Consider the following 72,089-nt stretch of genomic DNA (forward strand, 5'->3'; position numbering starts at 1 on the left):
CTCATTAATCATACATTTCAAGGCATCTGTCACCTTTGGTATCTAAGCATCATATCTGGAAAGACCATTATCCAACTATTCTGTGAATGATCCAGCAAGAAACCTCCATAACTTTTAGATCTGCAGAAAGGATCAGTGTCATTACTTAAAGGGTGCACACACCTAGGAGGCAGAAAAATTATTTACCATTAGGGTGGTACATGGGGGCTAAATAATGTAGGGAACATATAGGATTCTGGCTACAGCTAGCTCTGGCCCCACACACTATGCATCTTTACTGTTTTACAAAAGCTAGATATAAACAGAAGTGAGTAGTAGGTTCCTATCTGACAGGGAGACACAATGGGCGAAAAGGTTGGAATAATGCATTACACTATGCCCAGACAATGTGTGATATTATAGCAGATATTGTACACATGAAGCACTTGCACTTTTGAGTTCACTGACCCTATTGCTAATTCCAGTAATAGCTAGCAAAATCTGGAAGGACAGTATGCTTTATGGCCAGCCTAAACATAACTCCCTGAAATCCATCTTGTCCTGCTAGTGGGATTTGACACTGCCTGACAAATGATAATCAAAAGAGCTGATGGGAAAACCTTGCATTTCTGAACCAGTCTGGCAGAGATTACAGTGAGAAAAAATCCTATGCTGTGTCTTCTAGAGTCAGACATAACACAAAGCTTGAAGCTACTTAACACACTTTGATTAATAAGAAAAAAAAAAAAAAGATTTCCCTGCAGTTACCTTCCAACATCCAAATGAGGAGGCTGCTTTCTTAACCCTAAAAAATATTTTGGCTCCTTCCTTCTGAGTCATACTTTCCTATGGTTTCAGGGAATCACATATAACACTCTGGCTTGGGAACATATAACTTACAACAAGATCTCCTGTACAGATATACAACTTTCGCTGTTCGGGCTCAACACAGTATTGTTTTGGGGGCTTTTTTCAGTTGATCCCCCCAGTGAATAGTACCATGAAAATAACATTGGAGAAAATCTAGCAAAGCAACTAGAGTTAAAACCTAATGACATTGTGATTTTGAAAAACTCCTCTGATAAAAGATGACATACTTAAATTGTCCAAAGATCTTCACCACACTCCTAAAATACATACCGCTGAGGAACTTATTAACAGAGCAATTTTGATCCAGCAACCAAATAACACTCTTTCCCATACTTCCTTTTAACATTTCTCAAGAGTTTTGGTATATGTGATGCACCTGCAACTCAGATTTAGCTCTACCTATAGAATGTCTCCATTCCAAGGACAATACCTAGGGGGCCGAGGGCACAGTAAATGAGGCAGAGGCAGTCTGGGGAAAAATCTCATACTGCTACCGCGTTTAAGGCCCAAGACCAACATTCTATAAACAGGGTGGACTGGAACTCTTCTTAGGGATTGCTGGGAAATGTAGTCCTAAGGGCAAATGGGATTGTAGTTTAGGGTCCTGGCAAGGCCTGAGGGGAAACAAGGGTGGGATATATAAAATGTATCCTTTTCACAGTCCAGAGACAGATCGGTATTTGGTACATAGCTATAACTGTAGAGTGTACTTCATTTTATTCCCAAAATCACAATCACACAAATTTGGTGTTCCCTCAGTTTTATTGTTGAAAAATTATTTACATCAGAATCAAAGAATGAATGCACTGCAGCCATTTAGACTAATATAATTAAACCCATAGCATATTAAGTTTCCATCAGGAATAATATTTTTGTGTTTTATCTTGGGCCTTTGTCACACATTGTGTTTACATTTGCACCTTGGTAAGTTCAGAAGTATTTATTCAGCTGCTACAGTGATGGGCACACTATAAAAATAGATTATATAAAATACATATGAGCACCATAATCCTTCAGCTCCTATTTTAACACCTGGCTTTCTAATAGAATCAGTCTAAATTTTTCCAACAAAAAGTTTCAGTTTTGTTTTTTTCCATTGCTGAGAGCCAGTTCCATTGCATGGTCCATCTCTCCTGCTGCCATTCTGGCATCGCACCCGACCCTCACCCTTCGCCTCGCGGGTGGTGACCCCACGAAATGGGCCCACATTGTCTTTTTGGGCTGGGTCCGGCTGGGTTACATGGGTAGCTTGACCACCAAATGCTCACCTGACACCACGCCGCAGGGATAGGTTCTGGTATTTCTAGTCCAGGCGAGTTCACATGGTCATTTTTGGGCTTTCAAGAGAGTCTTGATGCGGATCGTTTTTAGTTTAGAACCTCCCCCCAGACCTATTTGCCTAGGGTGACCCTACCAGGAGCACTAGGCTCCAGATGACATAGCCCTGGGGTTTGTTGGAACATGCAAGCCCCTCCATCACAACAAGGTAAAAATCCTCAGAGGGAATTGGTGTGGTGGCAGCAGTGATGCAGGCACTGTACCAATCTGTGGTGATGAAGCGGAGCTGAGTTCTCGGATGAAGCTCTCTGTTTACAGGGCATTCTACTTCCCCATCCTCACCCATGGTCATGAACTTTGGGTAATGACCGAAAAGACAAGATCGCAGGTATAAGCAGTGGAAATGAGGTCTCTGTGCAAGGTGGCTGGGCTTACTCTTTGAGATAGGGTGAGGAGCTCGGCTATATGGGAGGGCCTCGGAGTAGAGCCGCTACTCCTCCGGATCGAGAGGCATCAGCTCAGGTGGTTTGGGTACCTGATAAGGATGTCCCCTCGGAGGCTTCCCACTGGGCATAGGCCCTGAGACCGACCCAGGACATACTGGAGAGATTATATCTCATGGCTGGCCTGGGAACGCTGGGGAATCCCCCAGGAGAAGCTGGAACCTGTTGCGGAGGAAAAGGAGGTCTGGTCCTTCCTACTCTCCATGCTGATGTTGCGACCCTCACCAGGAAAAGCGGCATAAAGGAAAAAGAAGAAGACGTTTCAGTTTTATTAAAAACCCAATTTTTTAAAGCAAAAAATCGAAATGGTAAAATTTGGAAAAAAGTGAACACTTCTGTTTCAAAATTGTGGGTCTACCCTCCCTTCCCCCTGCTTTTCAAACACTTAGTAACTGTTTTACAATTGGCAAAAGTTGGGAAACATCAGGAAACTGTAGAGAAAACTCTACTTTTCATGCATTTTTACTGTTTCAATGAAGATTTCCCCACTTTCTCACACTTTGACCTTTACCTCCCTTTTAGCAGAAAAAAGTGTGTGTGCAGGGGTTGGGAAAGAGAAGTGTAACAAAAAGAAAAAAGGGAGTGGAGAAAACCCAGAAAAGTTTTTAAAAGCCCACAATTTTTGGTCTAAAAATCAGACATTTGAAGTAAAAACAAATAAAGTGGAAACTGAAATTTTTCAACTGAAAACTTGATATAAGGCTGTTTTTACCCTTCAAAAATTCTGCAGGAAAATTCTACATATATGTATGTTAAACTAAACAAAACCAGTTATCTTTATGGATAGCAATCTGGAGTTTCTTGTGGAAAGAGAAATATGAATTAAGAAAAAAAATGGCATAAATAATGTTTTCGGTTTGAGATGAACAGCACCATAAACCAGGCAGAAGAGATGGACATTGAGACTCAGATGTCACAGAGACATGTATGGATCATGTGGAACCTCTAGTGGTGAAAATGGTCTCCATTTTACAAAATAATGAAAACCTGCTTCTATGTACTGTGAAATCTCTGTTCACAATCACATTCAGAAATTGACACTGCATTAATGGGATACAATCTTTCTTGTTGTTTTTTAAAGAGAAGAACTGCAGGAAATCTGATCTATGTTTTGATTGTGTTATACTAATAACATAATACTATGCTTATGCTTGAGATGGCAGTTCCATTTTAAGCTCCTATTTCAATTATTGTAATGGCCACTGCCTACTTAAAAATGAGACTTCTGCCTGAATATTGTATTGAGAGAAGTTGAATGAAAAAAAAATTCTCTTTTTCCCTCCATAAGTTTCTTTCTTTATGCATTTGACAGCACTTGGTGTATGTAGCCAGTTTCATTGTTTCTCCTTTATTCATTTAGGGCCTGATTCAAAGCTGTTGAAGCTAACAAGGTTTTTTCCCTTCCGCTCCTGAAACACTTATGTGAGTAACTTTATGCTAATGAATAATCAGTTTGATCTCAATAGGCCTATTCATGTGAAAAAAAGTTACTCATATTGTGATACAGCATGGCCAGAAGGCAGCAGGAGAGTGATCCTATTGGGATCCAGGAAGTGGGCGGGCACTGCCCGCCACTGCTAAAGGACCTCCCCCCAGCCTAAGGGGAGGATCCACAGGATCTGGAAGCCAAGCGATTCCGGGGGACAACTAATGAAATAACAGGGAGAATGATAGAGGGGAAGATATGTAAGCCCCAGGATGATGAGAACCTTATTCCCTGGAGAGGGAAGAGAGGTTGCTATAGATTAATTAGAGCACCTGAAGTCAGTCACCTGTTAAAAAAAAAAACCCTGCTTCAATCAGCCAGGGGAAGGAGTTGAAGCAGAGTGGTTTGGTGTTGGAGCAGAGAGCAGTTTGGAGGAATTGAAGCAGAGTGGTTTGCTGTTGGAGCAGAGAGCAGTTTGGAGGAATTGAAGCAGAGTGGTTTGCTGTTGGAGCAGAGAGCTGTTTGAAGGAGAACAGTTTGGAGAAGTGCTGTGGCGGGCCAGAAGACCAAGACCCTAGGTAAAGGGAAACCTGGCTTGTGCAGAGCAGAGGGACTTCACAGACACAAGGGATTGGGAGAAACTTGGCCCAAGCGGAGAGAGGGCAGAAAGCCCCACAAGCTGAAGGGCTGGAGAGGGAAGTAGCCCAGGGGAAGGAATTGCTAGTTCAAGTGATTTGCCACTATCCCTAGGGCCCCTGGACTGGGACCCGGAGTAGAGGGCGGGTCTGGGTCCCTCCCTCTCCAACCCCTTTCTCTGGGACACTAGTTGGGACAGTTGATACCCCAGATCAGGGGCAAGAAAAGGAGGCCTGAAACCCACACCCCCAAAAAGAGGAGAAAACGCTAGACCCATCATAATATTGCCGGCAATTTGCCACAATGTACATAAATATTTGGAGTATTAGAGCATGAGTCATTTCCCCTTATTGTTTTGTGCAGGCTTTCACCCACCAACCAGGGAGGAAAAGATATTAAAAGGAAAATACTATTGTAAATCCACAAAAATTGGCACAGTTATGAAGAGCTGCATGTAGAGAGCTTCACATAAGCCATTTGCAATGAACAACAAGAAGCTGTACTGGTCCTACAAAACTCACGAACTATGCTGCATATTCTGGATCACCACCTACTGGCATCTTATTTATCTATCTAGCTATACACATAGACACCTCTCTTTTATAGAGCACTCCTGTAACAATGGAGATTCAAGGGCAGGTGTCATTTTTTAATCTGCTTTCAACTCCTTTAAAAAAAAACTGGCTAGATTTCAAGCTCCCCCTTTCAAACTCTTACTACTACCCAAAAATGTTCTTTTGGGCTGATATTTTTTGTTTATTCTCAGCCCTGAAGTAATTGGTTTTGGAAAATATAAGAAAAGCTTGTCAGTCTGTTATCCAACTGTGATGTTTTTCAGCCATTATAATTGGTTTTCAACCTTTAAAAAAGAGTGCAGGATCTTGGCTCCTTTTCACTCAAATAGTTTGGATTTAAAACTTCAACTTGGGTATAAACCTAATTCTCAATAAAGGTCACTAATACTTTGCTAAGATTAAAAAAAAAACACTTGGAAAAATGGTTAAGAAGTTATTAATGTGTGCAGTGTTAAGTTTGTATTGTTCTAATTTTTGAATCAAAATATTGAGCAGTACCAAGTCAAATGCCTCACAGAAGTCTATTACATCAACACATGCATCCAATGAAGTGGGCATTCACCCACGAAAGCTTATGCTCCAATACATCTGTTAGTCTTAAAGGTGCCACAGGACTCTCTTTTGCTTTTTACATCAACACTATTACCTTTCTTAATCAAACTTGTATCTCATCAAAAAAAGATATCAAGTAAGCTTGACAGGATCTATTTTCCATAAACCATGTTGATGGCATTAATTATATTACCTTCCCTTAGTTCTTTATTAATTGAATATCAACTGCTTTATTATCTTATCATTTTGGAGGAAGAAGGATTAGGACCTGGACACAACCTGGCTGTAAGAAGCAGAGGAGAAGGAGTAAAATATTCTCAAGTCATATGTCTGAGTGACAGGGAAGATAGTGATAGTCAACAGTGACAGAGAATGTGGCACAGGAGGGAAGGATTACTGAGGAAAGATCGGCTATGTTTAAATTACCAGCAATTCTTTCAGGAGATATCACCGAGAGACAACCTGAGATGTGGATGTGGACAGATAAAAACAAATCAGGAATGGAAAGCTAGATTTGTGAGTCATTCGCATAAAGATGGTATTTAAAGCTTTGTGAATGGATGAGACAACTGAGATTTTATAGGCATAAAGGTTGGGAAGTTAAAAGTTATGATTCCCAGAGTAACTCTGACTCACTTCATTAGGGATGAGCTCAAGCTGCAAAGTTTGCATCTGAATCCAAGATCTGAACTCCCCCAAAATTAAGAGGATTATGTTCCAGCCTTTACTGTAAAGGTAAGGTATACAGATGCAAAGGTCAGATCTGAATCTGAAGTTTCCCAAAGCCCAAGGCTTGGTTTTGGGCCCATCTTTTTCTACACTAGACATACATATTGTAAAGAAAAAAAATCATGTATGGTTACAAAATATCCCATATGCGCCAGGGGACCAAATCTGAAGTTACTCTGGGGACAATCACTTGAATTTTCAAACTTTTAAAATAGGATCCAGAAAGTTATATCAGCACCAGATTTCTTGACTCTTATAAAGTAGGTTTGCAGTGTGTTGTTTTGTTCCACTTTCATTTGAGAGAACTTGATAAAAATCCCACTTTTTGGTTTACTTAATTTTTGAAATTTGATTTGTTATTGGGGCTAGTGGGTTTTGTGCTTGTAGAGCAGGAATATGCTGCATCATTACCAAAAGTTAAAAAGAAACAGAAGTCACTGGAGAATGCAAAAACCTGGACATAGCAAATCAACAATTGAATTAGGCCAACCCTCTTACAAGGAAAAGAATTGATTGATAATTTTGCACTATTAATCTCCCTTGACAGAGATCATGAACATTCACATAGTCACACTAGGTACTTTCCCCCTAGACAGGTATAATAAGGGCTATCTAAAAATCATTCTAAAGGAAGGTAGTCAACCAAACAGAGAGAGAAATTATTCACTCTCCCTTTTGGATCTTCCAACTTTTCCTTGGGGCGACTGGATTCATGTTAAAGCATCTCTTTGGCACGTGTACATTCCAGATATTCACAATCTTGCTTGTTCTTTGGCAGTTCACCCTTTCAGATTGTGTCAATGAATGTGATTCAGCCAGTGACCTTCCTGATTTGTTCAACATTTTGAAAAGGAAACTCTGGGCCATGCTGATTGACACCAGCTAAAGACCTGGTTTGCAGTCTCTAAACTACCCACAGATCTATTATGCGCTCAAAATAACGAAGGGACTGACTTTCCCATCACGTAAAATGATGGAAATCAGAAGAAACCCCATACACGTCAAGAGTTACACTGGTGTAAAACTAGTGTAAGATTGGAAGAGAATCAGGCCTTGGGAAAGCAGCTCTGATTCACTGCAAGTCTGATTTAATAAAAAGAATGAGGAGTGCCAGTCTCTAAGGTGCCACAAGTACTCGTTTTTTTTTGCTGATACAGACTAACACGGCTAACACGGCTACCACTCTGAAATCAGATTTAAGTGTTTGCCTCTTGCAAACAGGGGAGCACAACAAATCCATTCTGAGTGAGAAATCCCAGAGATCTGGGGCATGGCCTCCTCTGCCACAAAGACACCTGGGAGGGGAAAAACTAGAACTAACATCATTGTGCAACCTCACCTGCAGGTAGAGAAGGCGGGAATGAGTGACGAGCTGGCAGCTCCCCAGATCAGCCAGGAGAGCAGAGCAGAGGTCTCTCCCCCATCCTGGAGCAGGTTACAGCCCCGGAGAGGGATGCCAGCGTGCGATCTTGACTGGATTGTTTGGGTCTTGTCTGCTGACTGTTAATGATTTGCTGCGGAAGCCACCAGCACAGGAGACAGAGTTTGCCGAGCAGCTGAGCCAGCGAAGAAGCCGCGCGCTAGCACCGCCCTCCCACCTCCTTCCTCTCCTCTGTCTGCGCTCGCCTCCCACCCAGCTCTCTAGACAGCAGCTGCTCGGCGGCGTCTGGCTCCAAATGGAAGTGGCTGGTCCTGAGGATGCCCCCTGCCCGCGGGCACCGTCGGAAACAGCAGCAGCTGCCGCGACTGCAGCAGCAGCGCCTCTGAGATCGTCCTCCAGCTTCTTGCTCGGGATCAAAGATAAACTTTGCACCTGGTGAGTACAAAGGGCCGAGGCGGGCGGCGGACTTGCCGCGTGTCTCTGCCCTGCTGCTACCCGGAGGAGCCCAGCGGAGGCTGAGCCACATGTGATCAGCACATGGGTAAGCGGGAAGCTCCCTTCCCGGAAGGGATGCCCTAATCCCCCCTCCCTCCCCTGAGGGCTACCCCACTGAGAGCAGACCCCTGCCTGTGCCCAGCTACCAGCGCGTGTGGGCTGCGTGGGGCGTTCACACGTGTTTCTCCGGGAAAGCCCTTAGCACCGGGGTAATAGCGGCTCAGCTCCGGGACTGCTTGGGAGGTGGAAAAGGAGCCTGAGAGTGAATTGCAGGATCAGGGGTCAGGAGGCCAGTTCCCAGCTCTGCCGCTGACCTGGTGTGTGGTTTGTAAGCAGCTCATTTAATCTTACCGGGGATAACACTACTCCCCCTCATCTCCCAGGGATGTTGTAAAACGCATGGAGATCCTCGGGTGGAAGGTGCTACAGAAGAGCACGGTATTAGGTAGCTTTTGCAATTAAATCGGTGTCCCCAGCTTCATAGCAAACGTGCCCCCTTTCCCTGATCTATCAGCCACTTTATTGTGCACCCAACTGGTGTTGCCACATGCGAACAGGATGGACAATAGGATCCTGTTTTGGCACCTTGCCGCCCCTTTGCAACAAAACAGCCCCAGGGTGCAACCGAACCTGGGTCTGGCATGTGGGATGATATTCTGCAGGCTCTAAAGCTGAATTGGGGGCCCGCTAATGGCTCATGAACAGAGTTTGCCGTTTGTGGGATTACGATGAAGAAGTCAGTACCAGGGGGATGAATGCTTGAGTGGCAACCCTTTATGTGTCCCCTTTGACTCCTTCACTCATCCCTATTTGGTATCTCTGTAAGGTAGTATCAATCTTTTGGGAACGAGGGGCAGGGCAGAGCTAGTGACCTGAATAGGGAAGAGATTCACTCTGTTCACCTTGGCTGCAATCCTGACCTCATTTACATTATTGGTAAAGCTCCCATTGATTTTAATGGGCTCGGGATTTCATGCTTTGTGTCCTGTGGATAAACTGGGGGAAGGGAAGCATGAGGTAATCTCCCATCCATCTTTCTGCCTTTTAAAAACCTGCAGCAGTGAAGTCTAGGTAGGGGGTAGTCACACATACCCTTAAATCAGTGGTCACCAACCTTTTTACACCCATGATCACTTTTTGAATTTAAGGGCAACCCAGGGTCTCCCCGCCCCTTCCCCAAAGAAAGCCCTGTCCTGCTCACTCCACCCCCTCGGCCCCTGTTGCTCGCTCTCTCCCACCCTCACTCGTTTTCACTGAGCTGGGGTAGGGTGCAGGCTCTTAGCTGAGCCTGGGGCAGGGGGTTGGGGTGTGGAGGGGGTGAGGGGTGCAAGCTCTGGGAGGAAGTTTGGGTGCAGGAGGAAGCTCCAGGCTGGGACAGAGTGTTGGGGTGCAGGAGGGGGTGCAGTGTGTGGGCTCAGAGGGAGTTTGGGTGCAGAAGGGGACTCCGGGCTGGGGCAGAGAGTAGGGGTGTAGAAGGGGCATGGGATGCTGGCTCTGGAAGGGGGGTTAGGGCTGGGGCAGGGGGATTGGGGTATAGGAGGGGGCATGGGGTGCTGGCTTTGGGAGTGGGGTCAGGGCTGGGGCTTGGGGTGCAGGAGGAGGTATGGGGTGCTAGCTCGGGGGGGGGCTCAGAGCTGGGGTGCAGGAGGGGGTTCAGGGTGCAGGAGGGGGTTCAGGATGCTGTCTCTGGGAGGGGGCTCAGGGCTGGGGTTTGGGGTGCGGCCTCCCACCAGGGCAGCACTTATGGAGCTCCCGGTGTCCCATGGCTACCTCTAAGGCAGGCTCCCCACTTACCCTGTCCCCACGCTGCTCCTGGAAGGGGCCAATGCGCCCCTGCGGCCCCTGGGGCGGGCACGTGGTGCCGCATGCTGCTCCTCTCTGCAAGCATCACAACTCCCCGTTCCGGGCCAATGGGAGCTCCGGGGGCGGTGCTTGCAGGCAGGAGCAGCATTTGTGGGGAGACCCCTGCCCCGGGGCCTTGCTGGCCAGGGCAGGCAGGGAGCCTTAGCGGCAGCCCCGCTTCTCCACCAGAGATCGCGATTGACTGGGAGATCCTCTAGCATTGACCAGTCAATCGTGATTGACCGGCTGGTGACCACTGCTTTAAATGAAACATCCCTATGAAAGGCTGCTTTTTAACTCTCCCTGTGTGACTTTGGTCCTGTAAAGATGTGGAATGTGCTGGCCCTGATCCGGCAAAGCCTGTAAGTATATGTTTAACTTTAAACTGAAAAACTACTCCTATGCTTTCATTTAAGTAGGTGTTTAAGGCTCTTAAATCAGTGAGGCATTGCAACGCTGAGTACAGCAAAGCCTAAATACCTTTTAAAAATTTGAACCTAAATGCTTTGCTGGATTGGGGCCAGACTGCTTTGTACCTTGCAGAATCGGGCCTATATCCCCCAGCTATCTGTCTGTATCCCAGAACCACAGCATAGTAGGAACATTTTTTACAGCTTTGTAGCATCATGGGCCAGGATGCCAAGAGAGGTTTCTAAGAGTCAAGTCTCTCAATGAGGATCCTTTTAGCTGTTGTCTAGCATTGGACAAAACTCAAGACTACAATCTCTTCTGCATCTCAACGTCCGGAGACTGACTTCAGCTGAGGCAAACTTAGTATTGGAGAGTATTAGTATCTGGTTGAAAACACAAATGGGGAAAAAAAATCTTCACTAAAATTTTGGAAGTTGTTTTTGTTCCATGGGTATAGAAAAGGAACTCATATTCTTTCAAAATATTCACAAACATGTTGAATAACAAAAGTTCCTTTTCAGAACCTATGGACTGAAAATTACTTCAGATTTTTCATTCAAATTTTTATAAGAAATTTTTGGTTTACAATTTTTTGAATGTTTTGGGGCTCTTTTTTCCTCTCCCTTCCCACTTTTCTCACATTTTAATTGCCCCTCATCTTCACCCCTTTTTCCATTTTCCACAGAAAAAGGGGGAAAGAGAAAAGAGGAAGGAAAAGGAAGGGGAAAATAAATAAATCATAAATAACATTACTGAGACTAAATTTTTCATTTTCCAATTTTGTGAAAATGAAAAAGCCCCCAGAAAGTTTGTAAAATTTTTGTTTTTTATTTCTAAAAATTTCCGATGTAAAGAAGAATTAATTTTTAACAATAAAAAAAGTCTTCATGTGGAAAAAAAAATTAACCAGCCCTAGAATTAGTTAGAGGTGGACAAGGTCTGTTAGGTTTCACGAAAGCTTATGCTCAAATAAATTCTTAGTCTCTTAGGTGCCACAAGTACTCCTGTTCTTTTTAAGATCTGTTAGGTCAGCTAGGCCAGTGATGCGCAAACTTTTCCAGTCGCATGGGGCCCCCCCTTATCATTAATGGAAGCTGTCCGTGACCCCCCATTACTGCACAGTCAAGGCTTCCTCCGCAGCGTGCTGCTTCTATATTGTTGCCAGGCTGCATCTCAAGGGCAGGGTCAATACCTCTTTCCTCTTGGGTTTTCAGGATGGGGGAGGGCACGTATGATAGTCTGTGGGGGCAGAGCCAGTGCTGGGTGTGGAGGCTGGTGGGAGCAGAAATCGGCATGGGTGGCCTGCTGAGGTGAGTTGGGGAAGGAGGTGGCGCTCCATTCCCGACCCCCTGTGGGGGCTGGCATGAGCCGTCTGACATCGCTGTTCAACGCCCCAAACATTCCTCCGTGCCCAGAGAGGCACACCTCATAGTGAGCCTAGATCAGTGGTGCGCAATCTCACTGCCAATGCAGGATTGTTCTCTGAGAGCCAGCTAAGTAGCGGGATCTCAAAAAGAGGGGGAGGGGGGAATGTTTTCTTTGTTCCTATGGCTGAATTTTGGCCAAAGTTGTGAAAGGCAGTATATATACCCTGAAATGTATGCATGCAGAGCCTTCTACTCTCAGAGAGCCATTTTGGGAACTGTAATAATAATTCATATACTATTTTGGACTTTTATCTCAAGGCTCTTAATACACTTTAGTAACATTAAATGCACTTCTATTCTGAAAAGTATTTCTGTAAAAAGGCATTGTTGGGCTCCATATTTACTGGTGTCTAATAACTTCTGTGTTAAATATGCTCAGCTTCCTTTTTTTATATCTGCCAGTTCTGCACTCGCAGCCTGCAATCTGTTTCTTTTTCATACATTACCAGCAGTAACAAAGACCCTCAGTGACACCTCTGCAATGCCATTAACTTTCAGTAGGTTTGCATAGGTGACACCAAACAACTCTGTTGAAGTGTCACTAGAAGGAATAGAACCTAGCTCACGCTAGCTGTGCAGGGCTAACAAAAATAAAAAGTAGTAAGATTTATTATTAGCGCTCACGCCAGCAGATCTGACTGAAATATGCTCAGGTACAGAGCTCTTGAATAAGAAAATGTAATTTTTATATAATTTATCTTGAGTGTAGACCTTTTAAATTAAGTTAGCCTCACAACAACTAAAAACTGCTTTAAGTTACAGCTGCCTGGCTGTTACAAGGGTTCACACAAGCTTAGTTGCTAGTCAGCGGGTACGTCTACACAGCAGCTAGGAGGTGTAATTCCCATGTTGGGTAGATGTGCATGTCCTAGCTCTGATTGAACTAGAGTGCTAAAAACAGCAGTGTTGACATGGCAGCATGAGCAGTGGCTTGGGCTAGCGTCCAGAGTACAGTCCTGTCCGAGATCCTAGGTATGTACTTGAGCAGCTAAACTGAGCCACCACCTGAGCCATAGCGGCCACACTTAGGCCTAGTCTGCATTACCAAGTTAGGTCGATGTATGCCTTGCATCAACCCAGTTGTGCACGTGTCTACACTTAAGGCCCTGTCTACACTACAATGTTTGGCTGATGCAAGTTACGTTAGCATACAATCGCTGCAGTTAGCATATTGCTTGTGTGCGTGCAGACTTGGCTCCTTGCATTGGCACTGTGTGTACTCATCAGGACTGCTTGTGTTGATGCACAGTGCGGTGCTGCATCGTGGGTATTCCAGTGAGCAGCCCACCACTGTTCAGCATGTTGTCTTGGGCATAAGTGAGTTGGGCAGGGGTGACTGGGAGCAAGGGTTCAACTTCCCATAAAGCCATGTTCTCCATCCCATAATATTGCTATCCCATAATTTTCGCACCTGTTTTCAATTTCCCACAAACCCATGCGGGGCTTGTTAATGTCTGCCATCTCTGACAGAAGCATGGAGCCTGCACAGCTCTGCACTATTGTCGTGAGCGTTGCAAGCACAGGAGGCACGATCCTCTGGTATTTGTAGAGCCGCAAGAACTGCAGGGAACATGACAATTTCTTTGAGGACAAATTGCTAAGGGACATAGCGAGAACCAATTCATGGGTGTTGGTGGCATTCACAGAGCATCTGCAGACAGTAGAGTTCTGCTTCTGGGTTCAAGAAATGAGCACCGACTGGTGGGATGGCATTATAATGCAGGTTTGGAATGATGGGCAGTGGCTGCAGAACCTTTGTCTGTGCAGCTACGGGCTTTTCTTTTCTCTGCAGACATGCCCTAAAAATCACGGACTCAATAGAGACACTGGATTTATGGCTTATTACAACAATCTATAACCTACATACAACACCCATCCAGCTGCTTTCCCTCCCGCCCCCTTCCTTTTCTTCCTATGACTGGAGTGGTCTTAACAGGCCATTTCACTTTGAGTGGTTCCTTGAAATACACCTCCACCCTGATATAATGCTGTCCTCGGGAGCCAAAAAATCTTGCAGCGTTATAGATGAAACTGCGTTATATTGAACTTGTTTTGATCCACCGGAGTGCGCAGCCCCGCCCTCCCGGAGCTCTGCTTTACTGCGTTATATCCGAATTCGTGTTATATTGGGTCGCGTTATATCGGGGTAGAGGTGTATGTGGTAACTACTTATACTAAACAATCTGTTGAACCTTGAATTTAGCAATGACACTCAGTTTCCCAAACCTGAAGAAGAGAGCTATGTAAGCTCGAAAGCTTGTCTCTCTCACCAACAGAAGTTGATCCAAAAAAAGATATTTCTTCACGCATCCTGTCTCTGGCTGTTCAAACTCTAATATCCTGGGATCATCACGGCTACAACAACACTGCACAGACACAAGGGCTATCAGACAAGCTCAACGAGGAGCTATACGGCTTAGGGAGGCTTTGAAAGAGCACTTTAACAGCAAACCAAAGTAATGCGCTCTGGTGTACTGCACTCAACCTGGCGCTGCAGTTTGGGGGCCTGTTAGGAATTGTGTGATGCTTGCTGCACATGTGTGCATATGTCACTGACATTGCAGCTAATAATGTTGGGATGCTTGCTGTACATTTATGATGACTGCTCCGTTTTGCATTGGCCCTATGGGTTGTGCGTGTACAATATTACAACTTTCACTGCCACCAGGCATCGTGCCACTGCAGCATTTCAAATGTAGACAGGCCCTTATATTTTTACTGCACTAACATGCTCTTAGCTAGAACATGTACATCTACCCAGACTAGAATTACACCTCCCAACTGCAGTTTAGACACACCCTGAAACTATGTCTTCACTGCAGTTAACTCAGGTTAACTCCTCTTGAATTAGCTTAGCTTGAGTGCAAAATAATTGCAAAATGACACTAGAACAGCACAAAATAATAGTATTAATGATTGTATTAGCAACAGCTGAGTTTTGGTAACTTGAGCTGTCGCCTATACCCCATGATGGGCCAGCCAACTTGAGTTAAAAGCACCAATACAGTCCAGTTTTGGATTCTTGAGTATGTCCGCACTACAGTGTATAGAGTAGACATACCCAAGATGGTTTTGATCCAGCGAGCTCGAATAAGAATAGCAGTGAAGCCACAGCAGGTTGAGTGGCCACATGGGCTGCACAACCCCATCCAGGACCCTGGGTATGTATGTAGTTGAGTGGTTAGCCCAGGGGTCGCAACCTCTGGCACGTGGCTTGCCAGGGTAAGCGCCCTGGTGGGCTGGGCCAGTTTGTTTACCTGCCGTGTCGGCAGGTTTGGCCGATCGCGGCTCCCACTGGCCGCGGTTCACCGCTCCAGGCCAATGGGGGCAGCGGGAACCCGTGGCTAGCACATCCCTCGACCTGTGCCGCTTCTCGCCGCTCCCATTGGCCTGGAGCGGTGAACCATGGCCAGTGGGAGCCGCGATCAGCCAAACCTGCTGACGCGGAAGTAAACAAACTGGCCCGGCCTGACAGGGTGCTTACCCTGGCGAGCCGTGTGCCAGAGGTTGCCGACCCCTGGGCTAGCCTATGCTGCTGCGGATTCATTGCTATTGTTATTCGAGCTAGCTGGTTCAATGCTAGCTGGCGTACGTCTACATGTGCTGCAGTCACACCGCTGACTGCAGTATAGAAATACCCTTTGGGTAGTGTACAGTGCAGCCATGAGTGTGATTTACAGCTCGCGCAGCCATACGTCTGGAACTTTAATCCAACTAACTTGCTAAAAATAGCAGTGAGGATGTGGCAGCGTGGGCTGCACAAGGCTGTCTGACCCCCCGAGTATGTACTTGCATTGCTAGCCCAAGCTGAAGCCCACGCTCTCACTGCTGTTTTTAGTGAGCTAGCTAGCTTACAGCTAATGCGGGGACATCTACATGTACTGCAGCTGCAGCTCAGAGGTACCCGTATGCCTACACAGCAAATGATGATGTGATTGAAGCACAGGTAAGCATACCCATGCAAGCTTTAATATAGCTAGCACAGCTACCAGTAGTAGTGTAGATGTGGTGCCCAGGGCTTCGGCATAGGCCTTCTCATGCTACAATCACACTTTCACTTGCAGCATAGACCTACCCTAGTGTGGGGATGAGACTTGAGTTAGGGTACGTCTACAATGCAATCAGAGATGTGACTGCAGCACACGTAGGCATATCTGAGCTAACTTTGAGCCATAGCTATCTTGAATAACAAGAACAGTGAGACTGGCAGCATAGGCTAGCCGCATGGTTACGTTCCAGGGTCCTGGGTGGGTTTGTACAATCTGTGCTGCCAACCAACCTGCTTTGGCTTCACTGTTATTTGTGATTCAAACTAGCTAGATGAAAGTTAGCTTAGCTATGTCTACCCATGCTGCAGTCACACCTCTGACTATAGAAATACCCTTACTGGGGAAACACTTGAGTTAGCTCAGCCATGAAGACAAGCCCATAGTCAGACAGTTTTCAACATCCACAGTTTTTTGTGATGTACATGAAAATCTGGTTGTATCTTTGCAATATTGCCAACACCAAGCATTCAACAATCATAGAATTTCAAATCAAGTTCATGGTCTTGGTCCTTGAGCTCAAAGCACTCTATGGCCAGTATATCTAAAAGATTGACTAAAGCTCCAGGATAAAGATGGTGGTTGATAACTCCACTCCTCTGGTACATGGGAGTTCTTAGCACTAAAACTCATCCGTGCAGGAGACCATGTGATCTGAGATTGTGGAATGAACACCCCCAGAAACTAAGGAGCATCACAAATCTCACCATCTTCCACTCCAAGTGCAAGGCACCTTTCTTTGAGCTTGCCTTTTCAAACATAAACAGGTAGCAACAGGTGTATTTATTAGCTCCTCACGGCCCTCCCCAAAACCAAAATAACAACAAAACCCTTATCACAACAAGGCACGCCACTGCGCATGCTTCTGTCTCCGGGGAGAGGAAGAGAGAACAAACCATACATGACAGATGTGTAGTCGTGTTGCTTAATGCACTTCTGGAAGGCGCTTAGATACTGCAGTGATGAGTGAGATCTGATATCCTACAGAGTGGTCACCAACATAACCAGCTTGTGAACTAGGCTAGGAATATAATTTGATATATTAACTTTGAATGTCTAGGAATACAACAAAGCTCAAAACTACTTTGAATTAAATAGAGAACATGCTTGAAAACCAAAGTGAGCTAGAACCCTTTCCCCATTTGTAGCTGGGCATAGAAAGAGGTGCATGAGTTAAAGCAGTGCTTGCATAGGAAGTGTTCATTCTAATCACCATCAACAACTGCAGCGGTGTGTGATGGAAAATAGCAAAAATATCCACAGCTAATAATAACACTTTGCATTTCTGTAGCACCTTCCCTCCAAAGGTCTCAGCTCACTTCAAGTCACTCAGGAATTGAGCTTCACAGGAGGCTTGAGTTAGATAAGTATTATCCCTCTTTTACGGATTGGGTAACTGAGGCACAGAAAGTTTAGGTCGCACAGGAACTCTGTGCAGAGCAAGGAATAGACCACAGGCCCTGGGTATCAGACTACCTAGCTGCACTGGAGATATTCTCTGACTGGTTTTAAAACCACTTCAGCTAAACGGAGTTTAAAATTATTTAAAGAGATAGTATGGACTCAGTTTTAGATGCTTTAAGTTGGCTTGATCTATTTTTACTGAATGGGTTCCAAGACTGTATGAGGTTAGAAAATGCTTCCAGCGTAGACAAGGCCCCAAGTGCAAGTGTAAGTAGGAGGTGCGCTAAAAAATGGTATCAACAACATGTTTGAGTTGAGGAACTAATGAAAGGGAGTGGAAGAAAGAACTAGATGCCAAGCTAAGAAATGGCTTCTTGTTTTTCTCTGTAAATATTAAGATAATTAATTTTTGTGTTTAATTCTAAATTAATTACATTTTTCTTTTACATTTACAGTCATATTTTGAAAACACTTGTGCTGGGTCAGGTGCTTTCCTTGTTTATCTGTGGGACTGCTGTTGCAAGCCAGTATTTAGCAGAACAGTACAAAGTGAACACTCCAATGCTACAAAGTTTTATCAACTATTGTTTGCTTCTTCTAGTTTATACAACAACGTTGGCATTTAGGAGAGGTATGTGAAATACCGTGGGAGGGATTTTGGTTCATAAAACTGTTTTCCTTGCATACTTTTCATATTAATGCACTAAAACAGTGAGACATGCACTCTGTGAAGTATGGGCCAACTGAACTGAACTGAACACATGAGAGATATCATAAAAATAGGGGTCCACTCCTGCACCCACTGACATCAGTGGTAAAACGCCCAGTGACTCCAGTAGGAACAGGATTGGGCTGTAGAAGAGTGAATGCACCTGAATATTGTGGGGAGAGTAAAGGAGGTTTTATTTGTTTCATAATTTGTTTAAAAAAACATTTTGTATATATTTTAAAGTATCAGTCATAGCATAGTGAGAAGCTGGCAATTTTATGGCCCTGATCCTGCCTTCAGACAGGCACGAGTGGACCCCTTTTCTTGTACAGAACCCCACTGAAGTCTGTGAACCTAATTCTCAGTTACTGAATTCCTATACTTCTGGCAGGAATGAAGAGAGGGAGGATGTGATGGCAAAGGCAGCTTTAAGATACCTTTGCACTTCCCATATTCTGGGCTATATAGGGCTATGCTCAGCCTTTTGAATAAATTAGAGCAGTCCTGAGGCTACTGCTTTTTTTATTCATCTTCTCTTTAAACAGCCCTAGTCTTGTCAGTTTCTTTTCAATTGGAAATCTTTCTATGCCTTTACTCATTTCTATTGCCTGTTTGTGGGCTGCGTTCTGTTTCTACTTTATCTTTCTTCAGATGGGCCAACTAGAAACAAACACAGTAAACACATTAGATATACTTTAAAAAGCAAGAGCTCTGAAATAAATATCCAGCATTCCTTTTGAAACAAACGTATATTGATTGAAGTTTTCTCTAACCAGGCAGTGACAGCCTTTTGCAAATTCTGAAAAGGAAGTGGTGGAAGTATATTCTGTTGGCAGTAGTGGATGTCGAAGCTAATTACACAATTGTAAAGGCTTACCAGTACACAACCCTAACAAGCGTTCAGGTATGGATCCTTTTCCCTTTCTGATTTGCTGCTTTTAAATCTGTTTGAATCCGTTACTAACATAAGATTTTATAGTACAAATATGGAACCGTTTTAAAATGGAAAAGGTTGTCAATATATGGAGTCCTTGCTGCAGTCTGGGGAATGGAGCATGCTGTGCCATGAGTAATATTTCTGGGAAGCAGTGAACATTTGCTCATGGTATCCAGTGCCAAGTCTCTTGAGTACAGCTATTATTTTGATAGAACGCGTTTTTAGGAATTTGCTGACAACAGCTTCATTTCCTGGGTGGTGCAAAACAAGGATTTGGGCCAGATTGTGTCTTGTCTGGCAAAGGCCCTTGTCCCCGCCCCAAGGAGCTCTGGGAAGCATTGTAATACAGTGGGGCACACCTGTTGCACGACACTCAGGTGGGTGCATTCTCATCCATGGCCAACCAGTATTTCTGACCAGTGTGGAGTGGGAGCTGGGCCGTGGCCCCACCTGCCTCCTGTTCCTTTTCACCTAGTTTTGATGTGGCTTGTATCCCAAGGAGCACTGCAGGGAGCAAGGACTGCAGCTGTGGCTGCCCCTTAGTGTGAAGAGAAGGGGAAGGTTCCTTTCATACCCTTCTGCTCGAGCACGGGAGTCAGCCACAGCCTGGCCCTAAAGGGCTCCAGCAGAGATAGAGATTTGTGAGTGTGACTGAAAGCACCCCTGTATTCACACCCTATGCACCACTGTAATAATCTTAGTACTAAATAGCCCTGTGAGGTATCATGAGGCTGGTCAATAATATCATGGTGGTGAAATGTTTGTAGCAATATTATATGTAATGTTATGAAATCCCCCTGTATGGTGTTATTAGGATACGTTCCAACCCACACAGCCCTGCCCAGGCAGAAGTTGTTAAACAGGCCTGTCCTAAACAAAGGAATGTGTGACATGAGTAGTAGACAGGGTCCTCCAGACAGCAGGGGGAGGAAATGACAGGAGACAAAGCAAAATTTGCATTTCAGCAAACACAGGTGAGAAGGAAGATGATGGCGCCTTCTTCATCACCAGATTCCCTGTCACCTTCTTTACTGTTTGATTAAACTTTGGTTTGAGGATAACCTTCAGAAGAAACCACTTCAGAGATTCACTGGACTATACAAGAGTGGGGCAGAGAACCTCATATTCTCTCTCTCTCCTTCACCTAAGGAGACAAAGTAATCAGGGCCTTTGAGTCTCCGGGAGAGATCTTGACCAAGGAAAGGGTCAGTCACCATCTTGCTGGAAGACTGTGGTTGAGAAAGGCCATCTTAAACAAAGCCTTGACCAAAAACTTGCTAGATTAGGTTTTAGATTTTTAGATTTATGTTTTCACTTTCATCTCCTGTACCCGAATTCACTTAAAAATCCTATCTTCTTTATTATGAACTTGTTTTATTTTTTAAAATAAACCAATCCAGTGCTGTATGTAAATTGAACTGTTTGGTAACTACAGTTAAAGTAGTAAACTGTTGAATATTTACCCTTTATAGGGACAGTAAACCTTTACTATCTGAACTGTCCAGGAGATACTCCTGGGGAAATGCTGTGCAACTGCAGTGCAGCAGAATAATGCTCCCTCCCCCCCCATTCTCTTTGCTTCCTTGCAGAAAATGGTTTCTGTAGGGAAGCAAAGAGAAGCTGCACCAGTACTCACTCACCCCTCCCTGGCAGCTCAGATGATCTTTTTGGGCTGTGTGTGTGTGTTGGGGAGGTAAATCTCTGGGGGAGGAGGGTCTGGGGATGCCCCAGCCACCCAGAGACTGCTAGTCCCAGCTTGGGGTGGGGGAGAGGATCAAGACGGAGTTCTCCTTCCCCCTTCCCCTCCCCTGCACAGAGCAGCTGGGGCTGGGTCAGATAGTACCCTGGCTGCAGGAAGCTCTGCACGGGGGGGTGGGGGAACAGAATCTGACTGCTGGGGCAGGGTTAGGGTTAGGTCCGAGGGAGGGTGCGGGGGGGGGGGGGGGTCCTGGATGCACGGGGTTTGGATGGACGGGGGAGCAGCTCCCTGTACAGTGACTCCTCCCCCCACCCATGCACCCAGAATCCCCCCTCCTCCCGAGCCCCTTCTGCATCAGGAGCCCCTCGCACCCAGAACCCCCCACACACACATCAATTCTCCCAAGCCCCAACCCTGCCACGCCTCATCCCCTGCATCAGGAGTCCCCCGTCCCCCCACTGAACCCTAACCACCATCACCTGGACTCCCCTGCAGAGTCCCATTCCCCCGGCACCCAGAACCCCACACTGGGCTGCCCACACCCACATTGTGCCACACAGAACCCTGGAACTCTTGAGGGAATTCAGCAACAAAAAATATAAAAAATTAAAATTCTGCAAAGTTCTGCATATTTTAATTGTCAAAATAACACAGAAACACAATAATCACTCCATTTTCAATTATTTTGGTAATTTATTTCAAAATACTTGTCAGCAAATAATTGAAAATGGTGTGATTATATTGTGTTATTTTGACAAATACAATATGCAGAATTTTAAAATATTGTGCACAGAATATTTACTTTTTTTGTCGCAGAATTCCCTCAAGAGTAAGGAGAGGGTTGGACAGTGCAGAACACACATTTCTGGGAAATTTTGGGATTGGGAGTGTGTTGGGGTCCACCCTGCAAATAGTAACCAAGGGTGAAGGAAGCCAAAGTGTGACCGGTGTGTTGCTGACAGGCTGCTGGGGTCAGAGTTACTGGACCAGGGCTGTGGCTATACACAGACACTCAGGGTGTGACATGTATGCTGTTTGTGTGCAGCCCAGGTTGGGAGCTACAACAGCAAAGCACTTTGAGGCACCCAAGCTTGCAGGTGAGGTGGTGACACAGCCCCTCACTGGTCTGTCCTGCATCTGGGAATGTGACAGTGAATGAACCAGACGGAGAAAGCAGTGTTTAAAATACAGAGAGAGGCCCAAGCCATAATGTTTAGCCCTATCTCTGGCTCTGGATTTCCCCAAGGCTGATCACTGCTGGAGACAGGCTACTTGACAAAATGGCCCAGTAGGCTGCCCCCTTAAAACAAGTTCAGGATCCTCTGCATCAGTGAATCGATGGAGCTTGCGATCAGCCTCATGATTCTTCTCAGTGGGAAACTTCCACTCAGTGGGAAACTTCCATATACTTTCAACAAAGGAAAAACAAAATTTTTCTTTAGTTTAGCAGATGTTTGCACTGCAAGGAAGGGTCTTATAGATTTTTACAATGATAACATTGAGATGGCAACTGCTATTTCCCGGTAAGTAAAGAAAAAAGCATTTTGGTGCACACGTGCAATGGTTTATCCTGCCACAGTGAAAACAATACCAGTGGAAATTAGAATTCTAACAAGGACATGTTTTAATTTCATGCCATCGTCTAGCTGAGCTGATAATTGAAATAAGTTGTTTGACCATATACTTCACAGCACAAAATATGCAATATTGAAAGAAAGATCGCTTTATATTAAGGGCCCATTTATAAATGGTTTCTGAATAATTATAGATGTTATCAACATGTTATAGACAAGAGTATTATCTATTATAGACGTTTATAAGCTGTGACGGGTTGGATCACAGAAACCCCCCCGGGGGGCTGCCACCTGGTTTGCCAAGACTACCTCTGCTCCTGTTTTCCCTGCCAGCTCAGGACTCCAGCACCCTGTCTTGCTGAGCCAGACACTCCCATCTGCTCCAACAAAGACCCAGGGTCTGAATTACTTGCTCCAAAGCTGCAGGTTTACCTGAAAACAGCTTACAGAAGTGTGCTTGTCTTTAGCACTCAGATGCCCAACTCCCAATGGGGTCTAAACCCAAATAAATCCGTTTTACCCTGTATAAAGCTTATGCAGGGTAAACTCATAAATTGTTCTCCCTTTATAACACTGATAGAGAGAGCTGCAGTTGCTTGCTTCCCCAGGTATTAATATATACTCTGAGTTAATTAATAAGGAAAAAGTGATTTTATTAAATACAGAAAGTAGGATTTAAGTGGTTCCAAGCAGTAAAAGACAGAACAAAGTAAGTCACCAAGCAAAATAAAGTAAAATGCGCAAATCTATGTCTAATCAAACTAAATACAGATAAGATCCTCACCAGTTTCAGAATACTCCCTTCTACAGACTAATCTCCTTTTAGCGTGGGTCCAGCAATCACTCACACCCGCTGTAGTTACTGTCCTTTGTTCCAGTTTCCTTCAAGATTCCTGGCGGGTGGAGAGGCTCCTTCTTTAGCAAGCTGATGACAAAATGGAGGGGTCTCCCAAGGGTTTAAATAAACTTTCTCTTGTGGGTGGAGACCCCCTCCTCATCCTGTGTAGAATCCAGTCACAAAATGGAGATTCGGAATCACATGGGCAAGTTACATGCCCATGCATGACTCAGGACTTGCAGGTAGTAGCCATTACCCACATACTACCTTGAACATCCTCAGGTAGACTTCTTATGTGGATTGGAGTCTTCCAAGCTCTTTTGTTTGTTAAGTGTTTCCTGACTGAGCACTTAATTTGCACATTCCTTTCCCAAGAAGTGACCAAATGTTCTAAAAGGCTACTTAGAAATCAAGCAATTATACAGCCAATGTTCATAACTTTGAACACACAAATGGTGCCTGCATACAGCTAGGATGAACATAACCAGTAGATCATAACCTTTACATACATATGTTACATGGCATATATAGCAAAACCCTATTCCAGTTATATCATACATACATTTATGAGCACCCCCCCATAAAGCCTTATGGGGTACACTGTCACATAAGCACATCAGTGGAAGGTGTTATAATGGTTATAAGCAACCTATTGATCTGTTGGGATCTCTAAATCTGTAATAATTGACTAACCATTTATTAAAATATCTATTAGCTGTTTATAAATGAAACCTTAGTATAAAGTGTGGCCAAAAACTGAGCTGAGACAGAACATCTGGTAAATCAAATTGGAGGGTCATTTTTTTTCCTCCCTGTAAAAAAGGAGGGCAAAACTGAACAGCAACAGAGAGTTTGCTGAGGTGCTAGTAGCAATAACTCCAAATGTCAATTGCCTACTGCCCCATAGGTGTCTTAGAGCGCTAGTGTATGAACCATTATTCTTATAAGTAATCCCAGTGACATCAATGGGCCAGATTCACTGCTGTGCTTCAGCTGCTTTGCCCTTCTCTGATCCTAGTGCTAGAAGATGATATCTTATACTAGAGGGCTTTGTAATCTAGCAGATAAAGACATAACAAGATCCAGTTGAAGTTGAAAAATTCAAACTGGAAATAAGATTTTTTTTTTTTTTTTTTAAACTGAGGGTGATTAACCATTGAAACAGATTACCAAGAAAAATTACCCATCCTTTGGATGTTTCAGTCAAGATTGGAACTCTTTCTAAAAGATGTGCTCTAGCTCAACCACAAGTTATTGGCGTTATTGGGCTAGATGTAGGAATCACTGGCTGAAATTCTGTGGAGGTCAGAATAGATCATCTCATGGTCCCTTCTGGGCTTAAAAATCTATTAAAGTTTTTTATTTTTAAAATGATTTTTTCAGTCTGGGCTGGAGGACTGTTTGATGATTAGAAAACTAGTGAAATGGTGACCGCATTTATCTATAAATAGTGAAAGGGACATTTCTAGACAGACTGTCTAAAACTCTTTGCTTTTGCTTCTTTTTGATAAAACCTATTTGACGTCAATGCTATCATTTCACGCAGAGGAGGCTTTGTTAAAGATTCAGCAATTTCAGATAGATTCCCTAATAGCTCTGGCTGGTCTTTCAGCAAAATCAGGGAAGACAAGATTTTACATTCCTGACATTTCTAAAGGTTAAAAAAAAAAAAAAAGGCAGAAAACAAACAAACATCCTTAAACACTCTCCCCACAACCCCTTTGACTTGATCCATCATTGAGAACCAAAAAGGGGACAAACACAGTTTTAAAAAATCCTTTGCGGGTCACTTTTAAGTGCTTCATTCTAGGAGACAACCACCTTGGAGCTTAGTTGTGATTTATCCCTAAGCAGATGCATGGGGAGTAACTGGACATAAGGCTGTGTAGCCTGTATGAGTGGGCAGGGCTTGTGAGTCTGTCCATGGTGGAGGGAAGAGACGGAGCTTTGTCTGATGCTCATTTCTCTGAGCAAGTGGGTTGGAGGGGGGCAGAGAGAGACTAGACAGAGCAATGGTAAAGCTCTCTTACATGTCACTAGCTGGATGAGACGGGGGAATATACAGAAGGTAGAAGTGGGCTGTTGCAGCAAATTCCCTTCATCCACCCAAAAATATTCGTTCAAGGGAAACTGTGATGCAGAGGGACATCTCAGGCTATGTCTATACTGCAGGTGCTACAGTGGCACAGCTATGGTGCTGTGGCAGTGTTGTAGTGTAGACATTTGCTACAATGACAAAAGGATTTTTTCCCTCGAGAGGGGGTAGCCAGGTCGACAGCAGAATTCTTCCATCAACCTAGCAGTGTCTATACCTGGGCCTAGGTCAGCTTAGCTACGTCTCTCAGGGTTGTGTATTTTTACATCACTGAGTGACACAGCTAGGTTGACCTGTTTTAGATGTAGATCAGGCCTCAGAGTCACCATTCCTTTCTGGAACTCCTCCTGGGATGGGGTAGTTAAACACCTCCCTACATAGGGCTGAAAGTAAACTCTTAACATAGCCTTTAATTACAGGCAATGGAGTAACAGAGCTGTGAAATCTAGAACAATGTGCATTGCTGTTCCAGCAGATAAATGACACCTTTAGTTTAACACTAGACAAAACCACAGAATTCAGTGGTGCCAGAGGAAGTGTAAATGTTTTCTTTCTTACCATAAAGCAAATGCTACATTGGAATGTTTGGTAATACATGTCAGAACATGTTCTCATAATACAGCCTTGGTAGGTCCTTGTACATCTGTGGGCTTCTCAAATAGGGCAAACTGGAGATAATCCAGGGAACAGAGAAAAAACTGATAGCAGGATTAGACGGAGCATGTGATTTATGAAGCACAATTAAGATTTAACCTGTGACAATTCCTCATTCTGCTGTCTTGATTTTAGTTGAAATACTCTGTATAGTTATGAGCAAGTGAAAACATGGGGTAATAAACAAAAGTCACTTTGCAGCCTTGCTTTTGTAAGTGGTAATCACACTTCAGTAACAGGAGTATGCAGAATAAAACACTGAAATGGTGTATTTAGAAGGCAAAAAGTAACAGTGAACATTAAGGACGGAGGGCTAATTCTTGATCATGGTACTTACGTGAGAAGTTCCATTGATTTGGCACTTATGTTTGGATGTGACTCCAGGAGATCAGTTTTTAATATGTATGTTTTAGTTCTGGTAAGTTTCAGTGATTTGAAGCACAATGTACAGGGCTCTGTGGGAAGCTGGACCTAAATTTGGCTGAAGTCCCTTAACCCTCACTTTCTATGGCATCCATTGAGACAGACTAGAAAGTCAACACCAGTTTCTGGCAAATTCCAACAGGAAAGGTGTTTGTTGTTTTTACTGAATTAGATATAAAAAATGAATAATACAATTGGCACAATGTTCCTTGTGTTACTTAATTTTCTGTTACATTCAATCTGTTTTATGCTGCAACCCAGTTTTCAGTTTTGAGTATACTACAGAGTTTTGGACTGATAATGCATTGCTGTATTGTTTTCTGGAAGAAACTGTAGGTTTTGGAAACTGGCTATGGGATAACTGTTCCCCTCAAAAATTATTTACAACTTTCCTTTCAGTAGCACTAAATTAACCAAAACATAGTTTTTTTTCAGCAGAACCCATCTTAAAAATGCAGGGCCAGGTTTGGTCTCAGTCACATTAGTACAAAGCTGCAATAACTCCATTATTTTTACTGGATTTACTCTAGATTTTCACTGGTGTAACTGGGATCAGAATCTAGCCCATAGTTCAGAATTCAAGGTAGAAAAGGGGAAAAAATAAAAAACCCAGTTGAGCATGACCAGATTTAGCTACTTTAGTGTGGCAAAATAAAACCACATAAAAAGAGGAAAAAAATGAAATCCAAACAAAAATCCTCTTTCTAGTAGTTCAGTGGCCCCTGGAGGAACATGGGTTTAGTAGCAACATTTTCAACACTCTCACTTCTAACGATAGTGGGGGTGAGCAGACCCATCATGAATATAATACACTTAGTTTATAGATACGAGAAACTTTCCACTCAGTAGCATCCACTCCTGCCTAAGTCACATAATGGCTTTGATGGCAAAATGTGGACCTGATTTCCCTCTGACCTAAACTGGCTTTACACTGGTGTAACTTCATTGACTTCCATAGGCTTACTCCTGATGTATTCTGGTAGAGAATGAAATCCATGTTTGCCCTCTGGATGGTGAAATCAAGATATTTTTTTCTTTTTGGCAGAGTTCTAATTAAAAACTGTTTCTCTGTACACGTAGCTGCTGGACTGCTTTGGAATCCCGGTGTTGATGGCTCTATCATGGTTCATTCTGCGCGCAAGATACAGACTCATCCATTTCATAGCTGTTGCTGTCTGTCTGTTGGGTGTGGGAACTATGGTTGGTGCAGACATATTAGCTGGGAGGCAGAACAGTGAAGGTAAGGAATTGGTTATCATCTGGGAAGAGTGTGGAGACATGGGTTTCATGACATTCTTACGTTCAAAGGGGAGTCAAAAGAAGAGAAAACTCATGGTGAATGGGTTTGACTCTATTCCAGGGTGACACCCTCTATTTCAGGTTAACACCCTTCCGAACTCTAGGACTTCTGTCTTTTCAGACTGCAGACATGGGGGTGGAGCCATATGTTACAGGATTCTCTTCTACTTGTCCTGGAGAACAACACTCCCACTTTTGGTTCCTTTGTTGAAGTGTAGTAGCTCCTTGCTCCCCAAAGACAGTATTTGAGGACTTGTATTTAGACTTATGGGGATGGTGGTATCCGTTTGCCTGCAGATCTGGGTTAATGCTACTGCCTCAAAGACTGAGGCCAAGATCCTCAAAGGTATTTAGGTGCCTAAGTCCCATTGATTTCATTGGGAGTTAGGCACCTAAATACCTTTGAGGATCTGGGCCCAAGTTCATTAAGCCCTGCTTCTATCTTTTTGCACCACTCCAAAGGCATGAAGGGGCCAGAAGGCTAGCAGCTCTCTGCAGCTGGAGATACTGCTTGTATAGGGGAATCCCTGTGTGGCATCGAAGTCGGTGTCAGGGGCATGCTGGGGATGGAGGAGGTGTGGCCAGGAAGGTTGGCTCCTTGAGGCCAATGGCCAATTGAGCATAGATTAGAGCAGGATTAAGGATGCTCTAAACTATGCTGGGGACAAAACAATCTCGAGCCAGCACCAGCATTAGGGAGCCACAGTTTGCCCATTACCTAGGGTTGCCAACATTGTATTTCAAGAATAAGGCACCATTTTCTTAGTACCTCTGCCCCACCCCTCCTTCCGATATCATTATTAATTATCATTATTAATAATAAGCAGTACTTATCTACCTTCACCAGGGGTATTTCTTGCTGCTTTTTGCAGCACTCAGCAACTCCCGATCTTGTTATACAGAGATGAAAAAATAAGGGATGTCCCTTGTAATAAGGGACTATTGGCAATCCTGCTGTGTACAGCACTTATTTATTGGGTGCAGCTGAGTACTGTGGCCTATGTGTATGTTTATCTCTTTTAACCTCTCCTCAAATAAAACCTTGCCCTTTAGATTTTGAAGTTAATTAAAACTTCTAGTAATTAATACTGTTGCAAACCAAAGAGAGTGTGGATGAGTTCTCTTTGCCTAGAGCTAACATATCAACATGTCTTTAGTCCAATTAAAAAACTTATAATGGGCCTGGAACTGCAACTGTTAAATACACTGAATAGTACCTACTTACACAACCAGTCTCATTGATGTCAGTGGGTCTTTTCATATGACTTAGGCTTTGTCTACACTACACAGCTTTTAGCTATCTCAATGTAAATCCTAGCAGAAATGAGTCAAGATAAACCTCAGGTGGGAGATGTAGTTTGACCTCGACTAGCTACATGGAGGTAAAACCGCCGTCTGCCTTGTCTCCACCAGGATTTTACAGTGAGTGTGATATCTATCTTGATGTAAAAAGACATCTTTTTTGTAGTGAAGGCATAGTCGTAGTGCTACTTGACATTAGTAAGCATGACTAATGTTTGATAATGGGCTCTTCAATCTAGCAGAGAAAGGTATAACACGATCCAATGGCTGGAAGATAAAGCTAGACAAATTCAGACTGCAAATAAAATGTAAATTTTTAACGGTGAGAGTAATTAACCATTGAAACAATTTATCAAGGGTCATGGTGGATTCTTCATCACTGACAATTTTTAAATCAAGATGGGATGTTTTTCTAAAAGAGCTGCTCTAGGAATTATTTTGGGGAAGTTCTATGGCCTGTGTTGTACGGTAGGTCAGACTTGATGATCACAATGGTCTCTTCTGGCCTTAGAATCTATGACAGAATAGAGTCCAAAGGGAAAATCTTCCTTCCCTGAGATTTCTAGATTTGTCATGATTCATCCATCATAGATACAACATAGATATACTTCTTGCAAGAAGTGTCTTTCTCAGTCCTTCCCTCAGCTCCCAGTCATGTTTCCTAAAGAACGACTATCAAACTGCTTGGGGAAGAGGTTTTAAATCAAATCAAGGACTTTAATGAGAGCAATGATCTGGCTATTGAACCGATGCATAAGGGCATTACCTGAAGACTGTTGGCATTACAGGGAATCCCATTAGTATAGTATAAAAGGCTTATTTTAGCCCATATCATGCAATCACAGACTTGTAGCACCCACTTAAGAGCTTTCATAGACTTGGAGCCTAATTCTGCTCCCCCTGAAATCAATAAATTGACTTTAATGGGAGCTGAATCAGGCCCTTAATGCAGAAGAACTGAATCAATGGTCTGAAAGGTAGGATTCTTCTGGAATTCCCACACAGCACTGTAGCAGAACTAGATAGAACTGGACCTTACTAAGTGTGTTTTAACCTTTAAAATAAAAACCAAAAGCTCAGCTGGCCCCAAATTTTGCAAGGGCGGCTGGAGCCTTTGGCATTGTCAGCGTTCGGTTTGCGAGTGATCGGTCACAAGCAGGACATAAACATTCCCCTCTCACTAACCTGAAAGGTGGAGACATTAGAAATAAACTTGTTTATTTAAATAAAAAAAGCTAAAAAGTGTTTACAGTATTTCCCTTTTTGTGGATTAATATTTCTGTACAGGAAGTGACGTGGTGGTTGGCGATGTCTTAGTTCTGCTGGGTGCTTCTTTGTATGCCATTTCTAATGTGAGTGAGGAATACATTGTGAAAAATCTGAGCAGAGTGGAGTTTCTAGGAATGGTGGGCTTGTTTGGGACTATTATCAGCGGTCTACAGCTGTAAGGATCTAATATATTTACTTTAACCCTAATCAAGAACACACTGCAGAATGATTTCTTTGTGTACCACCAAATGTTGCTATTGTTTTTAAATTAATTCATTGTTGAGTTTGCATTTACCTAGGCATTTGGGGTCCTTTTTATTGATCTGCAGTATGCATTTCATTTCCTTTTTACATCTGCTGCCTCGGTCATACATGCTGCTGCTTCATGTAGCACCCTTGAGGTCCAATCCTGCAAACCTGTCTGAGTGTGGGCCCAGATCCTCAAAGGCATTCAGGTGCCAAACTTCCATTGATTTCAATGGGAGTGCGGTACCTAAATACCTCTGAGGATCTGGGCCATAGTCTGTACTTGTGTGAATAGTTTCATTGACCTTCATGGGACCACTCATGTGACAAAGGACTACTCACGGGATTGCATTTCTGAAAAGGTTTTTCCAGTGGGAACCTGCAGGAAGTTACTCCCCGGCAGAATGACTTCTATGATTTTCTAAAGTGACTAAAAAATCAGTGTTAAAATGTATTTAAAAGGAAAAGGAATGATTAAAGAGGGGGTATTTGTGATGTTTAAGCTTGAATTTAAAAATGAGGCAACATTTACTATTGCAAACAAACATGGAGACAGAGAGAGCAGGCAAACAAGGCCTACTAATTAATGTTATGTTCCTCACCTCTCAGCATCACAGTTAATCATTTTCTCAGATGGTATGTTAAATAGCAAGTGAACCTGTGAAAGGAAAGAGCCTTTTTATTTAACTCTTATGTATTCTTTCCTTATAATAAGAGAGAAAGAAAGTCAAAGCATTTCTTATACATGCTCATAATTTAAATCCACTATTTGAATACATAGTGAAAACAATGCAAAGTAATTTTCACTTCAGCATTGTCTTTTCTTACGTAGAGCCATTGTGGAACACTCGGACATTGCTCACATTCAGTGGAACTGGAAAATTGGTATGTGTACATTAAAATTATGTATAAATTAAAACACCTCAGAAAAATGGATAATTGGTTGAATTTATCAGAGCTATGATATCTTCATTTCCCTTTATTTCATTTGTTGGCATAAAACAAGCAACATTCATACTGTGTTTAAAAAAAAAAAAAGCTGTACTCTATGCAAACTCTGGGTAGCAAAGAGATCAGCTTTACAGGTTTTGGACCCCAAAATCCACGTAGGTCCATGGAACTGAACCGCATTGACCGCCAAAGTACAGAAGATCCAATCAAGACAGAAGTTATGGCATTGGCTGCTATTTCGTAATATTTTATTCATGCCACCAACATCATTGTTGTCTTGACTGGGTTTGTTCCAGCCAGAATATTTCAGGCAGATGCTGGTGTCCCCTCTAGGCAAAGTTAGTCTTAACTAGAGCTGATTGGAGGACAGAAATTCAGTTTGGCAAAAGATCAAGATTTCAAAATTTGGCTTCGTTCTGAATCTGAGCGAAAACCAAAAATCTTGAGATTCTCTGCAAAGGAAAATTCCCAAATAAAATTCATTTTGGGTCAATCAAAATGTTTCATGTCAATTCCAACATTTTTCTTTTGTATCATATAATACAAGATTTAAAAACTTGAAATGAAATGTCATTTCAAAATGAAAATTTGAGAAGTTTTGCTTTGAAAGGGTCAAAATGGGATGTTTCAACCTGTTGTAGTTTTTCTGATTTCTTCTGAAATTAAACTCCAGCAAAAATGACGTGATTTCATAAAGTGTTTTGATTTAGATGGAATTGCGTATTCTGATGGAATATGGTTCCATCAACATTTCTCTGACCAGCTCTAGTATTATCCAATGAAGACTGAAGGAACAGGATTATTCCTTTTTTTTGATGTTACAGGCCCCCTCCTTCATCTCCCTGTGATCAAGGTCTGTATAGAAATTCAGTACTTCCTCCCTGCCATTCATCCACACAGCATCTGAATCTGTACAAGACTTTCCCTGTTACTGTAATTTTCTTTCTTTCTTGTTTTTGCCATACAAGAGAGTTATATGTAAGGAACTTGCTTGTACCAAGTTTGATTAATATTTATTATTTGTATTACTGTAGCACCTGATAAAATGTGCAAAGATTTACAATGTCTGAAGAACATCAGTCTTTTTTGCTCTCTTATTATTCATTCCTTTTAGTGTAAATTGTTGTCTTGTTTTACAGTGTTGCTATTCGTGGCTTTTGCCCTCTGTATGTTTGGGCTGTATAGCTTCATGCCAGTAGTGATTAAAGTTACTAGCGCTACTTCTGTCAACTTGGGCATTCTGACAGCTGATCTCTACAGTCTTTTTTTTGGACTGTTCCTGTTTGGCTATAAGGTAAGCAAACATTCAATCATGGTTTCAGTTAAGTTTCATTCCAAAGCATAACCATCTTAACTGTCTCTAACAGCTATTCGAATCAGAAGACTCAAGTTTAATTGCATAATACTGCACTGTTCGGTAGTTGGTGATTTAAAATTCATTTCACACTTTCTGGATTAAGTTGCTAAAGAGCATTGCAAAACCCTCAGAAAGTCTTGCAATCAGCGCAAGAAACTGTAAATAAATGAGTGATTCATCCTAGTCCCAGAGTTCTTTTCTTAATTCATATTTTGAATCACCCAAACTTTGGGAGTGTTCAGATCTGGTCAGCCCTCAAAGGCTATTAAAAAGTTCAAAGATCCAAAAGTTCAAGCGTGTCTCCATCAGAAGCTATGGCTTGGACTGACCTCAAAAGTAAATGTTTTCTGCATGTTTAATCAGTTATTAGAGACATCTCCGTGAGAGAAGAATCAAGTCTATGTAGTTATATCTCTGAACAGAACTCAAGACACTGAGTTCTGAAGACAAATGTATCTGTTCTACACTCTGACTAGGACATGCTGTGGAACTGCTTCTGTAAGATTTGTTTCTTTAGCATTCTGTTGCAGCTGTGTAGTCCTATTAAAACTAACCCTTCTGCTCTAACCAATCCTTTGTACCCAGAGTCATTCCGTGCTCACTATCACCTTTTTAATCATTGACCCTCTCAGTGGATGGAAAAGCTTAGTGAGAAGCTTGAGAACTTTGCTTAAGAGCTTAGCTGTATTACTCCAGGAGGTCACTTGCCCTCAGCCATACAGAAATCAGAAGCTTTTATGTCAAATTTAGTTCTAAAGGTGAAGGACCATTTATTTTGGCTCTAAAGCATAAGAGCAGAAGTATTGTAGTGTCAAGCACACACAATTGCTAGAGTTTCCTTTCAAAGAGATATTTAGCAATTGACATTCCCCACCAGATTACAACACTTTTTGAGCATTAATAAAATTTGTATCTAACCTACTCAACAGTGTTCGTTTTAAAAATTAAGTAAATATGACAGACTGAAAATGTCTGCACTGTGTATTGTAACAGACAGCTCAGTTACTGCATTCATTTCTAAGTCACCTATCGATGTATCTTGGCACTAAACAGCTAATGGCGTTATTGAAGAAGGGATTAGACATTTATACAGCTAATAAGTAAATATTTTTAAAAGATAAGCAAGAATTTTGGAAGGGACATATATAAACCCTGAAACATGAGGCTTTAAGGCAACTTCTTACTGTTGGGGGTTGGGAGGAAGCTTTCCCTAGAGGCAGATTGTCCCATAATTGCCCACCGCAGAGCTTCTTGCATCTCTTTCTGAAGCATCTGGTACCAGCCAATGTTGGTTTAAAAAAAAAAAAAAGAAGAAGAAGAAGAAGGGTGGATTTCAGAAGGCGTTGGGGGTAAATTATAAGAGAATTTCAGGCACATATAAAAATAAGTGAAGGACACAATAGGAAGTCTTTTTTATATATATTCTATATAGACTAATTTATTCAAGGTTAAATTAATTCTTTGCTAGTGTCTTCACAAAGCAAGGTGGAGTGAGTAGTGTTTGAAACCATCATACATTTTTCCTGGGCAAAAGGAGCAGTAATGAACTCTGGATTACACTATGAATGATCAAGGAATGAAATTGTCTGGAGAATGACAACTCCACAATCAGAGCACTTCTATAAGTAATTTAAAACAGCCAAGGGGAGGCAGCAAGAGAATGGAGCAATACTAATGCAGTACCTACAGTTACAAGCAGGTCTAAGGGAGAACTAGGTAACTACACACCAGGAAGCACAATTTTTGCATATTTAACAGCAGCAAAGTTATGTTATCTTTCCTTTGCTGTTGCACAAAGACACCAGGAAGGATGTTTCATGGATTATAAAGGTATAGGGGATTGAATATACTACAAAAAATGCAAAGAACCACTCAACTCTTACTGAAGAAGAACAGTTTTTCTCTTGTCACCAAATGATATTCCATCTAAGGCCCCTCAGAGGCTGTTGCAGGTGAAGTTAGAGTATCTCTTTCTTCATCTTAGCTTTATGCCACAGAGTGCCTTTATTCTACTATACTTTTCTGATTTCTTCTAACCCCAGGGGTTCCTGGCTGTGGTCTTCTAGTACATGATGGTTTTGTTAACCTTTGCCATTATTGCCACTCGGAATAAGCTCATCACAGAATGGTATCTGGGGTGGAGGAAGTTCCCATTCCTATTCCTGCGTGGTGCTGTGAGCCCTTGCCTACCACTGGAATCAATAGGAATTAGGATACTTGGCCCCTTACAGGTTCAGGCCCACAGGGGGCCTTCATATGGCCAACCCTCCCTTTCAGAATTACATTTTCACCCCTTCTGTCATTGTCTTACATGCAGCTGAGATCTGAAATACAATGCCAAATATCAAACAAACCAAAACCCCAGGAGCTCTCCAAAGACTGAGTAGGGAGGGAGTTTGTTTGCCACGAATATTTTCTGAATGTGCTTCTGTTGTATAAACATCTAGGAAAGAGTCTGTTGCAAATCTGGACACTAGGTGGAGTTACTGGATTACCAATCACATTGATAGTAGACTTTAGACTTGGTAGCCTTGTCTAAACACAAAAATTGTGCAAATTTAACAAAAAAATTAGTTGCTATGCTGATTTAAATTGGTGCAACAAAGCCTGACTGAATAAAACAGAGTAAAAACAGAAAATAAATAAATACTTGTTCTTGAATGGGGCTTTTAGTCCTCTGACCTCAGCCCTGGTCCACATATAGTAGCCTAAAAGTCATGCTGAGGGTGTCCTTGTGGAAGGGGAAACAAAATCTCTCTTCTCAAAGCAGCTAGAGGTGGGCAAGCAAAACAATGTGAGAAAACTCAGTTTATTTCTTCACCAGTCTGAGGCATAAAACACACTGGAACGGTGGAACTACCAAGGCAAAAGGTGTCAAAGAATGGAACAATGGCTTACTTTGTGCCTGAAGAATAACCCCCTTTCTGTTTCAGTTCCAAAGGGAAGGGGCTGCAAAATTAATGGAGATATCCTATCTCCTAGAACTGGAAGGGACCTTGAAAGGTCATTGAGTCCAACCCCCTGCCTTCACTAGCAGGACCAAGTACTGATTTTGCCCCAGATCCCTAAGTGGCCCCCTCAAGGATTGAGCTCACAACCCTGGGTTTAGCAGGCTAATGCTCAAACCACTGAGCTATCCCTCCCCCCTGCAGTTAGTGCCACACATTTCTCCCTACCCCCAAATTTAATGAGTTCAACCCAAATGAGTTCTAGTGACACCAGATTACTGAGCAGCACTTCTGTCTACTTTAATCCCAACCCCCGTACTTATCTGGCCCCATCCCCGTCGTATCCGAGCACTCTCCCAAATATTTAGCCCCACACCATCGCTGCGAGGTCAGGAAGGATTTTGATCACCATTTTACAGATAGAGAATCTGAAGGCCAGAGAAGTGAAATAAGTTGCCTAATGTCACATAGGAAAGTTTGTGACAGAGCTAGAAATTGAACCCAGTCCAGTGTGCACCGGAAGGGTTAAATTACATATCTCTGCCTATGAGTCTGTGAGGGAAAGGAGGATGGGAGACTCTTTCCTGCCCCAGTGCAGGAAGCAAACATGGTGTGGCTGCTTCTGTTGTTAGGGCCCAATCTGATTCCCATCGCCGTCACTGTGAAGACTGCCATTGTCTACACAGATTCAGATTGGCCTTCAAAACATAAGTGAGGGAGGTCAGCCAGCAGTCATCTTTGCATTCAACGCTTCAGGAGGCGTTTGTGTAAGCAGGGTGGGAGCGTAGCCCTGGCCTTACACCTCTCCCCACAGAGCTAGTAGGGCTGTGCTGGAGGAATGCTGGCTGTAGCTTTTGACAGATGCTGCTTTAGTGCTCTCCTCCCAACTTCCAGAACCATCCGTCTAGCTAACTAATGCTGTGCTATCTATGCAGGCATTGAGATTTACACACAGGGAAAATGGCTCCAGCCACAATGCTTGGACTATGATGGAGCCGCCTCCTCCTTGCATGCCCCCTGTACTCAGAGCCAGGATTTAGCCTTTATTCTATTATTTCAGGAAAAGTATCTCTGCCTTGGTGTCTGAGACATACCTTATTATTCTCTAGCACATGCTCTAGTGGTTAGAGTAACTTATGTATCAGAAAATCCACTTTTAATTTTCCTAATTACTCATCTCTAAAAAGTTGAGTTGCCTGCATCTAAAATGGTTTTGTGTCTGTTGTGCAAACCCCATACTGAGCATAGGCAGAAGTGGGAGGACACTTTTCCTGGCTTATAGGCGACCAGGCTGACCACACCCTAGCACAGGTGCTGGAACTGCCAATCATGGCGGCATGCACCACAGCTGGGACCAATAAAGGAAAACAAGCCCAGTTATAAAGGAAGGAAAATGGAGAGGGTTGGGGAGGTAGAAAGGTGTGGGAGAACATAGGAACAACAGCACCATGGCCCGCTACCTCTGAGGCCTGGTCTACACAACAGAGTTGAGTTGATGCAAAGCAGCTTATGATGACCTAACTATGGAAGTGTCTACACTTAAATGTTGCTCCTGCTGATGTAACCACCCTGCTACGCCTATTTAATAACCACTGCCACAAAAGGCATAGAACTACGGTCAATGTAGTTAGTTCAATGTAATGTCAGTGTAGACACTATGCTACTTAGGTCAACCATTACTGGCTTTCAGAAGCCGTCCCACAATGCTCCACACTGACAGCACAATTGATTCAAGCGATCCTGTTGAGGACGCACACTGCTGACACGAGCAAAGTGTAGGCACGCACAAGTAAAGAAATTACTGTGGCAGCTGTATGCTGACATAAGTTAGGTTGACTTAATTTAGTAGTGTATACATGGCCTAAGAAAATGATAGGGAGACAAAGGAAGTCTGCACACCAGAGTTTAAGGGCTGATGGACTCATTTTAAGCTAAGGCCTGGTCCACACTAACCCCCCACTTCGGACTAAGGTACGCAAATTCAGCTACATTTTTAACGAATTCGAAGTACCTTAGTCCGAATTTACCGCGGATCCAGATGTGGCAGGCAGGCTCCCCCGTCGATGCCGCGTACTCCTCTCGCTGAGCTGGAGTACCGGCGTCGACGGCAAGCACTTCCGGGATCGATCCGGGATCGATTTATCGCGTCTAGACAAGACGCGATAAATCTATCCGAGAAGATCGATCGCTTACATCCGGACCAGGAAGTAAGTATAGACGTACCCTAAGTTGATTGACTGGGCTAACATGAAGAAGAGAGGAGGACAGGTTAGGAGGAAGCTAGGACCTCTAGAGGGATACTGCCCCAAGAGCAGTTGGCAATATCCTATTGAAAAGAAATCCCAGTGGAGTTTGCATTAAAGTGACTGGTAAATATTCTGGAATAATTGGTGTCAGTACAAGACATCAGTGCAACAATTAGGTAAAACATAAATATGATTGGAAAGCTTAGGGAACCATCATCTCTAATTACGGGATGAATGTAAGTTTCAGCAGTCATTTTGTGGGTGCTCACAAATAGGCTCCAATCACCCCTTTTGCTTACGTGCAGTTCCTATGCTGCAAGCTATTCAGTGGTCAAAACTTTCTCCAGTCCACATTGTAGCTGTCTGTTGCACATTATGCTCTCAGGCCTCCTATCAATGACAGTGGGAGTTTCATGCATGGTACAAAGTTATGCCACAGAAATGCACAGTGCAGATTGGAGATGAGAGTTGTCTATTTTATGCCAAGTCACAGCAAGTGCAGTGTGTCCAGAAATCCCATGTTCAGCAGTGAAAGAGCAAGGAAGAGGGTACAATCATTGTTCTCATTATCTCCCTTTAAAGCCCTGAAGAAACTGTCTTACAACCCCTTCTTGAGAGGCAGAGGCATTCCTGGGTGGGTCCAGGTATGATCTTCATGTTTACGTCTGTGTGTGTCCCTCTGACCTGGCAATGGCTCTGCACCTAAGCGAAGACTTTCAAAGGTGACTATTTTGTGTGCCTCAAGTTTGGGCTGCACCCCAAAAAGGGCCTGAGTTTCAGGGCTGAGTGCTCAGCATTTTCTGAAAGTCATGCCCCCAGATCAGTCCCTTTGAAAGTCTTAGCCACAGATCCTAAGAAGAATAATCCTTTTAGGTGGGGCATAGCAGGGGAAGCTGTGCATGAGAGATTATGGGCACCAGTACACTCTGCTTTGCTACGTCTGTGTGCCTGATGAGAATTTAGCTGCCTGTTTATAAGATAACATGGACATAAACCGAAGGCTCTATGAAAACAGACCCTCTTCATGGGAACCAATAAATAAAATGTAGACATCCACAGGCAAAATTCTGTCTTCAGTTTAAACTTTTGTAACCCTGGAGTAACTCCATTACAGGTAAGAGTTACTCCAGATTAACATCAGTGTAACTGAGCAGAATCTGGCCCAATTTACATAATTTCTGAAATAATTTAGATTTAGAAGCTGAAGAGGAGTTAGAATTGTAGCAGCTATTTATCCTTCCTTAGTAGTTCAACTTCAGTTGTACCTGCGTGACCATATTAACCTAAGGCCCCTGTCCATTCTGAGCCAGCTCACTTCTTCATGTGCAGTATGTGTGGTGCCCTTCAAAGTGCTCAACTATCAAAGTGGCTTGAGTCTGAAGTCCCAATTTTTCCTTCATTTTGTGACTGTGAAGAGTTACTTGTTTTCCTCAAAATTGAGGACAGTGTTTGGAAAGTTCTGGCTAGTATTAATGGCAATACACCAAGCAACTGAACTTGTTTATAGCTGGGTTGCTATCCTGAATTCTGATTCAGCTGAAAATAATTTTCAACACTGACTTTGTCAACATTAATTGTAGTCGGTAATAGAATCCTCTTGATACCAGAACTGTCAGTGCAGGTGTTAGCAGAGAAATCAAACAATACAAAGCTCCACCAGAATTTATAGTATTAGACAATAATCATAAGACATAATTGAAAATCTCAGCCATAAGACAATAAGCACAGATGTAGGGAGCAATCCTGCATGAGTTGAAACCAATGGGAGTCTATTGACAGCAGGATTAGGCCTCAAAAGAATATTATGCCTGTATTATTACTGGGGAGCTAGTTTTGAGCAGGGATATTTTGATTTCAGTCATCCAGCTGCTCCATTAATTATGGTGTTGGGAAGAAAATCTCTAGCTTTTTGTGTCTGCTGACAAACTGTTCCCAGATGAGGGTAATTTGATCCTGTTACATTTTAAATACAATTTTATAAAGTCAACACTTTAAGTGGACTCTTATTTTCCTATCAAGATGGTTTGTAATAATCCTTCCTTTTTTAGAATGTTAACAGTTTACTGGATGATAATAATAGACCAAATCCTGTTTGCCTGATCCACCTAGTAGTCTTAGTTATCTCTTTATACTGGTATAACTTCTGTGAAGTTAAACTGGTGTATAGCAGGAGACAGGAAAACCGGTTTGGCCCAGTAATAACATGTATATAGCCCATAAAATAGTTAAAAGTGATGTACAATGCATCTACTGATCTAGTGACTTGCAGAATTCCAGCAACAGGGACAAATTCTTTCTCTCAGGTGAAAGTCTGGAGCAAATCCATCACAGAATTTGGCCATGTTGCACTTAAAATTGAAAACACTTAGTGGTATATTACATTAGTGTTCACTTGCATAAACAATTACTCCTTGCCATCACCATATCTAGAACCATGTTATCCTGGGTCACATCTGTCAAGATGGGGGTGTCTAAACTTAAGAATACAATTCCCTGTATACCAGTGTTAAGAAGGGGAAGTGAAGAAGAACATTAAGGTAGTCTGAGTCTGACAGTGGACTAAGCTTCTGAGTTTTGTTTTTTGGGCCCCATATACTCTGGTGATGGATGCACTCTAAATATTGAGACATAAAGAAAGTGTAGCTGTAAGTGATGCTTTTGCTGCAAGGCACAATCATAAGACAGGATTACTAACCACATCTATTTCCCTTCCCCTCCCCATATCCTTGTCAGTTTTCAGGTCTCTACCTCCTGTCCTTTGGTGTCATTATGGTGGGCTTCATTTTGTACTGTTCTACTCCAACTCAAACTGCAGAAGAAGCTGCAACCAGTTTGCCACAACCAGCCAGCATTGGGTTTGATAACCTTGGACTAAAAATTGAGGAGAACCACCAGGAAACTCCTGCTGCTACCGTACAGTTTACTAAAGAAGAAAATGTGCGGGTGAACACGGGTTAGAAAACTAGCAGCATTTTAAAGAAAGCTTTTGTACTGCCAAATTTATTCCTCAATATCGATATGGAGAACTGCTCTGTTGCCAAAGGTGTACATCATGCTGCATTTGTTTTAGTACACTGGATAAACACTTAGCTGATAAGGCCAGATCCTCAATCAATGAAGCTATGTTAATCTAATCCAACTGAAGATCTGTCCCTTAAAGTGAAATAGAAAAATATTTGGAAGCCTCTGGGAAGTGACAGAACCTTATGTTCAGAAAGTTTGATTAATTTAAGAGCAAATGCTTTATAAAGATGAAGCCAAAGCTAGCTCTCAGGTCACTAGCAGGAGCAGAAATCCTTTGTTGTGTGTTAATTATTAAGGGCCCAATCCTGCAAGGTGCTAAGGGAGTGTCCTCTGCTCCCATTGAAATGAGTGGGATTTGAGAGCACTCGGCACTTCTCAAGAGGCCCTCAGTACCTTGCAAGATCTAGCTCTACATGCCATGACACATATGTTTGCAGTGTTTTAGCTATGTTGGTCCCAGGATATGAGACACATAAGATGGGTGATGTATATCTTTTATTGGACCAGCTTGCATTAGTGGAAAGGACAAGCTTCCTCGGGTCTCAGTAAGGAAGCACTTTGTGAAGCTTGAAAGCTTGTGCCTTCCACTAACAGAAACTGGTCCAATAAAAGATATTCTTCATCCCCCTTCTCACACTCTCTCTCTCATAATACCTATGTACATCTACCAAGTGATGTAGTACCTCATTCCTTCATTGGAGCCACGTGTAAAATTGGCAGTCCAATTTTTTTTTAAAAAGGGGAGATGCAGCTAAGTGAACATGGGTGGGGATGCTGCTGGCGCCCCACATCAGTTCATCCTTTGTAGCAAAAATGTCTGGCTCTCCAAAATGTTAAGTACTTTTGCTAGACTTGTAATTCATTTGTCTTTATTTGTGCCGTTTTTTTAATTTCTAATCCGTGATTAAAACTGATCTGTCACTACATGAAAGTGAGGTTTTGAGATTGTTTAGACATTCTGTGGCCAGACTTGGTGTAAATTTGCATAGTTTCACTGACGCTGTGTCAATGGATACCAGCTGAAGATCTGGCTCTCATTCTGTTTTTGCCTGTTGGAATTTCACTTTGTTAAAGACTGTATGTATTGATTTTTACTGACCAAACTATTTTTTAAATTAACAGGTTTTGTCTTAAGTGGTAAATGATCCTCTCTAGAATATACTGGTTATCAAATGACAATGTGATTGTTTTTTTGTATAGGTCAGTTGTAGTTTATTTGAGCAAAATAGTTTATCCAATTTTCTTTAGAGATCACAAAATAAATATTCAGTACACAGTGAGGTGGCTATCCCTCAATATTGCCTTTACATTGAATACTCCATACAGACAATGATTAGAAGAGCTGCTGATACTTTGTGAAAAGCTTTGGGTCAAATTTTCCACTGCCTTGCACCTTGTGTTGCCATTTGCACCAGTGCAACACGAGTGCAAAATACTACCACTCAGGATTCGTAGGTGAAGGGTACAGAACACTGAACCTAATTCCTTAGTTACAGATCAGACTGTTGCAATGTTGTAGCCATGTTGGTTCCAGGATATTAGAGGTGGGGGAGGTGATATCTTTTATTGGACCAACTTCTGTTGGTGAAAAAGACACGCTTTCGAACTACACAGAGCTCTTCCAAAGCTTGTTTCTCTCATCAAAGGAAGTTTGGTCCAATAAAAGATACTACCTCATCCACCTTGTCTCTCTAAGATCATACCATAGGCATATTGTACTAGTATTGACTTTGTGTGGGCACTAGATGAAGCATCGAGAACCCATTCTCTAAACTAAGAGTTTATATCAGGGGTATAAGATATACAGAAGCAGTGTGCCGAGTCTTCATTTATTCACTCTAATTTAAGGTTTCGCGTGCCAGTAATACATTTTAACACTTTTAGAAGGTCTCTTTCTATAAGTCTGTAATATATAACTAAATTATTATTTTATGTAAAGTTAATAAGGTTTTTAAAATGTTTAAGAAACTTCATTTAAAATTAAATTAAAATGCAGAGCCCCCTGGACTGGTGGCCAGGACCGGGGCAGTGTGAGTGCCACTGAAAATCAGCTTGCGTGCCGCCTTTGGCACGTGTACCATAGGTTGCCTACCCCTAGTTTACATCATAACAACACGGTTTGTCATATTCCATAGTGTGTTGACATGTACCATATGCAGTGCTGCATGGAAAAGACTGCACATTTTTATTGTCTTTACTTACAGCCATTTTAGTTAAAGCAGGACACACAAAAGAACAGTGTGTTCCTTTACCCAAGTGGTGAATGAATCATAGAACAAAGAAAAGAAAGTACAAGACTACAGCACTAGCATCTAAAAAGTGTCATTACCACAGAAATGCTACCTGACTTGCAGTCCATCAGAAACTGACACAGGCATAATAAGAGGCGGTGACTGCGCTGCTTAGGAGAATGGTGAAAACAAAGGTAAGTTGGCTCCGATATTCACAGCCTCCCCTCTGATATTTCCCATCGAGGGGATGAAAGGAGAGGAAGGTCTGCTCCTGTGTGCCAAAATCTTTCCTCAGAAGAGTGTGTGTGTGTGTGGGGGGGAGGTATTGGGGCTATGTGGCATCATTCGCCTCATGTCACAGCAGTCCTTGTATGTGAGGGGTACTCAACTGGTATTCCATTGTGCTTTGGGAGCAGGCAAAGCTCTCCATCAAACTCCTAGAGCCGCCTGGAGATTTTCCCCTCAGTCTGAGGGTGCCCTGTTAGCACTGATTTATACAAGCTCTTATGCCACGCTTTGAAAACTCCCACTGGGGTAGGCCAGGCATGGGCAGGTGTCCATGACAGCATGATTGCCAAGTGACTCAATAATATAAAATTTAAGGGTTCATCCAGTACTTAATTTGTAATGAAAGAGGTGCCAGGGTTCAAGCAATTTTTTTACATTCATAGCTGATGCAGCAAGCCCAGGGGTTATGAACTGCCAAGTGTAGAGGTGTCGGGGCTCAGCCCTGGCAAGCCCTGGCAAAAATGAAGCATGGGGTTCATCATGTCTAATCTGTGACTCACTAGTGTAAAAACTCTTCCTTTTATGGGGCAAGAATTTGGTAAATTAGCTAACTGGTGCTGGATATGACACAGGGATTTTACCTGGAGTTAAGGTCTGTGATGGGTATTTCTTGGTCTAAAAGTCAATAAGAATTTTTTTTTTTGGCCTTACTCTTTGCACTTCAGTTTCCCTATATGTAGAAGGAGAATGATAAGACTGTCGCTCCTTGCTGAGTAAAGCAGCTGTTGAGGCCTTGCAGCTGAGCTTCCTATTTGTAGAAGAATCAGCTATGTGGGGTCGGGGTATATTCTCAGTGAAACTTGTTTTGTTTACACACAGGCTATCCTAGCTCAGTGGTGGTCACAAACATCATGCAGGGCCATCCCCTCTTTCTGTGATCTCAGCCCAAACTTGAATGCCTGGTTTCCAGGGAACAACTCTGTCTCTAGAATTCTCTCTCTTAAAGACAGAGAGCGAAAAGCATAGGAAAAACTCCTTTTCTGCTTGCCGTATCTCTCCTAAAGAAACAAAATCAGAAAACCCCCCAAACCAGCACATCAATGCAACATTTACTTCCAAGACCAAATACTTGCTTGCATGTCAAGAAAAAGGAGCTTGTAAGAGAGTACCAGTGCCAGCTGGTGACCCCTGTCAGTATATAGACTTGTTTGCCAGTCTGAGATAGAATTTTGGGTTTGATGTTTTGATACTCTTATATCTTATACTAATATGTATGAAGAACAATGAACAAAGAGACTGTGTGTTGCATTTCCCACAACCAGATGGGGCAATGGGAAAAGATAAGGGATACAGATAAAGTGTTACTGGGCCTGGTGGGAATGTATATATGAGTGCACACTTGAAGACTGCCTCAACTCCTTATCGCAAGGCAAGGTCAAGCAATCAGTCAGGAGGGACAAGGGGGGATTGGGTGGAGGGAAGGTAAAACACTGAAACACCAGAGAAATGCCTGCCCCTGACTGGAGTACAACCTCCCATGGGATACAAAAGAGGTGGGATGAACAGGGCCAGTGCTACCATTTAGGCAAACTAGGCGGTTGCCTAGGGCGCCAAGATTTGGGGGTGCCAAAAAGCAGTGCCCCCAATTTTTTTTTTACATCGTTCCTATGCCCCCTCTCCGAGCGCGCGGTCACTGCTGCACTTCTCCTGCCTCCCAGGCTTGCAGCGCCAATCAGCTGTTTGGTCCGCAAGCCTGGGAGGGGATGAGAATTAGAGCGGGGGCGGCGTGCTTGGGGAGGAGGCGGAGCAGAGGTGATCTAGGGTGGGGAGCTGCTGCGGGGGGGCCCTCAGAGCAGGGGGGAAGCTGCCACGGGGGGGGGGGGCCTCAGGGGGGGGGGGGGGGGAGGAGTTAATGTGGAAATTTCGCCTAGGGCGCAAAACTTCCTTGCTAGGCGGAACTTCCTTGCACCGGCCCTGGGGATGAAGAACCCAATTCATGACCCTCCCAAATGGAACATGACCATAAGTTGTAAGGGGTGTGACTAGGGACATACACTAAAGATATATTTGGACCTGCTAAGGAGTGGGGGATGGGAGGTGGGAATGGGGAAGAGGGACACAGGAAAGGCTCTGCAGCATCAGAGCTGGGAATGGATCACTGGGAAACAGATTCTGCTGGCGCGTAGAGCTATGGATATGTTTGCTTGGAACTAACCCCAATAAATATCGAATTGCCTGCACTTCGGACTTCTGGTCTTCTGCTTTCTGTCTGCATGACAGGAACCAGGGGAGAGGGTGAAGGGAAAGCCCTCTAATGTCCCCTGCTATAACAATACTTACCTAGCTTGTCAGGCACTTGTGAGGTTTAATTAATCCCTATTTGTGAGGAAGTCAAATACACCTGCAGTGGCAAACACCCTAGAAATGCCTATAAACATTAAAAAAGGTGAGCTAGAACATTTAATGTTTCTACATATTGTGGAGGTTTTAGCTGCGCCTCCAAAGTGAATGCTAAATTGAATTTTACACTTAAAGCTAGGATTCAACCTGTTATGTATGATGGGGCGGGGGCGAGGGGAAGTGTATTCTCCCCAAAATCACAATACTTTCAGGGATTAAAGTTTTAAAATGGTTCCACCCAGGTTCAGTTTTATTTGTCCCAAATGATTATTACAGAGTAAACACAAATTCTTCAATCTTGCCCTATAGTTTAAACCCACCTAAGTGTTGTGTGTAGGAAACATTAAAGAACTTTAACTCGGCCATGTGTTGACATCAAGAGGGAAATAAATAATAACTGACTTTTAAAGACTTCCAGGTAGTCTGGGCCAACAAATACTAAAATGTCTTAATATAATCAGATGGTTATTACATGGTGTCATGACAGGGCAGCATTAAGGTTGTTAGGATGCACTTATTGTTTATTTCCATAGCTTAACGTGCTTGGATTACTTTTAGTTTTAACCTTATCTGAATTTCCTGGGCTTATGCTTCCTTTTGAGATAATTGCAATAGTCCTGTAATGTACTTACCCTAAATTACGGAGATGCAAACTCAACCTTAATGCCATCTGAATGTAGATTTTTATCTGGGAATACATACAGATAAGGGCGCAAATTCAAATTCTGGCCACTCTTCAAAATGAAGTGCTGCCAAGTCTAATGCTGGTAATTCAGAAAAGTCTGTCTGCATATTATATAAGATTAGTTACTGCTCAGAGTGTAAGTAATTAGATGGGACCCAATATCAGCTACTCTTCACTTGCTTTGTAGCTACTGGAGTTAAATCTGTGTAAAATTGGTGTAAGTGAGATTACAGTCAGGCACAAATCCTTTGGGAGCCACAAAAGGTATTAAAAGCAACAGAGGGTCCTGTGGCACCTTATAGACTTAGGGTACATCTACACTACAGCGGGGAGTCGATTTAAGATACGCAAATTCAGCTACGTGAATAGCGTAGCTGAATTCGACGTATTACAGCCGACTTACCCCGTTGTGAGGACGGCGGCAAAATCGACTTCTGCCGCTTTTTGTCGGCGGCGCTTACTACCACCTCCGCTGGTGGAGTTAGAGCGCCGATTCGGGGATCGATTGTCGCGTCCCGACGGGACGCGATAAATCGATCCCCGAGAGGTCGATTTCTACCCGCCGATTCAGGCGGGTAGTATAGACCAGGCCTAACAGATGTATTGGAGCCTGAGCTTTCGTGGGTGAATACTCACTTCATCGGATGCATGTAAGGTATTAAGGTGCCAGAACCCCAGAATTAGGTGCCTAGGTTTTGAGTTTAGGACCCAGTTTTAGACTCCACTGAGATTCATAAAACTGCTGAGTCCCGTAGGTACCTAAACTCACTTGGTGCCTAAGGGTTTCAAAGTAAAGGATCCCTAGACACCTCAGTTCCTGCCTGTGGGCACACATACTGCTGCCTCCCTCTAGGCATCTGGACGCCTAAGCCCCAGCACAATTCATGAACCGGGGGAAGGCAGGCATTCAGCTGCCTCAGTCACGTGCAGGACCTGATCCAGTGGGTGGCCTGTGAGCACACCTGCTGGATCAGGTCCCATTCAGAAGATAGCCAGAGGAGGTGCCCACGTTACAACTTTTAGCCCAGTGGTTACAGCACTTACCTGGGCTTCCCCCTCCCTCCGAGGGGGGAAAGGAATTTGAACAGGCATCTCCTACGGCTTAGGAGGGTGCTCCAGCCAGGGAGCTATGGTATATTCTGATGCAGGGTTCCCTCAGTTGCTCCTTGTGAAGCTGTTGCACTCTGGATAAATGATGTAAGAGCAAATGGAGGTGGAGGACTAGATCCAGAGTCTCCCACGTGCATATCCTAAACACTGCACTACAGAGTGGTTCCCATGCTGTTTGTCTCTCTCTCTGACTCCCTGCAGATGGAACAGTCATTGGGCAGACAGAGACTATATGTAAGAGAATGACTCTGTAGCCCACTGGTTAGGGTGGGAGATCCTGGGTCCAGTCCCCCTGCCCCAGACACTCTTTCATTAGTTATCTAGACTGCAACAGCTTCAAGAGGGCTGAATGAGGGAGCCCCACCTCAGAATGTCCTGTAGCTCGGTGGGTAGCACATTCTCCTGAGAGGTTTGAGTCCTGTTCAAATCCTTGCCCCTCACAGAAAATGGGGGATTGAATCTGGATCTCTCACACCCCAGACAAGTACTCTAACTACTTGGCTATAACTTGTAAGGGGATCACCTCCTACCATTTTGTGTGAAGCGAGGCAGGCGCCTAATACATTCCCTCAAAAAGCAGCCTCAGTGCCTGAGCCGCCTGACTGCAGGCAGTGGAGTTCCCATTCCTCGACTGCTGAAGTGATCTAGGTGCCTATTTTCATGAGGGGGCAGGGTTTAGCACACACCCCTCCTGTGGCTATCTGCCATTGGCTAGCTCAGGCGGCTCCCCATCCAGCATGACGGCTTTTGTGGATTGCATACTTAGGTGCCTGTGTCTCCCCATTCATTGTATAGGAGCTTGGGCACCTCACTTTGTGGGTCGCAGTGTTTTTCCTGTGATTTTTCTAGGCGCCTAAAAGTTGGTGCTGTGACGCTCGGCACTGCAATGCCTAAGTCCCTTCAAGGCTCTCATCCAAGCTGTTTTTCTACACGGGGTTCATTATTCCGAAGTTTTTTTAAGCAGAGTGCAATAATGGAGTTTGCATACTGGTTTAGATTAATCAGGTCTAACGGTACATCTCTTTGGATGAAATAAGATGAGCAAGTTGCAGATGTGGTGTGTCATCGTATACTTACAGTGCAGCAGAGACTGTATTGTTGTGGCTATTCCACTTCACTTATGCTGGCAGAGTTAGGTTCCTGGGGGGGGGGGGGGTGTCAGATCCTGAGCTGCTGTAAATCACCATAGCTTCACGTAAGCTATCTCGGTTTATACGAACTGCATATCTGGCCCCATGTTCATTGTAATAGTTGTGAACAAACCTTAAACAGCACCAAAACCAGAGGCTCTCTGCTGCAGTTCTGTTATCAGACGTGGAGAATCAATGTGAAAATCAGAGCAACAAAGAAGGTGGAATGATAATGTAGCTTTTTCGTTATTGTTTGGGATTTTTATTTTTAACCTGCAAATTGCCAGGTTTGGGGAGACTGCTCCCTGAGAATTTTCTCTGTCATCTGTTTGGGCTGCTATTTATTTCTCAGTTCATGAAAAAGAATATGCTAAGTAATTGAAAGGTAAGGTTATATATTTTATCAGAAATGACAAAATAATCAGTGCCCTATATGCTAATTTGGCTTCTGAACTACCGAGGTCTGAATATCACTGATTTACATGCTTTTTTCTATCTATTTACCTTTGGAACTTCTAAGGCATCCGTTTTAGCAGTAACTGAGTGTCTCAGACAATTTTTAATGCATTTAGCCTCACAACACCCCTGTGAGTTAGGGAATGCTATTACCCACTTGATAGGTGGGAAACTGAAGTACAAGGAGGCTAAGCGTCTTGCCTAGTGTCACAGAGGAACTCTGTGGCAGAGCAGGGACTTGAATCCAGGCCTGCTAACCAGTGGTCCATCCTTCCTCTCACAGCTTTTTGTTGTTATGGTGCTCAGTGAGGTGAGAGGGGATATATCTAGAAATTGTGTCCAAGCACAAAGTTTGGTTAGACTGGTCCGGTTTTGAGTGAGTGACATACAGGTGAAGGGCTCCTTATCCCTTTAATGCTGCAATCAGTTCCCCTTTCCAGTGGCTTGTTTTGTGGAGGCAAGGCACGGATCAGAAAGCAATAAGGTCTAGAGCCTCTTAGATTTGTGCATCTCTTAAGAACACAAGTGACACACGTTCACTGTTGCTGGGGAAATGAGTGTCAAGATAATGAATCACATATAAGAGCATACAGCACCTGGGGGAGAAGTTACATGGCAGACTTTTTTAAGCATGCAAGCACTGTACTGAAAAAAAAAAAAAGAAATTCAGATGTTTCAGATGAATTGGATCTGTGTGTCCAAACCAAAGAGCATGACATCCTGCCTTGCTCCAGGGTTTAGTTTCAAAGACATCAGAAACCTAGCTGGCATTAGAATGTTGTGATGTGTCTGAAAAAACTGAGTGCAACAGAGTATTAGTGTGTGACATTATCTCCACTGGAATTTGAGGAAGGAAATAGAGCTATTGGCTATTAACTATTTTAAGAATCATGACCTTTACTCATAAGACACACACTTAGTTCTGCATGATGTGATGTTCAGGACAAACACATCAGTTCTTGTCAGCAGCATTTACTCATGCATTATATATTGTTGGAGAGTTTACGCAATTCTCTGCCACCTTGCAAATATCCGTTTAAATCAGTTTGGGAAATCTGATAGGAAAAGTTGCTCTAAGGCTACATGGCTGATCTATGAACAATGTGGGACAAACAGATAATTTCTGAAGAATGTCAAACTGAAGATTTTAGAATTTCATCAGCCTTTCATCAAAAATATTCCCAGTGTCACCCAAATGCCATTGAAGGATTTGATCCTGCAAGCTCCTGCATGATCATAAAGTGCCATGAATTCTGATGAAGTACAAGATTAGGCCCTAAAGCAGCACTTTTGTATTTTAAACTGATAGTTATTTCTTTGCAACACCTTGAGGCCTCAGCCAAGAACAGGGCCCCATTGTGCTAGGTCCTCTCTGTACACAGTGAGAGACTGTCCCCACCCAAAGAGTTTACAATCTGAGTAGACAAGACATGGCATATATTACCCCCATTTTACAGCAGAGAGATTAAGTAACTTGCCTAATGTCACAGAGGAAACCTGTAGCGGAGCATTGGACCTCTAGTTCTGAAGTCCTAGTGCAGTTCCTTAACCACCAGGCTATTGTGCCTTTTAACAGTTTTTCCATCTTTCTGTAAGCTATTGGGCTTTGTTAAGAGTGCACTTTGTCACAGATTTTAAGGCCAGGAGGTCACCTCATCTGATCTACATAACACAGAGCAAAGAATTGCTCAGAAGCATTATATAGCATTCAAGAATATTTCTTCACTTTGTATCCTAGAAGCAGTGGTACCCTTTTTGCTCAAGCTTTCCAAAAACCTTCAGGCTGAAACTGAACTAGAAAGTTAGCCCTGAAAGTGAGAGTGACAAAAGTGCTAAGCCACTGGAAAAGAGCCCCTGTATGTTCTAGTGATCACATTTGTGTCTTGCGCATGCACCAACAGTAGTCAGTGAATACTGAAAAACATACAGGGGTGAATGTGTATTTTATACACTAGCTTTGTTTATTATTCACAACAGCGCTCTGTCAAATTCAGTTGCAAGTAGCCTGCAATGCTGTATAAAGCTAACACTCTCTCTAATTTGTCTTCCTCTGCCATTAATATAAGTGCTTGTTGGAAGAAATTCTTTTCATTTAATAAAGTTTATAAGCTGCATGTGTTAAAAAAGGAACCCTACCGGGTAATTTTATTGCGTGTAACATCTGTAAATTAATTTGTTTCCTGAGAATAACAGTGATTTATAACTCACAAGGAAACTAGAGTAGCTTGACTAAAGTAAGGGGAACATTAGGCGGTTGGAATGAAATTACAATATGACTGCACACACCATGTTAATGCAACACTAAGGTTAATAATTTAATCAAACAAAAATCAGTAGGCACGAAGTTATGGTTCCTCTCATTAGCCACAAAATGGCCCACTTATGCAAAATACAAAAAAAGTATTATTTTATAAATGTTAGTAAATAGATAAAACCATAGAGTTAGCAAATATGTGTCCTGTGTACAGATTCTGCACCCATCTGACTCTCAGCTTGTAACTGAGGAAATACACACTGTGCTCTCTCATGGAGACATCACTTTTACTCCTGTTGTTTTTCTTATATCTAAAATAAATCATTTGACATGGAAACAGTTTCTTCTTTTATATCAAAACATACAAAGAGCAACCCCGGGGTGCTCTACAGCTTGAGAAATGCCCACACATGCCACCTAGCAGTCACATTATAGTAACTACCAGGTGTTTCTAGTTGGGGACTCTCACATTGGCCAGGATTGAAAGTTCCTCCAACTGACAGTCATTGGAATTTTATGCTCCTTGTCCTCCCACAATTCCCATGCTCTGACAGCCATTTGCTATTTGTGGGTGAGTTTTGCCAGGATCTCAGTTAGCTGTATCCACTTACACAGGTCTGTACTGAGGTACACAGATCACTGGCAGGACACAGGTTCTGTTGCTAGTGATTTCAAGCAGCACGAGGTAAGGAACACAAATACACACACACACCTCTGTGCTACTGGGTATTTCATCTCAGCGTTGGCTTCATTCACTCATGAAATGCAATGAATGCTGTGTAAAGTAGGTAGATCAGCTTTTGTTTGTGAAACACTTGAGGATTCTTCAGGACAAAAAAAAGCACTCTATAATGTAAGGTACTATAGGGTCAGATTAAGGTGCACTGTCATGGATCCAACCTGTTCTGTCCTTCAGCCAAAGGTCAGGGCACTCAGTACTTTGCACAATCCGGTCCCCAAAGATGTCAGAAAACATTATGAAAGTGGCAAATTTGAACCAACCCTCTATTTTCTCTCCATCCTTATCTTCCTGCTCACCTCAGTACAGGTCTCCCCTTTCATTGTCCAATATGATTTAAAATTTAGATTCTCTGACAGCTGGTCGGAGCCACCAGTGAGGAAACAGAAATACAAGTCCCAAGACACTGCACTGCCCCCCTTATCATGCCTCATACAATGACTATGCAAGGATGGTTTTCTGAAGAGTGGAAAAAGTGACACGCAATTTGGCTTGTTGTCAGCATCTTAGTTCCCCAGAGCCACCAAAAGCAGTATGGGGCAAAGTCCTATTCCAGTGGAGCAATGCTTGTATGCAGGGGGATGGGAAGGTGAGTGACAATGTCCCCAAAACTTTCCTGAATATTGGGGTCTGTAATAGAGAGCCCCTCACCAAAGATTGGCCAGCACAATTAAGTACTTTCCTTTAGAATATGGAATTATAGCAGTTAGAGCAAGAAGAGACCCAATACCAGTAAGGCCCATTTAGTCCATTCTTTAGGGAGTAGGACGACAAAACAGAATTTTGCCATCCATAGAGTATACTCTTCAGAAACGGGATTGCCAGCACCATTCCACAGTGTGGACATAAGTCACCAGTGATCTACAGCTAATCATTATTTTCCTCTATTTCATCCAATTACTCCTGTGAATGGAGGATGATATTGCACTGAAAGACAATGTGATGTGCTCTGCTCCCCTGTGTTGTATAGTTTCTGAGATGAATCTTTCAGGTGCCAGCAGTGTTACAAAGTCTTCCAATGGGACTCTGAGTTTGTGTCTCCTGTCATTTGATTGTCTTTCAAATGGCATAAGCACTGGAATCAGAATGCTGCACAATTTTCTTTAAAGTGATTGGCTATTCAGTTTAGATCAGGATGCTTCATGTTAACTCACTAACTAATGGATCTAAGATATTAAACACCTTGACCTGCAGCCTCAGTGCCTAACATTTGTAAGTGTTTGTGTATATAGCAGTGTAGATATCAGTGGGCCTACTCAAATAAAGGCTCACTAACATGAACAAGAGTGGTATAGTCAGGGTCAAGGAGCTCTGAGAATTCCAGGTACTACTTTGCCACCACCTTCTTAATGATGTCCCCTTAAAAAGTTGATCAGAGACCAGGCAACTGTCAAAAAACTTGTCAATTATTGCCCTAACAATGGACCGGTGTCTCACTGTGAGATTTCATCAGTTGGGCATGAGTCCCTCATAGATCATGTCCCACAGTTCCCTATGCTCCTCCAGAACACTTGCTAAAATGCAGCAGAGAACTTGGTCTCCTTTTAGCATGCTCACCAACCACTGCCTGAGCAGTCCTGTCCAAATCTAAACAACCTTGTGTGTGAAGTAGACAAGAAGCTCTTCTCAGTAAGACACACTTGATACTGTATCCTGGCAGAGACAACCAAGAGCCACTAGGCAGCTCTTCTTCTGAAGCAGCCACCACCTGGGATTTTGTGGATGCCAGGGTGGAGGATGAGAACCTGTCCCTTGCTTCCATTACTACAAATGTGGCTCCCACCACTGGCACTCTATCTGCTTTCCTTCCAGCTTTGTTTGTTAGAAGCCATCTGGATACCAAACTGGCGACGAGGCTGTCACAAAAGAAAGGGGGCATTTAGGAGTCACCTTTACAATAACTCACCTGGCCATCTTTGATAACACGGTCCACTGGGTGAAATGTGAAAGCTGGTTAATATTGTGTAGCTCAGTATAGTCACTGTTAAAAGAAAAGCTCTGACACCACATTGAAATGTAATCCTGCCAGTTTCAGGAATGGGATAAGATGATTAGTAGAGCTAAATATATAATAAATGATCAAGTGCACACTGGGATGACTGTAGCAGGAACAGAGAACTGTCATTGTCATCCCCTTCACAATTGCATTTGCACCAGCTCATGTGGTTTTACACCTGTGCCCTGCTGGTGGTGACCTTGGGTACAGTAGGACATGCTGAGATGTGGAAGCTGTGAGTTCTCACCATCCTAACTAGGCGTCTGTGTGCTCTGATCATCAGTTCAGTAGCAGACTGCTCCAGCGGCAGGAAACCCCGTTAGAAATGAATGAGTGTGTGTATAATGCTGTGAATATGTAAAGTGGTTTATTGTACCATCTAGTTAATTGTTTCATTTCACTTTTTCAAGCAGAAATATGATGTGGCATAAACTCTAACTCTTTGACCAGGTATTGACGTTTTGATTAGTTGCTAAGATAGGAATCTAGGTTAATGGACTGAGTGATTAGTACAAACGTCCTGTAGTTTTCTGCATATTGGAAATTGGATCCAATAAATAAAAAATCCACAGTTCCTTCTGGGAATGTTACTAACCTTCAGTTCAGATAGCATTTTCTTTGTGTGTAGTGTGGCAGCGCCTCAAAGTCCTGATCTGGGCTCACTTTGCTAGGGCCCAGTGACAGGGTGACTCACCAGATGGCGTGCCACTTGGCAGTGAGGTGCAGTGATGCAGGATTTTTTCTCCATAGACCTGCTGACCCAGTCTGCTGGTGGTCCCCTTCGCCTTGTGACTCGGCCTTCTGGCTGGGTCGCATTTAATCTCACCCACTTCTGAGGTTTTAATCCAGGGTTTTAATTCAGTAGTTTCAGAACCTCACACTGGGTTGATGACCCAGGTCCAGGCCCAGTAATGTGTCAGGGCCCTTGTGCTTGGGGTCTTCACTTTAGTCTCCTCAGTGAGGCTGTAGTGGAACCCAGATGATGCCCCTTCCCCCCTGTCCCCCATCTTCTGGCGAGTGGTTAAGAGCCATCTTGCCAGGCCTGATGCTTCTTCCCTGAGTTACTTCCTACATCAGCCCACCTTCTCCTCTAGGGGCTCACATTCTCAGAGCAGTCTGCCCTGGGGTTGAGCCCCGGTCTCAGTTCCCCACATAACAAAGGAAAGAAACTAAATTAACAGCAATAAGGAGCTGCACCAGCATCTCTGTCCTAGCAGGATCCTCCAGCCATCTGTCTGACTGCTCTGTGCTCACAGCCACCAAAAACAGCTTGGCTCTCTGCTGTGCTCCTCTATGAGAGTGGAGGATCAGAGGTCGGTTCACTTCCCTGTGCTGGGGCCCTTTGGGTAGGTCTACACAGCAATTAAATACCCATGGTTGGCCCGTGTCAGCTGGCTTGGGGTAACTGGGCTGGGCTAAGAGGTTATTTAACTGCAGTGCAGATGTTTGGGCTCGGGCTGGAACCGGGGCTCTGACCCAGCTGTGGGTATATAATTGCAGTGTAGAGAGAGCCTCTGAGCTGGGGGTTTGTCTTCTCCACCAATGCTGGCATGCTTTACAGACACTGCTAGGTGGAGCTGCCTGAGCCCTTAGCTAGTCTTTAACCCCTGCTTGTCTAATGAGGGGGTTTTATCTTTCATCACAGATCCATTGTATACATCTATTGTAAGACATAGTCCCTACCCCAGATATCTCACTGTGATGATTTGGATGATGAGATGGAAAAGGCAAAGATAATACTACTTTGTACTTCTGTAGCACTTTCCATCAAAAGATCTCAAAGCACCTTATAAACACTAATGAATTATGTCTCACAGCAGCTCTATGAGGAAGCAAAGGGAGAGTTAGGATCCTTATTTTATATAGATTAGTAAACTGAGGTACAGAGAGGTTAACTATAGACTGTACTTTTTAGTCTCTGCCATAAGTAGGGGCTGGCTTCAAAATATACTGCCCCATAGAAGCACAGGAAGGTATTGTGCTTCAGAACATAATCCTTCCAGAGACTTCTGGGTTATAATGCTCCTCCTTGGACCTCTATATGTCTGCCCTTCATGTCTGGCCTTTCGGAGCATGGGGGTGCAGATCCATGCAGTCCACCTCATCAGCAGCTTGTGGTTATCTGTCCCAGATCCTGCTAAGCCAGTAGCTTGTCGCAAAAAAAAAATTGTGAGTGGAAATTTGCTGGTCATGTTAGTCAGTTTTCCCATCCAATGGCCTCTGTTTCAAAATACTGAACCTCCATGTGGAAATGCAAGAAGATTAAAAATTCAAACCAAAAGAAAGACCATATTATTATCCATGAACAAGTTATGGAGGTGCACTGCAGGTATATGAAGCTGGTAGGAAAAAGTTTATAGTGAAATCTCCATTTTAGCTGGCACCAAGGACTCTCTGAATCCCTTTGAAGTTAGCATTTTACATTCTAGTTTTCCTGCTTAATGGGGGATGCACATGTTCCACCTGGCAAATCACACTTGTGTCGTGAGGTCTAGCAAGAACTGAGTCTTATCTATTTGTTTTCTAATGCAGTGGTCAGCTACTATTTGGCTGCCTAGCAAATGGCACATCATATACCAATGTCCTTCACCATTACTTTAGTTTAAGTTACAGATTTACTAGTTATTAGTGACTAGAGGGCACATTGTGTCTCCAGTTTTTAAGTAGAACTCCCATACGTTCAAAGAGGAGTTCTGCCTTAGGGGAGCTGATCCTAAACCTGCTGAAGTCAATGGAAACACTTCCATTGGCATCAACTGACTTTGGATCAGGCCCAAAATGAGAGAGGACAACATGGCCCTTAGAGAAGTGAATGAACTGCACAGGAACAGTACAACAGGGATGTACAATAACATCACTAATCATTTGCCTCGGACAGCCAGGTGTAGTTGTGTCTGAGCTCCCCATTAACTTTGGAGCGTTAACGTTTTTCTGACTCATGAAGATCAGAGCTCACTAATATATGTAGGGTTCCTTGGGCTGTTTTCACAGCTTCCATTATGATTTTGACCATTTACAACAGGGCTCGAGTGAACCCATTTAACGTAAGTGTCAGTACACCTGAGCTCTGGAATACCAATGCCCTGCATTCGTGTGCAATACAATATCTGTGCACAGCACATAATAATGCAAACCATATATTCCATCCACAGATAAGTAAAGCTATTCTGCAGCTGTATTGGAATAACCAGCATTGATTTAATGTATGCATTTTGAAAATATAAACTTTAGTCTATTGGCAATGGCACAAGGGGCTAGGAGACAGGCGCTTCTTTCTGTAGCTGGGGCTCTCTTTTATAGCTGTTAGCTATTTCTTTTTAACAGGACACTTTTATGTTATACATCTTTATGTTCTGGGTTTACTTTAATACAAGAGTTCTTTTTTTTTAATAGAATACCTAGCATATGATAAATTAGGCTGAGCCACTGAGTGAATAGGCTTCTGCCAACAGTAAATTGTATAAAAATACTGGTAATGGATAGAAATACAGCAGAAGGCTCCTATCACGCCTTTTTCTAAACGACAAGTGCCCTCAACTTCTATTGAAGTCGCTGGGAGTAGGGGGCACTCAGCACCCAATAAAAGGGGCTCAGCACCAACCAGATTCAAATCCTGACCAATAAACAAGACCAAACTCTGTCAAAAGATGGATTCTGACGTACAAAGTTGGAACAAGAGTGGTGGGCATTTGTCCTGCTCTCTTTAGAGAACAATAAGGATTGGAATTGCTTTCAATCCCTTGCCTCACCCCAACATCAGATAATTAAAAACAAAAACTTTAAAATTTCACAAAATTTAATCAGAAAAGTTTTGCCACATTTTTCTGAGTTTGAAAAATGTTGACCAGCTCTAATTCACTCCAGTGTCACAACTGGCACCAGAAATCTGGATCTTCCTCATTTGCCAACATCCTTTACATTCATAAGGTCTTCCCAAGAAGAGCAGAATTCTAATAAGGAAAATGACTTATTACATTTTGGGCTCTTCTCAGCATGGAAAGGCGACAAAGCGAGAATTGTAATGTAAATAAACACTTTTCATATTTGCTAGTTTGAAAATAACATTGATATATCTAACCAATATAGAAAACTCAGCTTTTTCCACAATGTCAAGAAATATTGTTTAATAGATTTGCAAAGCTGCTGTGGCTAGCATCTGTTTCATACCATCTTTATCCACAGTGACACATTTCTGGCACCAGCCTTATCATAGAGTACAATGTTGTAGTCTTTAAATGGCTGACACATTACTTAGTTAAAAAACAGCTAAATGTATTTGCCGTTCCTTTTATCATGTGCTTGGTTTTGATCTTCAGACCCCATTCCTAGGAGCACTGCGCCAGCAGCCAATACACTTCAATTAAAGACCCACAATTGGAAATACACTTTTTAGCATAAAAGACATTGTCCTATTTTCAAAGATTTTTGCATCAGGAATAAGATCTTTACTTGCCTACAGTCAACATCTTTGGAACATCAGAAGCAAAACACAAGCTATCAACGAATTGCATTAATATTAAAAATATATATATTTAATTATTTATGGCACAGCTTTCTTGTATTCTTTTCATAAAGCTTCAGGGTTAAGGAGTTGTCTTGAGATGTATTTCTCACTGATTAGTACAGTACCATGGGGAACAATTTATAGGGCTTTTACTTATCAGAGATCATCAGCAACATTCAGCTACCACATTAGAAGTATAATAAAGCCACTTTACACATTGTGGGTTACTTTACTGTTTGATTGTGAATGTAAGATTCAGTGCAGCCTTACTAAGTGTACTATATACAATCAGGAAACGACTAAGGTGTGTTAAGTGAAGATTATGTATGAGTCATGGAAACAAGTCATTTTGATAAGGCCTCTTGTACAATGCAGTGAAATGTGCACTGAAATAATTCTACCGTCTGGTCAGGTTGTTTTCGTCTGACCATCTTACAGCAGATAGGACATCAGAATAAGAACCAGGAGTCTTAGCTCTGCCACGGCCCTGTTGTTTGACCATAGCAAGTCACCTTGCCTCTCTTTACCTCAAGTTTCCCCATTTGTAAAAGAGTCAATGAGGATACCAACCTTCTTTGGTAAATGTGTTTGGAGATACAGATGCAATGCACCACAAAGGTGAATAATATTATTAATGCTTATTCAAAAGTGTCTAAAGAATGGGTTTGAAGTTTTAATGAAACTGTTAGTTTCTAAGAGTCAGCTTTATATAGTCACATTATTGTGACCTCCTCCTCCCATGCAGAGCCTATTTATGGGCCCAATTCTCGACTCTGTTACATCCGTTTTATGCTGTTGTAACACCAGAGGCAGTGCTAGCCCACTAAAGGACTTAAGCAGGAATATTTTTGTGCCCTCCCCAACACATAATAAAAAGTGAATAGCCCCTCCCCCCCCCCTTGAGCTGCTTGGGGCCCTAAGCTATTGCTTAGTCTACTTATGTCTAGTGCCAACTCTGTGTAACTCCATGGGATACACCAGACTCATGATAGTGTGATGACACAGCGGATCAGACCCTAAACTGTTTACTTAAGCACTTTGTAACAGGACCATTGCCTTCCCTGGGGGAAACTGGGCAGGAGGTTGGGAGCTGCAGCCCCTTTTTCGCCAAGTCAAAAAGGAGAAGGGGATATACATACACAAAACACCCTTGTAGTCTCATGCAAAACAAAATAAAGTCAAAAAGTTTCCCCCAGCTACAGGTCCAAATGAAACAAAACAATTGCAAAGCACCCCTTTCTTCAACCTCAGACAACTTGAGAGAACAACCCAAAATAGGTTTTACCATTGTTACAGTGCCAGGCATCTAGTCTGTCTCAATACAATCCAAGCAAATAACTCTCCAGCTCCTCTTCTCACTCAGCCAGGGCCTAGTTCAGCAGTCTCAGGGGTTAGAGAGAAACCAATTCCCTTTTCAGGGTTACTACTCTCTTACTAACTAGCCTCTATCACCAATGCCTTTTTATGGCTTTCCACAGTCAGAGACCCTGCCACCCAGAAGTTTAATAAGTCACAGCTGCCAGACTTTCTCCCCTGATCTTCAGCATTAGCTTTCTCCTTTCTGTAAGGGGGACATACAATTCTCCGCCCAAGGAGTACAGTCACAAATTTAATTGACGCGTTATTTTTTTTAATAAGCATCATCAACATGGAAGCCTGTCCTCTGGAATGGTGGCCGAAGTGTGAAGGGGCACACAAATGTTTATCATATCTGTCATGTAAATACCTTGCAACGCCGCCTACAAAAGTGCCATGAGAACGCCTGTTCTCACTTTGAGGTGACATTGTAAATAAGAAGAGGGCAGCAGTAGCTCCTGTAAATATAAACAAACTTGTTTGTCTTAGCGATTGGCAGAATAAGTTGTAGGCACTAAAGTTTTACACTGCTTTGTTTGCAGTTCTTAAAAACTTTCAGTGATAGGGATTCCACAACCTCCCTTGGAAGCTTATTCCAGACCTTAATTATTCTTATAGTTAGAAAGTTTTTCCTAATATTTAACCTAAATCTCCTTTGATGGAGACTAAAGCCATTACTTCTTGTCCTACCTTCTGTTGACATGCAGAACAATTGATCACTGTCTTCTTTATAATAGCCCTTAACATATTTGAAGACTGTTATTAGGTACCTCCTCAGTCTTCTTTTCTCAAGACTAAATATGCTCAGTTTTTTAAAAATCTTCTTCATAGTTCAGGTTTTCTAAACCTCTTATCATTTTGTTGCTCTCTTCTGGACTCTCTCCAATTTGTCCACATCTTTTCCAACCTGTGGCACCCAGAACTGGATATTGAATATTCCAGCTGAGGCCTCATCAGTGTTGAGTAGAGTGGGACATTTATCTCCCATGTCTTAGGTACAACAATCCTGCTAATATATCCCAGAATATTAGCCTTTTTCGCAACTGCATCACATCATTGAATGATATAACTCTCAAGCCTTTTAATCAGTACAACAACCTAGCCAGTTATTCCCCTTTTTGTAGTTGTGCGTATGACATTGCACTCCATATGCTTTATGAAAATATGCTTATGAATGTGAATATGATGTAACTGGAATATGCTTTATGTAAAATGCTTCTTGTAAGGTATGATTACAAAGTTTATAATCTACTGAGTGTGTTCATCCTATTTGGTTGCATGTATTATCTCTATGTCTGAAGTTAGGAGAATAAGATATAAACTTGTATTACTGATGTTAATATATTAAGTGGAAGCCATGAAGGGTGCTTCAGAATCAATGAACTGTAAATGGCTCTGTTTACTTGCAAACCTTCCTGTGTACGTGTGGGTCAGGAAGAATGGAGGCTCGGGTCTCACAGGATATGTGATCATGTCACCTGATACTGGAATCCATCTTAATCCTTGTACTTTTCCATTCAGAAGAAGGGGTGGGGGCCAAGCACAGACAAAGGACTCCCGCCTTGTGCAAAAGCTATAAAAAGGGTGTGGAGCAGAACAAATGGGCTGCCAGTCATGAGAACACCCCTGCTTACCACCTAAGATGGCTGCTGGAACTAACAAGGACTGTACCAGGGAAAGGACTGGGCCCAGACTAGGAAGAAGTCTAGTCTGTGAAAGAAGCTTATTGGAACATCTCTGAGGGTGAGATATTACCTGTAATCAGTTTCTTAATGTATTAGGCTTAGATGTGCGTGTTTTTGCTTTATTTTGCTTGGTGACTTACTTTGTTCTGTATATTATTACTTGAAACTACTTAAATCCTACTTTTTATACTTAATAAAATCACTTTTGTTTATTAATGAACCCAGAGTAAGTGATTAATACCTGGTGGAGCAAACAGTCGTGCATATCTCTCTATCAACATTATAGAGGGTGGACAATTTATGAATTTACCCTGTATAAGCTTTATACAGAGTAAAATGAATTTATCTGGGGTTTGGATCCCATTGGGAACTGGACGTCTGGGTGCTGGAACCAGGCAACCTGCTGAGCTGTTTTTGGTTAAAGTCTGCAGCTTTGGGGGCGTGGCCCAGACCCTGAGTCTGTGTTGCAGCAGGCTAGCATGTCTGGCTCAACAAGGCAGGGTTCTGGAGTCCTAAGCTGGCAGGGAAAACAGGCTCAGAGGTAATTTCAGCACATCAGGTGACAGTCCCATGGGGATCCCTGTGACTGAACCCATCATAGTGCATTTGATTTTTCCTTCCAAACTGAAGTATTTTGCACTTATCTGTATTGAATTTCATCTGGTTCATTTCAGATCAATTCTCCAATTTTTCAAGCATTTTTTGAATTCTAATCACATGCACCAAAGTGCTTGTAATGCATCCCAGCTTATCTGCAAATGTTATAAGCATACTCTCCATTCCATTATCTAAGTCAGTGGGTCTCAACCTTTCCAGACTACTGTACCCCTTTCAGGAGTCTGATTTGTCTTGTGTAGCCCCAAGTTTTACCTCACTTAAAAACTACCTGCCTACAAAATCAGACATAAAAATAAAAAAGTGTCAAAAAGTGTATTATTACTGAGAAATTGCTTACTTTCTCATTTTTACCATATAATTATAAAATAAATCAATTGAAATATAAATATATTACTTACATTTCAGTGTATAGTATATAGAGCAGTATAAACAAGTCATCTATATGAAATTTTAGTTTGTATTGACTTCACCAGTGGTTTTTATGTATCCTGCTGTAAAACTAGGCAAATAGCTAGATGAGTTAATGTACCCACTGAAGGACCTGTACCCCCAAGGGCACGTGTACCACTGGTTAACAACCACTGCACTAGGCCAGTATCCTTGTCAAAGAATGAAATTACATTTGTTTGGCATGATTTATTCTTGACAAATCCATGCTGGCTATTCCTTATAAACCTATTATCCTCCAGGTGCTTACAAATGGATTGTTTAATAATTTGTTCCAGTATCTTTCCAGGTATTGAAAATAGGGTGATTAGTCTATAATTCCATGGGTCCTCTTTGTTTCTCCTTTTAAAGATAGATACTATGTTTGCACTTCTCCAGTCTCACCCGTCCTCCATGAGTTCTCAAAGATAATTACTAATGGTTCCGAGATTGCTTCAGGTAATGTCTTAGGTATCCCAGGATGAATTTAATCAGACCCTGTCAACTTGACCACTTCTAGTTTATCTGAGGGTACATCTATACTACCCGCTGGATCGGCGGGTAGTGTTCGATGTATCGATCCCCGAATCAATGCCTGTACTCCACCTCGGCAGGAGGAGAAAGCAGAGTTGATGGGGGAGCCGCGGCAATTGACTTGCCACTGTGAGGATGGCCAGGTAAGTCGAACTAAGATGCTATTCGCATAGCTGAAGTCCAAGTATCTTAGTTTGAACCCCCCCGCTAGTGTAGCCCAGGCCTGAGTATACTTTAACCTGTTATTTTCCTATTCAGGTTAATGTTCCTTCTTCTTTGTTGTTAATATTAATTGTGTTTAGTATTTGGTCACCATTAACCTTTTTAGTGAAGACTGAAGCAAAATACGCATTAAACACATCAGCCTTCTCAATGTCATCTGTTATTAGCTCTCTGCTAAGCAGAGAACCTACACTTAACTTCATCCTTCTCTTGTTCCTAATGTATTTGAAGATCTTCTTCCTACTGCCTTTTATATCCCTTGCTAGGTGAAACTCACTTGATGCTTTAGCCTTTCTCATTTTCGCCCTACATGCTTGTGCTATTTTTTTATACTCTTTAAAATGTGTCCATGTTTTCACTTTTAGTAGTATTTCTTTTTGATTTTTCAGCTCATTAAAGAGCTCCTGATGGAACTATATTGGCTTCTTACTATTCTTCCTGTCTTTTTTTTTGCACTGGGAAAGTTTGCTGCTGTGCCTTTATTATTGTCTCTTTGGGAAACTGTCAGCTTTTCTTAACTCCTCTAGCCCTTAGATTTTCTTCCCATGGGACCTTATCCCAGTTCTCTGAGTTTGTTAAAGTTTGTTTTTTGAATTCCATTGTCCTTATTCTGCTGCTCTCACTCCTTCCTTTCCTTACAATCATGAAATCTATCATTTCACGATCACTTTCACTCAAATTGCCTTCCACCTTCAGATTCACTACCAGTTCCTTCCTGTTGGTCAGAATCTAGTCTAAAATGGTGGTCCCCCGGTTACTTCCTCCACTTTCTGAAACAAAAAGTTGTCCCCAATACATTCCAAGAACTCTTTGGAAATGTGTTTTGACATATTATTATAGTAGAAAGAGAGAGCCTGAGACTTTAGGTATGAGTGGTATGAGGCCCGAGGCCTGAACTAAAGTAGTGGTCAAACCTTGCTGATTTAAGCATAGTCAGGATGAGCTCCACCCTGACATCTGGTGGTGAATTATGGCGAGTGTGGAAAAGAACTTCAGGGGCTGATCTTGTTTGCATAGGCACACCCACCTTGCCTAGCATGAGCCCATGGCAGCCCAAAATGGTCACTTTGGCAGCTGTGGGATCCCCAGTTTCTCTGTTATGGGGGCAGGAGGAATAAAGTGTTGTTACCCTGATTATGTGAATCAAGGACAATGAAACTGTTTTATGACAGAGGGTCTCACCATCACCTAAGTAGCACTCACTAGACAAGGGACATGGGTTCCAAAACCAAGTGAATGGAGAGAGGTTGGGGATAGGTTTGTGTACCTGATGTTATAGGCCCCCTTTTGAGGGCCTGGAACACCAATTGCACCACCTTCTCTCTCCACTGTTGAATAGCATTGAATAGCAGAGCTAATTTAGATTAAGAGTCTAGCTAGAGACTGCTGAGCTGAATTCACTTTAGTGCACCAGCACTGGGACTTCCCTACTACGAGCTGAAATCACTAAAAGAGCTAAAATTACTGAGCTGAGATCACTGAGTGCTGTGGTAACTAGTGGAGGAGCCTGAAGATATATTGCTAAGCAGCTGGCAGAGTGGAGCAGTTTGCGGGACAGTTGGAACGGAACGTGGAGCAGAGCTGAGCAGTTTGCGGGGACAGCTGGAGCAGTTCATGGGACGGCTGGTGGAGTGGAGCGGCTGGCAGAGAGGAGCAGTTTGTGGGATGGTTGGAGTGGCCCATGGAACAGCAAGCGGAGTAGAGCGGAGCAGTTTGCAGGGATGGCTGGAGCAGCTCACAGGACGGCTGGAGGAGCGGCTGGAAAAGCAGAGCCGTTTGTGGTGAAGGTTGCAGCAGAACTCCACGGAGTGGCGGGGTAGTCGGCCCCGGACCACGTAAGGTGCTCCTTAACACCCTGTGTGTGCCCCCCCCCATTTCCACCCAGGCTGGGGGGGGGAGTAAAACTCTGCAGATAAACTTTTGAACTCTGGGGCAGCACTGTCCAGGGACAGAGACTTTTGGGTTGTTGGACTTTGGGGTGATTGGACTTAAGACCCTGAGGGGAAGAGGACACTGCCAAACTTACTTGGAGGTGGGTCTTTTGCTCATGGTTTGTGTTATGAATCCTGTTTGTGGTGTTTCCCCAACATAATACCACATTGTTTCCCTCCTTTATTAAAAGGCTTTTGTTACACTCAGACTCTGTGCTTGCGAGAGGGGAAGTATTGCCTCCTAGAGGCACCCAGGGGGTGGTATGTAATTGTCCCAGGTCACTGGGTGGGGGCTCGAGCCAGTGTTGCATTGCGTTATTGAAATGGAACCCCTAGATACTGAACCCGGCCCTTGTTGCTGCCAACTCAGAGGGGCAGAAGGATTACACTAATATAAAGCGAAGTCAGACTGTGAGCAGAAGTCAGGCCCTGTTATAAAACATTCAAATTCACAGAAGCTGGCAAGAATAGGGCTGGTATTGCAAAAACACACACATTCCTAAAAAGTACTAGGCACAGGACACTCACGCAAGCACCTTCCAGAAGGGTGGTACCAGAACACCCCGATACCAAGTATGGTACAAACACACTTGGATCAGTCTGTGACAGGTCGGAGTCCAGGGTCCTGCTGAAGTGTGGCTGTGCTGCCAAGGTACAAGGGCTTGCAGAGGTGGATGGACTGGAAAGCAGACATCAAACAGTACATTTGTCTTCAAAACAGGTTCATTTTATTCACAGAGAAAAGTGCCTGGTGCAGTTTCAAGGCCAAAAAATGAAACTTTATAAAACTGTGGGTCACTATATTGTGAGAGGTTTCAGAGGGGTAGCCGTGTTAGTCTGTATCAGCAACCTTAGAGCACATGAAAAGATGGGAGTTACCTTACCAAGTGGGTGTGTGGAGGGGTGTCAGTGCTAATGAGGCCAATTCAATCAGGGTGGATGTGGCCCATTCCCAACAGTTGACAAGAATTGGTGAATATCAACAGAAGGAAAATTACTTTTTGTAGTGACCCAGCCACTCCCAGTCTTTATTCAGGCCTAATATGATAGTGTAAAGTTTGCAAATTAATTTCAGCTCTGCGGTTTCTCACTGAAGTCTGTTTTTGAAGCTTTTTTGTTGAAGAATGGCCACTTTTAAGTCTGTTATTGAGTGTCCAGGGAGATTAAAGTGCTCTCCTACTGTTTTTTTAATGTTACAATTCTTGATGTCTGATTTGTGTCCATTTATTCTTTTGTGTAGAGACTGTCCAGTTTGGTCAATGTACATGGCAGAGGGGCATTGCTGGCACACAATAGCATATATCACATTGATGGTGTGGTTGATGTGGTTAGGTCCTATGATGGTGTCCCTTGAATAGATATGGGGACAGAGTTGGCACCGGGGTTTGTTGCAGGGATTGGCTCCTGGGTTAGTGTTTCTGCTGTGTGGTGTGTAGTTGCTGGTGAGTATTTACTTCATGTTGGGGGGCTGTCTGTAAGTGAGGACTGGCTTGTCTCCCAAGGTCTGTGAGGGTGAGGGATCGTCCTTCAGGATAGGTTGTAGATCCTTGATGATGTGCTGGAGAGGTTTTAATTGGGGGCTATAGGTGACGGCTAGTGCTTTCTGTTATTTTCTTTGTTGGGCCTGTCCTGTAGTAGGTGACTTCTCGGTACCCTTCTGGCTCTGTCAATCTGTTTCTTCCCTTCACCAGGTTGTTATTGGGAATGGGCCACATCCATCCTGATTTAATTGGCCTCGTTAGCACTACAAAAAGTAATTTTCCCTCTGTTGATATTCACCCATTCTTGTCAACTGTTGGGAATGGGCCACATCCACCCTGATTGAATTGGCCTCATTACTATTGAACCCCTTCCCCCACTTGGTAAGGTAACTCCCATCTTTTCATGTGCTGTATATTTATACCTGCCTACTGTATTTTTCACTCCATGCATCTGATGAAGTGGGTTATAGCTCATGAAAGCTTATGCCCAAATAAATTTGTTAGTCTCTAAGGTGCGACAAGGACTCCTTTATATTGTGAGAGGGATGCTTCTGTTCCCAGGAACTCCATGGACACAACAGAGTTAGAGTGAAAAGAGTGCACAGACAACAGTAAGTTAAAATCTACAATTGCTTTTTCTTTAAAAATGTAAGACCACTTTGGACTTCGGGGGGCGAGAGGGGTGCGGGGGAAGAGTGGAACAGGGAGGGCACAACTTACTACCTGAGCTTTCTCTGGCCTTTCAGCCATTCCACATTCTGGAGGACATAACAGTTCTGGAGGTTCTCGAAAGGCAAAGAGACATTTCATTCCAAACCGCTGGGGGCAACACAGTGGTATATGCTACAGAAGTTTTCAAACTTATGGTGACTGAGCAGCATATGTGTGAGTGGAGTGGGCTGGTGACCTACACTGGTGGGCCCAGAAAATATGCCCATCATCCCTGCAATTTGACTACCTATCTGGAGTTCCTACTATGGGAAAAGCTTGCAGCTATCAGTATCTGGGATTGGGTCAAAATTCATAGGAGGAAACCAACAGGACGCTGCGCCAGCATCCATATGGATTACTGCCTCCTTATGGTTTCTGATTCAGCCTGCTGTGAATGCATGCAAACACACATGATAATACGGACTCTGAAAGATCTACACAGTCATCCTTCCCTTCCCCCCAGCATATTTCTGGACTACAGACAAACCCCTAGCCATACTTCGCACATTGATATTGTCACCTATGGACTACATTTAACCTACCTCCTGTAAAGTTTACTGTTTACAGGCGGTTTATTATGCTGTCGTTTGGTTGATTTGTATGGCAGGACGTACTAAAAGGAAAGGCAATACAAGGTTCTCACTTTTAACACCTCAGCACATCTTTGTAGGAATGTGACAGTTTCTATTAAAAATTTAATTTTGAATACTTGTTTCACTGCTATTTGTGCTTCCATTTTGAATTCCATGAGGTGAGGATGAGGACAGGGTGGGGTTCACAAGGTGCGGGCATGAAATCCACCATTAGTGGATACATGTTGCTGCCTGCAGCTTGTAATAAATTTGTATTGGGGCATAAGCCAGAAATCCCTCCCATCCATTATTAATAACAAAAGCTATGGAGCCAGAAATGTACCAGGCTCTGGGACTAATTCTGCCTCTTGTGTTTATGCTGCCAGTTCCACATAGCGGGCTGCTCCTTTGGTGGGTGGGGGGCATCTAAAAGCTCCTCAGAGTAGGGACCCAGGATTGCTGCAGCTGCTCTGGTGGCAGAGCCTTCTCGGCAATCAGTGTGAGCAGTAGAGTCACTTTGGTAGCTTGATCCATCACCTACTGGCTCCCCTCCAGTCCCAAACTGGATTCTGGGGTCAGAAGATTGCAGTTCAGGCTGGTATGAGCCACTGGGGGTGCCCAAATCTTGTCAGATTCCTCATAAGGGAGGCACATGACAAGGAGTTCCCAGAGGTGCAGTTCTCTTCCCTGGCTTTCTGGTAGTTGGTCTTGAGCCACTTAATCCAGTGAATCCCCAACACGGCCAGCTTGTCTATTTCTTGGTACACATGGTCATTTTGGGTACTCTGGCACTGCAATCAAATGTCTTGCTCACCTCACACCACATGTTTACCAGAATCTGACTGTAGTTTCGTGAGCGGTAGCAGCGTTGCTTGTCAAAGGCCTTTTTGTTGATGGCCATAGTTACTCAGGAGAGAGGTCCTTCTGTGATCAGAATAAAATGGAAGGGTTAAACGTTGAGCAGCTGTACTTGAACCAGGAGGTTCCTGCTGTTTCCGGAGGGTTTATTGGCTAGTCTTGAGATAGAAAGGCTAGGAACACTGGCCCATGGGATTGTAGGATACCATGGGCATAGTTATATGGGCCCGTGGTGCCCATGCTCCACCAATATTCAGGAATGTGGGCCCGGCTCCCCCAATGTTTGGGTTTATATTTTCAGAGCCGTCCCATCCATAGGATGGACCGGGGCAACCGCCCTGGGCCCCACGCTTTGGGCGGCCCCACGCTTCAGGGGGACGTGAGGTCCAGGGCGGCCTGGGGGGTTAGCTGGGGCCTGGCGCCGGCAGAAGCAAGTGACCTGGCCCCAGGCTGCCATACCCCGCCTCTTCCCACCTCCGCTCCGCCCGCGCCCCCAATCCACCCCTTCCCCCAAGCCCCCACCCCTGCTCCGCCCCCTCCCCACTCCCATTCCACCCCTTCCCCCAAGCCTCCTCCCCGCCTCTTTCCGGCTTCTACCCCCTCCCCCAAGTGATGCTGGGAGCCAGCAGAGCAGAGCATGGCCGACTGGGGCCTGGTCGCTTGCTGCTGCTGGCACCAGGCCCCCCTGCTACCTCCACAGGCCACCCTGGACCCTAAAGCATGGGGCCTGGGATGGTTGCCCCAGTCCGTCCTATGGATGGGATGGCTCTGCTTGGACCCATTCTGGGCACCACCAAAAATTATACAAACCTGGCGCCCATGAGCACAGGATCTGAGTCTGGGGGACCTGGGCCTGAGCTGTGTCCACACTACACAATGACAATGCCAATTTGCCTAGGAAACTTTAAAACATGTTTAAAAACAAATAGTGCCTGATGCTGTTCCCACTGAAGCCAAAGGGAAAAATCCCATTGATGTCAATGGGAGCAAGTTTGAGCCTGAATCTGACAGCACCAGTGATAAAAGGTGAGACACAGAGACTGCTTTAATCACCATCAGTATTTTCACACATAAACAGAATATTGGTCTTTGGTACCTATAGCCAAACTCTGCCTCTGAAGTATTCTCAGAACTGCCACTGTCCCTTTTAGCAGCATGCTAAGCCATTTCCCAGGTCCTGACCTGTCATAGAATTACTTCAGTATGGGAATATTTAAACTAACAGCATAAAAAGGAAAATAGGAGCAAACGCCTCTGTCTCCTAAAACTACAGAGACTGAAGCCCACTGGAAGTTAAAAGCCTGTATACTTTTGAGGATCTGGGCCTAAGTGTTGCTAACAAACCTGGAAATTCAGGCCTTGCAGAGTATCAAGGGCTTATCAAGATTAATATACAGCACCTGCTGATGCCTATTAAATAAGGCCTGATAGCTTAACTAGCTAGCTGATCTCAATTACAGATTCTCTCTTTTGTGCTGCTAATAAATAAATGAACTAGGAGCAATAAACTTGAACCATACACAATCGAAATTTGTTCTCCGTCCAATTATTCTGATTCTAATAGTCCTTTAGAGGCGCTGGCAAGAAAGGGAGCTCACATTTTTAAAAAATTGTCTATAAATGCAAATTATCCATCAATAGAATGTGATATGTGTTAATGTGGGATATTTATTAATATTAAAGTTAGTATATTTATTAAAGTGTTTGTTATTCCCAGTTGTTTGACTGCTTTGTGCAATATTTTTTGCAAAACAATTTCTATTCATGATTTGCTATTTTTGCTGTATCATAGCTCATCTGAATCACACGTGCTTGTCTCTCTTTCCTGACTGGATGACCTCAGTGTTAAAACTAGGAGTCCCTTTTCCAGTTCATAATTTATCTTCAAACAAGGTGTGATTTTTTACAAAGGTACCCATTATTAGTAAATGTCTGATTAATCTTTTTGTGACTAAATCATAGATTTTCATTATGCTGGAAATACTTTTGAGACATTTACATTCTTGCAAATATTTCTTATTATTATTATTTAGAATCATAGAATCATAGAATCATAGAATATCAGAGTTGGAAGGGACCTCAAGAGGTCATCTAGTCCAACCCCCTGCTCAAAGCAGGACCAATTCCCAGCTAAATCATCCCAGCCAGGGCTTTGTCAAGCCGGGCCTTATTTTGTGTTATGGTAGCACTTAGAGGCAGGGCCCCATTGTGCTAGGAACCAAGATGGAGTTTGATAAATTTATGAATGGGATTATAAAATGGAATTGTGTGTGATAGCAGGGGACTGGTTTCGATGACCCAAGAGGTCCCTTCCAGTTCTATGTTCTTATGGTCTTAAACTAGGCACTGAATGAACATATACTAAAGGGAGAGTCCCTGCTCTGAAGAACTTACTGTCTAAATATAAGACTATCAGCCATGGATGAATAAAACAGACAGGGAAGTACAAGGAAACAATACTAATCAGCATGAGAATTCAGTGATCCAGCAGTGTTCATACTGTTGTTGCTTTCCTTAAATATTCTTGCAACTAAAACCTTGCTCACCCAAATATTTGTGAAATAAAAGGGAGACTTGGTTAGTAGTGAAGTGAATCACTAGGTTTCATTCTCAAGAATACTCTCAAATACTTTTTTGTTGTATTTACCCAGTTCTAGTCTCAGCCCTCTGTAGGACAAATACCCTAGTTTCGCATTCAAGAATTTCCTTGCTCTGTTGCTGAGTCAATAGTACCGGTTGTGGTGTGGACACCTGGCTCGAATCATTTATATTTTACTGATTTTTTTCAATATATTTTTTGGAAGCTGGGAGACAAGAACTGCACATACTGGAGTAGA

At 43.2% G+C, this 72,089-nt stretch overlaps 1 protein-coding gene across 1 annotated transcript; it reads left to right on the forward strand.

Moving 5' to 3' along the window:
- Positions 1-8,122: 8,122 nt before the first annotated feature.
- On the forward strand, positions 8,123-42,401 carry SLC35F2 (solute carrier family 35 member F2). The gene is made up of 8 exons (XM_034758842.1): positions 8,123-8,364; positions 18,010-18,185; positions 19,040-19,167; positions 27,564-27,723; positions 30,372-30,528; positions 31,432-31,484; positions 32,690-32,844; positions 40,835-42,401. Exons 1-8 carry the CDS (start codon positions 8,225-8,227, stop codon positions 41,057-41,059), a joined length of 1,194 nt encoding a protein of 397 aa, XP_034614733.1. The 5' UTR covers positions 8,123-8,224; the 3' UTR covers positions 41,060-42,401.
- Positions 42,402-72,089: the final 29,688 nt, after the last annotated feature.

This window comes from Trachemys scripta, chromosome 1 (genome assembly GCF_013100865.1).
Source record: "Trachemys scripta elegans isolate TJP31775 chromosome 1, CAS_Tse_1.0, whole genome shotgun sequence".
Lineage (NCBI taxonomy): Eukaryota > Metazoa > Chordata > Testudines > Emydidae > Trachemys > Trachemys scripta.

Excerpts from the sequence above, each read along its gene's own strand:
- SLC35F2 (XM_034758842.1), top strand. The coding sequence starts at position 8,225 with ATGGAAGTGGCTGGTCCTGAGGATGCCCCCTGCCCGCGGGCACCGTCG. Across the intron at positions 19,168-27,563 it reads CAACCCTAACAAGCGTTCAG|CTGCTGGACTGCTTTGGAAT; the intron begins GTATGGATCCTT and ends CTGTACACGTAG. Across the intron at positions 31,485-32,689 it reads TCAGTGGAACTGGAAAATTG|TGTTGCTATTCGTGGCTTTT; the intron begins GTATGTGTACAT and ends CTTGTTTTACAG.